The following is a 72,089-nucleotide window of genomic DNA, read 5'->3' on the forward strand; positions in this document are numbered from 1 at the left end:
TACCCTTGAGGTCTCTCGTTACCTCCTCGTTTCTCATGCTGGAACAGTATTTCGTTAAAATATCTCATACACAATCATGGTTTGACTGAATCCCTCCGCAACCGTCTTAATAGATCTCATGAATCAGGGAGCCTCAAAGCCTCAGGGTGCCCATAGAATCCCGTGAAGCGCCAACTGTTCACCTGCCCCTAACCCCTGATCTTTATTTCTTAAATTTAGAAAGTTCATTTTACTCTTACAAAAATTGCTTTATGAAAAAAAAAAAAAAAAGAAGAAGAGAGAGAGAGAGAGAGAGAGAGAGAGAGAGAGAGATTTTTAAAATGCCAAAATCACCATTTCTCAAATTCTAGTTTCACTTGTTCATTGAGCTTTTTTTATTTTGTATCCTAAAGTACTTGTCGCTCATTTTATTTTAGTTTTACTTGTTTGTCAAACCAAGTTAAAAATTTATTTTATGCGTATACAAATTTATTTTTAATTTGGTTTGACAAACAAATAGAACTAAAATAAAATGAGCCATAAGTACTTTAGGATACAAAATAAAAAGAGCTCGATGAATAAATAAAATTAAAATTAAAGAAATGATGATTTTGGCATTTTAAAATCTTTTTTTTTTTCCTTTCACAAAGCAATTTTATACGGATAAAATGAACTTTTCAAATTTAAAGAGTAAAGGTCACGAGGATTTTTAAATCTCTTCTTTAAATTGCGTTTTGTTGTAAAATGTTAGAGCAAAATGCCGATTATAAAGATGCATAGTTACATCAAACTCCACCTTCTCCCCAAAATTCCAAAAATACAGATGAAATGTGATTGTGCTCAAGTATATAAAGATTTTGGATAAAATATTGTTGAGATTCGACGATTATAAGGTTGTTAGAGGTTAGTTCTTCGCTATGTTCTATTCAAACAGACTTTCTTTCAGTATTACTATAGTCCAAGCTATCTGAACTGCGACAAGTTTTGTTGCATCTTCATGTTGAAAATGAGCACATTATCTTTTTATGAAAAAAATATAATAATTTATCCCCTTTATTTTTTAAAATGAATCAATTTACCTCCTTATACAAGGAGCTAAATTGCTTCATTTTAAAAATCATAGGGGAATAAACTGTTGTATTTTAAAAAATATAGGAAGGTAAATCGCTATTTGTTTTTCATAAGGAGATAATTTGCACATTTGTGATATCACAAGGAAGTTACTTTCATTTTTCCAATTTCGAAATATTTAGATCGATTTCCAAAAAACACAAGAATCTTGTGAATTTGAACTACTCGTATAACATATTGTGTTAAACTTTTCGTAACGTTCCAATCTAATCGTCATTAGATGTTTTCCAACGGGAGTTTATTAAAATATTGCTTATGAATTATTACATTATCCTCCCTTAAAATTTGGTATAATAACATATAAATTTATTGTGGTTCGAGAAATTACATTTTGTATTCCTAACGTTTATTTCCATCCAACAGATAGATTTATCCGTTAGTTAAAAACTAACGAAATTTGCTTATTGATGCACAAAAATCGAATGAAAATTTATATTTTTCCCATAATTAACTTATTACCGACATAGTGCAAATCAATTTTTTTCTTCCAACCAAACAACCCTTATATATCTTCCCAAATTAATGCATGTGAAGAGAGCTCATCTTCACCTTCATAGAAATAATTTCGTAAAAGAAAAAAAAATCATCTGACGTACAATAAACTTCTAAATCAATTATAGGTAAATAACAAAATTTCATTAAACATTCTATTGATTTCAACAAATCCACTAAATTTTACCAGCCGATAAATTTATTTGTTGCACGAAAACAAATACTAAAGTTACTAACCGTAATTTTTCGGATCATAAAAAGTTTACGTATATCTTTGCAATTTATGCCCATAAAAAGAAATAAAAAATAAAAAACTATTGCAAACAGATATTAAAGCACAAGAAGCTAATAAATAGTGCAGTTTGGTTAGTCTAAAGTGTATTAATTGCAGTGATGCATTGTGGGGCAATGAATTGATGAATTGTACCTCTGCTCCTGCAGCTACATATAAGAAGGGGTTTTAGAGGGCCAGTTGTAAATGCACAAACCCCCCATCATGCCCTTATGTACTTAAATCACTGCCATTTCATTAGCCCAACAGCTCCACTCTGCACTAATTTTCATTTCAATTATTTGTCATTATTACTTTTGTAGTGCATACCAAAACCTATTTTCACTAATAACACACATTTCATGGATGAAATTTTGGTACTATTTTTGAGATATTTTAGTACTTGCTGCTGTACGGGATTTCTGCAAGCATATAAACGAGAATTGCGATGCGAGATGAGAACGAAAAAAAATTACAAAAAGAAGTCGTTCTGATGGAATGAGAAAGAAACGTGGACTGTAGTGAGATGAGAGATAAAAAATAAATTATAATTGTGAGTTTATTAAAAATATGTAAGTCTGTGAAAAATATGGAGACGTAAGGTGAGGAAGAAATACGTCGTAGTGGGTTGAGAGAAAAAAAATTGTAATTATGAGATTATTAAAAAATATTAAAATTACTATAGTAACTATTTTTTTTTTTTTTGGAAGAAATGAATTAAATGGTACATTTAGGTATTCAAAAATTGGTGCAGTAAAATATTTTCTTTTATAAGAGTATAGATATGACATCCATCAAAAATTTTATTTAAAAAATGCATTCCACCAACTTTTTGTTCGAAATCCCAATTGTCAATATTTAATAAATATTGTTAAGATTTTACATTCTTAGACTTATTTTTAATTTATAAGATTGATAAACTATTGACTTGGATTTTTTTATTAATATTTTTAGATTAGATAAGTTTTTTAAAATTTATTCATAACTTTTGGTTTTAATGTTTTTTTTTTTGTAACTTCTGAAAATGATAAAAAAAAAAAAAGTGATTGTTTATTTTGAATTAAGCAATATGGTATTATTGTGTTCACAATACTTCAATATTTTCATTTTTCACGTACGATAATTACGTTATATTCAGCATACAAAAATAGAAAAAAGTTGTTTACTCACCCAAAAATGAATAATTTGATAAGTTTACAATTTTCAGGGACTAAAGTGAGAAAATTAAATTTAAATTTGACCATTTTATCCTTCAAAAGGTCGAAATCTGCCATATTTTTTCCGAAGAATAGTTAGAGGAACCAAATTGAGACAACAACTAAAGTTTACGGACGTTAAATTCAAATGAACGTAAGATTCTAATGTGATTTTAAATGCAAATTCAATGGACCAATTATACTATTTTACCTAAATTAATTTATTTTACTAATTTTGATCAGTTAATTATTTTATTTTTTTTATTTAATTGAATAAAAATAATAAAAATTTAGAATATGTATAAAGATCGAATGTGCTCAGTTCGCTACTATATTTTACATCCAAGCGTATAATTAGTGGCTGGCCACATTACAAAGTCAAATTATTTGATTTTTTAAAACTAATCTATTCCTTTTTCTTGTATTAATTTCAAGTTATATTATTTTTTTAATCCGTTTGTTGTTAATTAAATATATTTTCTTCGAGGAAAACATATATATAAATAAAATTTTCTAGTGTGTAATCAGGCTAAAGTTGGTCACTGTTAATAGTGGATTTAAGTCACATCAAATGTGAACAAATATTTTATTGTTTGTGAATTTTATTATAGCAATTAATAATTTGTGGCACATCTTATGCGTGTGCAACTTAATATTATTTAAAATAAAATATTTATTATTTAATAAAGATATATAAAATAATAAATTAATACTAAATTTGTAAAAAAATGGTGGCAAAAAAATGACGAAAAATAAAAAAATAACTATCAAAAGATAACGGAGGTGAAAAGTTAGATGAAAATTTAAAAAAAAAAAACCAAATTAAATGTAAAAAAAACATACCAAAAAAAGGAGACACCAAAAAGTGCTCTCCCTTTATATATAGTATAGATTCTATTATTTTTAAATGTAATGATATGTTGATTGAATATCGAGATATTAATATAATTATATGCTTGCCACTTAAAAAAAAAATAAAACTTTAAAAAGCAATAACCAAATAATTCATTATTTTATTAGGTATGTGTTTATTGATGTCGAAATACAACATTTAACCATAGCTAACTAAGTAACTGTTATGGTTCAAAAATAAATAGTTATAACTATGATCAATGTAACATATATTGGCCGTGCTATTTGCAAGTGCGGCTAAAATATTTGTTAAGGGTTGCAATATGGATAGAAACCATAGTTCCAACCCAGCCCACCGAATTTTGCGTTGGGTTGGGTTGGATTTAATATTTATTGATATGAGTCAAATATGATTTTCTTTAAATAGATTATGAGTCTTATATGTGTTCTAATAGGTCCTAAACGGATTCATCATGTTTAGTAATATAATAGAAATGATAAATCATATTAGTTTATCAAAAGTCATATCAGTAATATAATAGAATTGATGAAAATTTTAGTATATATTATAATCATGAGTTCATTATCGGACCTATATGAGTTGATGATGGATTTTAAGTGGGTTGGTGATTGGTTCTGTATGAGTTGGTGATTTGTTTTAAGTAAATTGGATGAGTCGTATATAGGTTGGTGACAGGTTTTAAAAGTGTCCAACCCATTATTTATTTGCTTAAATTCGTGTGGATTTAATTATACTATATATTGTTAACTATTTTTACATTTCTAACTTTTCATATTTTCTTGAGAAACAAATTTTCCAATATATTTAGTAATTTATTATTTTTTAAATTAATGAGAAACAAGTTAAAGGAAAGTGAAGGATTTTATAAAATAGTCAGAACTTGCAATTTGTATGTAACCATTTATTTATTTTTTTAATAAATTGACAGTATACAATTATATTATAAATTTTAATAAGCATATCAGATGCCAATATCTAAATAATTAATGCAGTATTTTTTGTGATGTGTTACGAGCCTTTCATTTTATATTTAACAAATGAATTTTTAACGCAACATGATTACTTTTCGTAAATAATGAATAATACAATTTTAGTCATATAAAATTACAAGTTACATTAAAAATACTGTCATTTTATTATCATCTAAAAATTTTGAATTTTGTAAATATTAAATATACAAAAATTAGTATCATCTACCCAACCCGTTCCATTAATTCAAATTCACGTTAAATCCAACCTATATTGGACCCGACCTAATTGCCCATTTGTCACTCCTAATATTTGTCATGGCTAAAAATCATGATAAATATTTTTATCTTGACTAAAATTCATAATAAATATTTTTGTCATAATAAATAAATTAAATTTTCAAATCAATTTTATATTTTCCTTTTTTCATCTTTCCAACATAGATTTCTTTATTTATTTACTAATAGTTATACCATATGGTCTCTGCGTGTACATAAGAAATAATTTTTCATACTTCAAAATATATTATAATTAAGAGTAAAAATATATAAATCAGTACATTACTTTAAAAAAAGAAAATAAAATCAATTTATCTGCAATATAAAATTTAAAAATTTGAATAAATTAATTATCTTATCAGTTGAAGAGTATATTTTAAAAAAAAATGGTGCTAGGTGTCATTAACTATCGTTTATGAGTGTGGATGTTTTCTATTTTTTACTAGTCATTTTGACATGCCGTTTCTCCGTGCATATAATAAATAACTTTTTGTTATTTAAATATATTCTAAATAAGAAGAAAATATATAAATCAACACATTATATTTTCCATAAAAATAAAAGAAAGAAAGAAAAAGTAAACCAACTTAAGGGTCTTATTCGGATAATAAAAAAATTAGTATAGTGGTGTCACAAACCACCGTTTGTGCGTAAAAATTATTTTTTACTAGTATAGATATTAGAATATATTAAATATAAATCACAAAAAGTTGACCGTTTGTGGGCCCCATAAGAATTGTAAGCCGTTGGATCCTGATGGGCCTACCCGGTTTACTATCTCAAGAAAGATGGCCCATCCCAGCCCTTCAATCTGTTTAGCCTGTATCCTTATGCTGCTCTGACGGCCCAGTAAATTTTCACATTTTCATAAACCAAATTTTCACAGATATATTTAAATTCGGAATTTTATGGTATTTAGGAATTGGTTATAGGAAAATATATGTATATTGTTATTTTTTTTTCTTCTCTCCTATTTATGTGGATGTTTTTTTTTTTTTCTACTTTAAGTGACTGTGACGATATCAAATATTGTGAGTTATAATGCATTAGCAGCGAGACTTATATTATGTTGATATTACATAATTTATATAATATTTATATTTTCACATATAATTCAAGTAAGAACAACTCTGTAGCATGTAATTGCTTTAGTTTCGCCTCTAAAAGCCGCATCCATTTATCATTGGACCAACAAGTTGTTCGTCTAGTGGTAAGCGGATTAAACTTAAGGTAAATTCTTTTTAACGGGTAGGTTTTAAGATGCACAATGGGTCGGGTTGGTTTAACCCAAACCATCGTAGGTTTAAAATTCTAAAGTCACACTTGTTGGAGAAGGTTTAATTCTTTTTCTCCCGTTTCGAGCATGATTAATTTTGTTTTCAATATCGAATGAGGACAATTGTACTAGTTTTTTTTTTTTTTTTTTAATATCAGTAGTTTTTTATGCCCAAAATTCTCAAGTGTTGTAATTAAAATGCAGAAACATTAATTAAGCCAAGTGTTTAAGTGGCTAAGGAAAGAACAAAAAACGAATCCTTTTCTTTCCCCGGACCGATGACTCGCTCGTTCGGTACTGCTAACTATTTATTATAGGAGGATATAAAAATTAACCACAGATTTTACTTTTTGATCCCATTTCTGTTTGGCTACTCCCATTGTTCCAAAACTCCTTCATTTTCGTTCACTTAGAGGATTCAACATAGAATTCTTCTGAAACTAGTCCACACTACACCATGAAAGAGAAAAAACAATCCTATTGCTACATAGGATTCAATTCGTGGAAGAAACAAAACTGAATCACACTATTAAATAGTGTTTTCAGAATTCGCTTGTTCTTAACTTGAACCTAGTTCAAGAAAAACATGAAAAGAGGAGAAACTGGAGAGAATTTCATGGCAGAGAGAGAAATCAATGTTGTATGTAGTTCGAAAAAGAATGACCCAATCATTCAAACTTTCTGGTTATCTCCATGATAACCAACTAGTCCACTTATCCATCGTTATGGCCGAGTGGGACTCTTCCTAGGGCTAGCCCCATCCACCACAATACCAAGTGGTTTCTCTCTTAAAACGGCTAGGGCACAAGTAACATGGACCAAGCTTGTTTAGTTTGTCGTTTGTCCAACAAATCAAATCAAGCCATGATCAAAGTCTTAATAATAATTCATTAGTCCAAAATACCCATTCTAATTAAATAAAATATACCCAACATAATCTCATGTGTCACATTTAATTCAATTAAATAAAAAGCCCAATATGTGTACTTATTCCAATTAAAAACACATATGCCTAAATGGACTTAATTAATAAATTTAATTTATTAATCAAGTCTAAATAATAATTCATTAGTCCAACCAATTAATTAGTTCGCGACCATCTTCACTAATTAAAAAAAATCTAATTTATTAATTAGACAAGCCGAATCACTAATTAATTAGTTCAAGCCTTATTTAAATTAATCTAATTAATTTAAAAGGCTAAACACAAATTTTATTAATTCAATTAATTAACTCTTGGGCCATCATCGAATGGTCCGCAATAAATGATTTCATCATTTATATTCTCCATGAACCAGTTAAATTCAATTAAATTAATTTGTTCCTTTTAGATGCGTCTAACATTATTAATTAATTAAAATTAATTTAATTAATTATTTTTTATTAACCATTAATAAGAAACGCCGATCACCATGGTTGGCCATCTAGTATCCATGACACTAGAGACTTGGTGAATATGGTTTGAATATTTAGCTCCTGAGTTTCATACAGGTACGGTCCTTTTGTTAACTATCTCCCTACCTTATTCTGGAACATTGAATTGCGCATTAGTTCTCATTCTGGATTAGACAATTATGCTCAACACTCAACATGTGTTTACCCTATTGGTCAACGTTCGATCAATTACTACGGCTGTAGATTTAAAAAGTTGAAACCATTTCAGAGTGTATAGGAGACATATATGTCACATACTCTAAGGGAACGTTTTCTCCCTTTTTTTTTTTCTCTTGGAACCTACCATCCTTACTGCATATTCCGATTGAATTAGATAATGATTATAATGACTACATCAAAGACATGGTCATCTTTCACCAAACTCAAGATACAACCATCATATGGATGTGACTGCCATGGTTCCTCAAATTCGAAAACTAATCCAGTACTATTGGACCTAAGAAGGTCCAGTCATCTCGACTAAGACTCCAAGGATTCTATATGACAATTCTCCGCACATCACAGTTGGCTCGACAACCTTGTCAATCAACTCACTATATGATAAACATTATAATCAAGAGATATTTATAATTTTTCATATATACAATGATAAGGTACTTATAATTATGTCACATTTCAAATGATGTGGTTGTAAAATACGCTATATTAATCTGAAAAGGGTTAACCTTTCTTCAGTTGGTTACTTTTATTGTTGTTGGCATAAAATTAGGATAAATTGCATAAAACCTCCCAACGTTTTGAAAATTTAGCTGAAACTCCCCCTTGTTAAAAAATAAGCAAAAAATTTCCTGTATTTTTTAAAATAATGCACACTCTCCCATTTTGTTAGTTATGTTCAATGGCGTTAAATTTTTTATTAAATTGTCCGTCATATTTTTCAAATAATTTAAAATATATTTATTATTTATATATAATTATGTATATAAAATATACATATTATATGCACTATACATAATGATATAATGTAAATGTATATACATACGCGGCGATGGCCACCCACATAGGTGGCGACGGACTGGGCGACTTTGTCTAGAATAGTCTATGCAACGTAGTCCACGCACAAAAGGGGTGACAACGATGTAACCTTGCAAAAGGAGGTCGGCGGCCTTGTGTCGTGCCATCGCCTACTCCTCTAGGCGACCACCATCAACTACTATCGCTCAAAGAAGAAATGGGCAACCGTTGTCGCCCAAATGCATTCGCCAAGCTTGGGCGATGGCATTTGAAATAAAGAAAATATATTATTTTACCGATGGTTTAAAAATGAGCTTTGTGGGAAAAAAATTTAATAAGACAATTTGTAATGCGTAGATTTCAAATAATCTTATTATGCGAAAAGAAAATAGATAACAACACATTTCAATTAACAAACAAATTGAAATAAAATATAATAATTATTTTTTTCCAATAAAGGTAAATTGCATAAATAGATAAAAGGAGAAATACAACAACACGGTTCAAGCAGTCGAGGCCCCGTCAAACCAAGGGATCCTCCACAGTTGGTAAAGAGCACGTGTACTAACTACTGAGGGGAGGGTATGACTAAGTTTGACATGTCTAATCTCCTCAACTACAATCCTAGCAAGTGTGTCATATGTATGGCTAGTATGCTGAAAGATCCGTTAACTCCGTTCTTGCCACAAGTGATACGCTAGCGGTGTCAATAGTGCGCGGTATGAGGTGTTGATGACGTGCTTCCCCCTCCATTTATGCGACATCCACTCTATGGCAATATTCCACGATCGAATACGTCATTAGACCCGTATTGTCCTCCGGATATCTACAATGCTTTGATGAACATAATGGCACTGAAAGAATAAATGTTCATGTGTCTTAGAGATCCCGTCTTGGCAAAGGGCACATCCCCCACCAGTGTGATGCAGCCATGGTTTGTCAAAAGTAGATAACTTCCCCAAAATGGCAAGCCATAAGATAAATTGGTTGTGGGGATTCTTGAAAGGACCCAAGAATAGTGAAGTCCAACCTACCATGGGTCCTTGAGGACAAAAGAGGTGGTACGTTGTCGCTGTTGTAAAAATACCGCCATTCAAGCGCCAGATAATACGATCCTCCCCACCATGGATGACAGGTAGAAGGTGAATGATTGCCACGAATTCATTAGTAATTGGCAGCTAGCTCCATTCCCCATTCGCAATGATCGAGTTTAGGGTGTCACCGGGGGGATGTTCGTAACGATCGGGTCAGTAGGAAAGTGATGAATCAATGGCCCCAATTTGATACCAAGGGTCCCGCCAAAGGAAAAATAAATCCCCGTTATCAACCCTAAAGTAGATATAAGGTAATAGCCATAGTCGTAGAGCAAGAATTTGCCACCACCCCGACGGCACCATTCTATCACTGACTATCCAGATAGTGTTAGCTCCAAGCCGAGTATGGAATAACCAATCAACCCAGATGGAGTCCGGTTGTCGCAATAATCTTCCATAAATTCTTGCATAGGAGAGCTCGATTTAGGGCTAAAATATCCCTAAGGCCGAGGCCGCCTCCTCCACTGGTCTAAACCTTCGGATAACCCATTCCTATGGTACCCTTCCAAAGAAAGGTACGCAAGCATTTCTCACTCTCACGAATTACCTTCTTTGGTAAGATAAATGCCGCTGCCCAATAGGTGTGAAACGACATCAGTACAGATTTGATAAGTTGCAGCCCACCAGCAATGTTAACCGCATTCCTTCCAATCCTCGAATTCGATTATCAATTTAGTCCAAGAGTGGAGTGCAGTCCCTGATCGTGATACGAGAAGAAAGAAGGGGGATACTGAGGTAACAAAGAGGGAGCTCTCCCTCTTGGAATGATAGGAGGGAGAGTAATCTATCACAGAGTCAGTGTGCCGCCTTGGAGATAATAATGTGGCTCTTCTATGGGTTGATACATAACCTGGAAAGCATTGCAGACCTGTCTAGACCCTTTTTAAATAGCCCTATATATGATTTACCGGCTCTACAAAAGAGAATAAAGTCATCAGCAAAGCAAAGTTGAAATATGCCCATTGCCTCACACTTCCAATGAAGCGAGAACCCACCATCCTGATCGATAAGTTGTTGTACAATCATCCGTAACACCTCTATAACAAGGATAAATAAATAAGGGGACATAGGGTCCCCTTGGTGTAACCCTTGCGCCCCTTTGAAGCAGTCGTGTGTTGTGCCATTGAGACAGACTGAATAAATAGATGTGGTGACACACTCCTCTATCCAACTGATAAAGGTCCCCTGTAATCCAAATAGATGCAGCACAACTAGTAAGAAGTCCTATTCTACTGTATCGTATGCCTTTCGTAACTCCACCTTTAGTTCACATCTCGGTGGAAGGTGCTGTTGCTTATAGCCAGAAAAAAGCTCCTGGGCTAGCAGAATATTATCGCTGATCGACCTGCCTGGCACGAACTTGTTCTGCGAGGGACTGATTAAATCATTAGGACGATACGGAGATGTACTTTAATCTTTGTAATCACTTTATATAGCACATTGCAACAAGAGATAGGCCGAAATTCAACAACCGTGCTGGGATTGCGTACTTTAGGAACAAGTGCGAGCAACATTGCATTCACTTGTTTGAGAAGTTTGCCGGTGCGAAAGAACTCCATAACTGCACTGGTGATCTCTTGCCCACTATCGGCGAAGCCGCTTTAAAGAATCCAGAAGTATAGCCATCCGGGCCAAGCGCTTTGTCTTCTGCAATATAAAAAAGAGCCATATTGACCTCATGCGGTGTGACTGGCCGCGTTAAGTCATGACTTTCTGCATCCGACAACAGGCGTCGAATCCACGGACGTAAGTGCCATAAGTGCCGCTGTCCAAAGTGGTAGAAATCAACAAATTCATTCGTAATTGCTATCTGGTCCGTCAATAATGTACCCCCTTGGCTCGTAATTTAGAGGATACGTTTGGCAGATCTATTGCTACCACCTTTTGGAAAAAAATCTGAGAGCATTGATCATCACTTTTCAGCCAAGCCATCTTTCCACGTTCCTATAGCATATGTTGTTCAAGTCGAGTAGCCAACAGTAGAATCAACTTGCAAAAGTGGTTCAATTGAAGTAGCAAAGAATTATGACGGTCTAACTATAGGAGAGATTGGGCTATATGGAGAAAATCTTTCGCCATATGGATATTAGCTGCTAGATCCCCCCTATTCCTTCGTTGCTTCCGGGAGATAGGTTTAAGGGCCTTAAATTTTTGGGTTACCGCATATATAACACTTCCCAATGTTGTGCGGCCACACATTCTGCACAGAAGCGGTGAATTTCAAAGATAGAGCTACATAATTATCAAATTGGAATATACTTACAGTAAATTGAGCAGGAGTACCACGTATAACCAATAAAAAATGGTCAGATGTGCGTGGTGTAAGACATTCATAGTGCGTAGATGGAAATTGCGCCAACCATCGATCATTGACTAGAAACCGATCTAGTCTCTTCTAGAAACTGCTACTGTCATTGCTACAATTGTACCATGTGAATCTCTCCCCCTGCATAGGAAGACTAAGAAGACCCGTATCGTGAAGGCACTTGAGGAAATCTGCCATGGCTAATCGTATGTCACCTGAATTGCCACACACTTCACTCATATTGAAAACAATATTAAAGTCGCTACCAACAACCCAGGGAGACTCATCAATTCCTTAGGCTAGGCGACCGAGAACCTACCACAACTCTCAACGCACGCCCCAGTCATTTGCACCATAAACAATAGTAAATAGCACATGTATATTCAACAAATGGATGAGAATATAAAAGTGTAATGTTCATGCCCAACATCTAGTACCTCACAATCAACCCAATCATCATGTCAAGCAATCTAGATACGAGTACCAAGACCCATATAATCAACAAACCATTTCCGACGAGGAAGCAACTGCCGTTTGAATGCAAGTACTATTCAAAGCAGTCACCCTAGTTTTCAATAAACCCACAAAAGCCGAACGATAATCATTAACAAGGTCACTAACGGATACCTGATGGTCTCGGTGATTCAGGCCCCGCACATTCCACACTGCTGCATTAATCATAATCAAGCGGTGTGGGACTGCATTGATTAGGACCCCTTAGAAGAGCATTAAACGCATTATGAAGGACTACCACAGTACCTCGGCTATCCGGCTCTAGAGGCTTCCGCTCCACCTCCCTCGGTTGCACTGGTGGTTCAGGCGCAGAAACAAGAGGCGGCTCGACCCGCAGCTTTGGAACATAGACATGCATTAGCTTTGTTGGAGGTGACTTAACTGTAGGACAAGAAGTCATAGAATGACCCAAAGTGGCGTCGTGAGTATACTTTGGTGGTAATCATTCATACTCCACATCGATCCTACACAGGGTCTCGCCCTCATATGGTGCCATAATAATGAGATGTTTAGAAAACTTAGAGGAGACGTCAAGCATGACACAAACACAAGCGAAGTCTAGTCTCGTGCATGCCATGGTGATGCTATCCGATAGAGGGGTTTCCCAACACCACTTGCGGCCGTGCTCAAGCCCTCTATAGTCCACAATTCCATCGAATAAGTGTCGAAGTTTAATCCACACTGGAACTTGAGTATGGGCATGTTTACGAAGTGCCATGCCCGATTCCCATGCTGTAGAACTATCGGTTGCCCTTGGAACAACCATGGTCCACCTTCGATAACATCTTGCATAGCCGCCTCCATTTTGAATTGGAAGAAGTAAAATCTCATGGTAGTAGCAGTAACATTCTTAATGCACGGCCAAGCTGTATAAACAAATTTATCAAGATGATGAAAATAAGGTCGTTTACCGAGGAAATAACCTACGGTCGTAGCCTGCCAACGATGCGAACCTATCTGGATAGTTTCAATACTTGGCCGAATAACAACTTCACCATTTTGAATATGAAAACCGACAATGATTTCATCAGGTTTAATCATCACAAATGAAATAGGTAGCAACGGGATTTTACCAATGTACAAACCCATCATAGCTGCGACGGTGGAAGCGTTGGGAATCAGAGTTTGCGATGGCAAGATCAAGGGAGCGGGCGAGGACCAACTATGTGACTCCATGCTCACAGTTTCTAATCGGTGGACAGGCAGCATTTCAGCAGCAGTTACCGACGGTATTTGAGCAGCAATCACCGAAGACGAAGGAGGAGAAGGAACAACCACCAATCGGGAACTAGTTGTAGCGAAAACTCTAGATTGCATGGGCACAAGCGGGCGCAGTGGCAGAAGCCCCAGCTGCGGGCAGGACTAACATCGCCATCTCTTCAAAGAATCGGACCGCTAGCATATCGACTGACATTACTAGTAAAGTTGTCTCATTTATATGAAGTACTTCATGTTTTCATGCTACAATAAAACTGATATGATCTTAGACATGTTGTCCATGAACCAGTGATAGAGATCTCTGAGAAGTTGACATATATGGAAGAGCCAATGAAAATATTGAATAGAAGTGTAAGGAAATTGAGAAATAAAGAGATATCAATAACGAAAGTGACTTAGAGTAATCATTCTCCGACAGAAGCAACTTGGGAGGTTGAGGAGCATATAAGAGAAAAGTGTCCCTATTTATTCCATTGAATGCACAAGTTAGTTGAATTTGGAGAATGAAATTTTATTAGGGGAAAAAATTGTAACGTTCAGACTTTTATACATAATTGAGAGACTAATTGATAATTATTAAAAAAAATTAAATTTAATAATAAATAAATTATAGGTTGGACTTTGAATATCTTTAAATTCGAAGAGAGTAAATTAGAGCTTTACAAAATATTTGGGACGAATTATATAAGTTAAGAAAATAGGACATAAAATTAAAATTTTATAGAAGTTATAACATATAAACATATATATATAAATATAAGGTTTACAAGAGGTAAAATTAGTGTATGATTTAGTGTGCACGTGTGCATGAATTCTTTATAATATATATAAAATAAAAATTTCAAGCTCACCGCCTTAGGCCTTCTCAGCACACTAATTTGAATAAAGCAAACATTCAAGATTATTTCATTTCATAAAAAAGATTCAGCAATTCCATTCCTCCCAGAGACCTGAATTCTATGTAACTAATAGAATTATATTACTTAATTAGTATATTTATTAAATATAATTTATACTATCGATATAATGTTTTTATCTAAAAATTTTATGAGTTTAACTCTTTATAAATTAGTGATTAATTAAATATCCAATTGCTTTAAGTATGTTATACATAATTGGTTAATTAGACTATTTGATTTATTAAATTTAATTATCGTAATAATTGATTTATTCAATTTAATTGAATTTATTAATCAAATATTTAATTATTTGTACAGGTTTCTAATTAAATTTTATAGTGTAAAGGAATTAATAAAAAATTCGTAAAAATATTAGAAATTATATTTGAGAAATATTGTGTTTATTAGAAAGAAAATTTTGAGTTTTATAATTATTTAATTTAGAGATGTTATAAAAAATGGTAGATATAAAAAATAGGATTAAATACATTTTGCACCTTTGAATTATGCATAAAGTGCATTTATACCCCTAAACTATAAAATGTAATAAAATAGCCCCTCATAATATGGAACATTTTTTTATGATGATAATGACTTTATCATTTGCATCCCTAAAATATGTCTATTACAATATTCTTCTAGATATAATTTGAATTATTATAAAAATTTTATTTAAAATAAACACTTTCGAAAGTTTATGATTGTTGTTATAAAATGTAGGGTCTGTTTAAACTGTAGAAATTTTCAATCCTTATATTTTTATATAATTGGTAAAAATTTTACACAACTTTTTCTTGTGTTGTTATATATTGAACTCTTTTTAAAAATAAATTATCAATACAATTTTAAATACTACATTGAACATATATATATATACATTATACTATATATAAATAAAATTAATATATAATATTCTATAATTTTTTTAATAATGATATCATATATTTATTATGTGGACATGTAATTGAATAAAAAATTATAAATTATATCACATATTTTTTTCTATATTATTATATGCATTGTGTAGTTACACATATTTACATGTATTGTTTAACATAAATTATTTACTTTCTAAAATATATTTTCATATATTGAGCTTATAAATATTTTTTTGTATTACATAATTTTATAAAAAGTTATAAATTTTAATATTACTTTTAAAATAAAATTTTAAATCACTATAAGTAGTTTTGGTGGAATATTTTTAATAAAATATATTTTAAAGAGTAAAATAAAAAGTACTGGGGGATGTGTGAGAAGGACATTTTTGCTTTATTAATACTAAACTATTTTGTTAGGGGTGCTCCTGTTACTTTTCATACTTTAAGGGTGTAAATGCGACTAAATGCATAATTTAGGAGTACAAAATACATATAATCCTAACAAATATGAGGGGTTTGACAAAATGAACTCTTATGAATTAACTGTTAGATTAGGTATATGCCTAGGATGATTAGAATATTTAGTTATTTAAATGAAAATAAAATAGAGATTTCAATTTGGATATAAATGATAGATTAAAATATTAGCGGAAATGTATGAACAGCATTTACGATGCTCTTAATATATTGATTCTACGTAATATACTATATTATAGAACGTGATGATAAAGTAGAAGATTGGACAGCTCTTTATATTAACGTAATTGTTTTGAGAATTAAGGTAAGTATATAGTTAATTGGATTTTTTTATATTTGTTGTTTATATATCTGATTGTGAGTTGTTGACTATTTGTCTGGATTATCTTGATATCTGTAAAATTATTATTATGTGCTTATACGCGGTTATGGTGTACGAACGGCATATATATGAAGGAGTGTTTGATGTTTTATTTGATTATTACATGACAAGTTATTGATGGGAATATTGAGAATTGAGATAAAAAAGATGGCTTACCTAATTGTGAGACATATTGCAATGTTTTATGATGTTATGATTAATGACGAGTTGTGTGCTACCATTGATCATTGGTGGTGATGTGATATCATACGAGCTGTGTACTGTGTGATTTTATTGATAATGTTATATATCATATGAGTTATGTGTTGTGTGATATAATTGAGGATTGAATATCATACGAATTGTATGTTGTGTGATATCGATAAAAAAAAAAAAAAGAAATATTGCGAAATGATGATTGCTGACAAAGTCCATTAAACAAGGCCCCATAAAAATAAAAAATAATTTCAAGTGTATTATGTAGTGTATCAATCTTTTATAATTGGTATTGATTATCTCGTGTTTATTGGTATTTTTTATGAAACCAAGAGTTCTAGCTACGTGATTTTTACATTTACTAATTTTTTATCGGGTTTGCGTTTTGAATTTCGTGCAATTGAATATTCGTACATTCTTAGAAAATAAATATAAATTTTTTATATTACCTATTATCTCTTATTATCTTTATATATTATATTGATAAAAATAGAATTTATTTTATTGATTAAGTGAAAATTTTTATAAAATAGAGTGTAACTAAAAAAAATGATACAGTAATCAATGCTAATGAAACGTACTGTTGCAGGAAGTGCTAAAAAAAAGTAGCACTACAAATTTTAAGAAAGACCGAAGCAAAATGAATATTTTGAAACTCTTTCAAAAGAAAGCTAATAAATGCCACAACACTAAAATGCTTTTTCGAATTCATGAAATGCAATAAAATGGGAGGAACCTATTTATAAAAAAAATAAAACATGTATCATTAAATGGACATGTCCAATTAAATAAATTAATTTCTACAAAAAGAAAGTCACTAAAAAGACCAATGAATAAACTTAGTAATATGCGTTATATTCCACTTTGCAAAGAGGAAAAAATAAAATAAAATAAAAACGACACACATCATGACCAAAAGCACTACTACAATCAAGAACTCAAACCCAACCCCCCCCTCCCCCCCCCCCCCCGGGCAACCCCCAACCACCCCCATCAAATCCTCAAACTCTTTTGACTTTTATACATTTCTCACACGCTCTTTACTATATATAGGCATGGAGACATCAAACAAACTATTTGACTAATGCATTCCTTGCACACTTTTTTACTAATTTTTGACGACATATTATTCCTCTCGAAGTCTTATCCTACGCCTACTCAAATCTCCCTGCTAAAAGGAGTAACTCCACAGCTCCACCTCAGCATCGCTTTCCACGTCATCCCAACTGAAACTCCCCTCCAACGACGGCGGCGGCGACATCAGTGCTCCCTCCGCCGCCGCCTCTCCCCCCACATCCACCTCTTCATTCATGTGAAAAACCCCATAATCCAAATTTCTCGAACTCCCCTCATTATCTCCCACATTCCTCGCCTCCCCTGAAACCTCCTCCGCTGCCCCCGGCTGAAACGCCTCCGCCGCCTGCATCGCCGCCTTGCGTATGTCTTTCGGATCATTCGAAGCAGGGACTGGCAGCCGCCACACGGAGTCCGCGAAATTGAGGCACGCCATCTGTCCCCTGAGAGCCAACGCAGCCACGTCGTGCGCCCTCGCTGCCATCTCCGCGGTGGGGTAAGTCCCCAGCCATATCCTCTTCTGCTTGCTGGGCTCCCGCAGCTCGCACACCCACTTATCGGAGTTCCTACGCCTGACGCCTCGGTAGACGGGGTGGCGCGTCTCCTTGAACTTCTTCCTCCCGGCACGTTTCTTGGGGTGGCTGGACGCTAGAATCACCTCTTCGTCAGAATGCGACATCCTGCGAGAATCAAGACCACCAAGAGACTGTGAGTTCGACGTGGGTGAATCCATATACAGCAGAAAATCTCGAAGTTGAAGTATTGTGATATGATGAGCGTAATTGTTGGTGTTAAGTTTTGAGAAGATTGTGGATTGTAAGAATGAATTTATATATTTTGGCGGGGTGGAGAAAGGGAACACGTGGGAATACGAAGTGGACACGGAGTGTCTGAATGGTGCCAGCCTGGAAGCTGGAATCGAACCTTGGTGAAGAAGGATCTTGAGGTGGGGCCCCAGGGGGGGGGGTACGGACAAGTGAAAACGTGTGTTTATATAGTTCTGATGATATGGCGGTTGTTGTTGGTGTACGATTTTGGTATTTCCTTTTGTTGATTTTGACGTTTTCAGAGCTGTTGACCACTTATGTCGTGTTTTGGGGTAGCATCATATACTTACCACTTCGAGTGTTCCGTAGTGGTATACACCGCTGCTTGAATCGTTTTGAACAAAACAAACAAACAGAAAACGGCCGCCTGATCATCTTTTTGTAAATATGCAAAATTAAATGATTAACTCCCTTTACACTAGGGGTGGCAACAAGTCCATTTTTAGTTCGAGCTTGATTCTGTAATTTCGAGTTCGAGTTCAAGCTGATTTTTTTTATTATTATTATTATATTAAATTATAGGAATTATTAATTTTTTACATAAATTTATAAGTAATAAAATAGATTGTATAATGCATACTATATTATTATTATTATTATTAGTTTAAATAATGGGAATTATCAATTTTTTACGTAAATTTATAAGTATAGATTGTATAATGTATACTATATTATAAATATACCAAAAAATAGTATGAATTCTAATTAATTGTATAAATATAAATTACTGATTAATTTTAGTAATAATATAATTAGTAAAATGTACAAAAAAAAATTATATTGAACAGTTTAAAGTTATAGAAAAATATCAATTATCTGAAATAATGCAATTGAAATACATAAAAATATTTTATAGTTGAGATTAATATATGTTCACAATCTGCAGTAAATTTATATATTTATAAATGTTAGTATTACATTGATGTAACTATCATCTTACATTGTTGAACATGGGTTAACCGGACCATTAAAATTCAGATCAACCGTTAGATATGATCAAACTTACATAAAAATACACTTGGTAAAGTTTTAGACTTATTGGATATACGGATGTCAAGATATCGTACTCGGAACATAAGAATAATCATTCAAGTTGGTGTATCGTAGAATCAGATCATGTGATTTTAAATTAAATCGTATGATATGATCTAATAGACACGGTCTTATATATATATATATATTTAAATTTGGTGTGAATCGTGTACCCAAGTTTTAAGATTTCGTAATTGTTGATTAAATTTTTTGATCTCATTATATATATAACAAAATAATAATTAAAATAATTAAAATTGTTCAACCATCACTATTATTATCATTATCATTATTTTTAGATTAATTCATAGGAATCACTAAATTTTGACATAAGTTTATAAATAATAAAATAGATTGCATAATGCATAGTATGTATCCTGATATAAATATAAAACTCAAAAATAGATAAAAAATCATAAGTGTATTACTTATCAATTTAAAAAAAAGTATAACGTAATACAAATATATATTAAAATATAACATAAAATTTATATATGTCATATTAAATAATAATTTTAATTACAAAAAATATTATAATTTACTAAATTATTGATTAAATTTATTTTTGTAAAGATTAAATGTATAAATAAAAATACCATAACTTATTATTGTCCAAAATAAAATGTATGATATTGATTAATAATTATAATATATGGTCAATTTTGATTATAAAATTGATCAAATATTAAATATAAAATTAAATATATAAAAAAATCTTATGAACAGAAACAATTGAGCTCGAGTCGAGCTCAAAATCGAGCCTTTGCGAGCCGGCTCGACTCATCTGCCACCCCTACTTTACACTAAAGGAGTTTTCGCGTGAGTGTATTATTCTGTTAGAAATATACTCAGAATAATTTAATTTTTTTAGATAAATTGCATGCACTTTTTATAAGTTTACATATAATTATAAGTATTCGATTATTGTTTGCGAAATTACGAATACCCCCTAATATTCAATATAAGTAGAATACTTTTCGTTTACTCTTAAAACATTTTTTTTTCTGGATTTTTTAAAAAAATGTTAAAATTTTGATATTGTGCAGTGTTCGTCTGTCCGTAGATCTATATTTATGTGTTGTATATTTTCTTAGTCTGATACCCCTAAAACGAAGGGCTAAGGGACCGAAGACAAGAAGAAACCCACTAGGGGCTGTCCCAAGACCAAGGACCTTGGCTTGACAGAGGATCCATCCAAGGAGCCAGACCAACCTTAGAGGCCCTGACCACCCACATGCGTGGTAGCTTACTTGTGCACTAGGGGCCAAATCGTCAGAGGGCGAGAGCTCCTATAGGCCAACTTAGCCAAGAAGTCCACCCATTGCCAGATAAGCCCTTTGGGGAATCTCCGGTGGAAGAGTCCACCCAACCAACTCGCATGGAATGCAGGACGACCTTATATGTTGGAAGACTGACCCCACCCTTAGGGATAAACCATTAAGAGACCCTTATCACCAAGGAACTGTTCTTCGGGAAAGTAAGGACTCCATTAAGATAGGAGTAATCCGTCCCCTGAGTTCGGCTGAAGACGGAATCCTCCCAACGGCAGGAGGAGGTGGCTATAAATACAATCCTCACCTTACTTTGGAGGGTAACTACATTTTGATCACTCGGACACAAGAAGCCTTATCACACAATTATTCTTGCTCTTATTAATTTTTTTTTTTTTAGGAATTATTGTTTTTAATCTCTTGCAATTTATCTTTTTACTATTTATTTACTGATTTGAGAATGGGAGGACTAACGTAATTTTTACTAGTCTCCTAAGGCTTGCGAAAGCCAAGGCCCGAAAATTCTGTTTGGACTTATTTGGACGAACAACTTTTGTTGCTTGCATCATAGTTCGTAAAATATTTTAAGAAATAAGTAAAATTATATTTTTGAATTTAAAATGGTATTTTGAGTAATTCAATATAAAATTTTAATGTAATCCTACGAAAACTAATAGAATGAGCCGATTGATAGCCGGTATTATAGTTTCAAGAAAATATTAATAATTTCTTAAATAATAAAAAAATATTTATAATTATAAGAAGTTCCGTATAATTTACCCCGTTTTGTGAAAAAAAGAAAAAAAAAAGAAAAGGTGTTTTCGGCACTAACACCAAAAAAATATTAATTCGGAAGTGCGAGTGTATTTGGCCAAATTTTTTTGAAAGAAATTATAAATTCATATATTTTATAATATTTTTAAAGTTTATTAAATATTAATTTTATTTTAAAAATAAAATTTTGAAGTATTTGAATAAAATAAGATGAGAGATCATAAAATGTCAGTACCGGAAGAAACGGAAGAAATATGACATTTTATCATGACTAATAATTATGATTAAAAGTGAAAATTCATAGTTGACGCTATCGATCAAGATTACACCAACAACTATTAACTGTTGTTTCAATAGAAGAAATCAAAATATTAAAACCATCATGATAGTCATTTGGGCCATATATAGCTAAGATTCACGGAAAATTCTTTGTTTATAGCCAATTATGACCATTGAAAATGTAACCATAATCAAATTTTAAAATTTTTCATTAGTTTATTTGACCATGATTAATAGTGTTAATTTATCATAATTTATGTTATGATCATTTTATAATGTAGAGAATAATGTATTTTTCGATAGTGTGTTAATTAATCATTATAATTTTGTAATTAGTTCAATGACTAATTTGTTAAAGTTTTAGAATAAATTAAAAAGTATCTACTTTTTGAAAAAAAAAAAAAAAGCATCGATAAGCCATAACATTTTATTTTTGGAGTTTATAAACTTTTTTTAATTACTAAAAATTTTATCAAAATATTTTTTAATATCTTATAAATTAAAACTGTCAAATATGTTATAAAATAATAATAAAAGAGCACTTATAAACTCACCTACGTATGAAACAAGTCTGATGAGATAGTTCGTCAAATTCAAATGAAATTCGAGTATGTGTAAGATTGTCACAAATATTTACACACACATATATATATATACAGGAAAAAGTATTATTTTAGTTCGCTAAGTATGCCTAATTTTAATTTTAGTTCGATAACTATGTCCATTTTTGTTTAGGTTCAGTAACTTACAAAATTGCTTACTTTTAGTCCTTTGACAGATTTTCGGACAATTTTACCCCTATGCAACTTTTGAAAGGCAGTTTTAGTCCATATGTACTCATAGGGGTAATATTGTCCCAAGATCTGCCAGAGGAGTAAAAGTAAACAATTTCGTAAGTTACTGAACCTAAACTAAAATGGACATAGTTATCGGATTAAAATTAAAATTAGACATACTTAGCAGACTAAAATAATATTTTTTCCTATATATATATATATATATCACAATCTTATGTAGACTAATTTGATTAAATTTCCTCAACTTCGTGAACATAATTTTTTTACAGATAAATAATTCTTATTTGAAAATAATATTCTTAATATCAATAAATGATGTAGGCATGTTAGAAAATTAGGTCTAAATACAGAAACAGTACTCCTACTTTTTATAAAACTATGGGTACATACCGTTAGGATTGGGGTGTTGGTTTAATGCACTTTAGAAAATATTTATGTAAAATTATGCTATTGTATAAAGGGAGTACTTGTAATTACAATTACAACATCAAATGATATAATTACAATTTTATAAAAGACAGTGAGTATTTGTACATTCAGACCCAACCTCATGGACTTCAATATAATTTAGGGTAAATTACAATGGGCTCTCCAAAAATTTATTTTAATTACAAATACCTCCTCATAATTTTAAAAACTACAAAAAGCCATCTGAAATTACAAATATCACATTGCAATAAGCTATCACAAGAGGTATTTTTTAAAATATCTGTAATTCGAAGAGAATATTTATAATTTTTTAATTATAATAAATTTCGTAAGAGCTATTCTAATTTATTTTATAATTTATCGTATTAAGAATTCCCCATGTAGAAAACGTGTAAAATGTGGTCCCTTTGGATGATTTGATTATAAACATGATATTACATATATATAGGTAGGGGCTGACAACCTTTGATGGAAATGAAGTGGTTGTGGTGGTGGGGTACAACACACAACTTTCCACAATGTCTTATCAACTGTTAATTAATTAATTAATAATAATAGTGATGGTGTGATGATGAATTCAGTGTGCATTAAGAGTGAGGTTTGGGGTAAGACATGCGTACGTGTTTTAGTCACTCAAAATTAAGGGCATATGCTAATTATCATCAACATTTATTAATTAATTGTTTAATTAATAGATTTATTAATTTAGCTCTTAATTTTGTATTTAATTAGATTATAATACAAGTTGGAAGTATTTTGCACGATGCATGATCATACGTCATCTAAACGATTTTTGGGGTGGCGTTTAATTAGATGAATTATTTAGATAAAATATTTTACGATTTTTATATATTTTATCATATGTTTTTTAGACTTATAGATAGATCTTATTTTATATATAAACATGTGAAATATTTAAATAAAATAATATTGTAGAGCTACTAATAATTATTTTTTTATGTAATATGATATAATGTGAGAGAATTTGTTAAAATTTCAAAAACTAAGTTGTGAAGTTAATTACTATTTTTCCTAAAATAACTTATATACTATAAGTTTCAAATTAAATACTTTCATTTAATTTTATAAGTTTTCTTGACTAAAAATTTTACTAAACACAAGAGGGAGATACTTCCAAGAATCCATCGACACATTATAAGAAATATAATAATTTTTTATAAGAATATAACATTTAATTTAGATTTAATATCATGGTTGAAATAAATAGTTGTAATAAGTAGTCATTATCGACGAACACCAATATATGTTCGTCGTGATTTTTGCAGTTGTGGCGCACCATAAAACTACCAAATGTGGTGCAATTTTATTATAATATTGGACTACAATATTTACGTACCATATTCCACAAAAATGATTTGATTGGGTATGAAATAAATTCTTGGAAGCAAATTGCAAAAATTTAAAGCCCATTCTGAAAGGGGTAATATATGTGAGACATTCTTATAGCCCAACAAATACCAAAAGGCCAGACCCCAAATGAAGTATATTTTGGGTTGTCCCTTTCAGAATTTTTATTTATTTTGCAAATACATCGTGCTCTCTTAAAGTTTGATATAATTATATGTAAATTCTCTATGATTTATTAAATTATATTTAGTACCTTTAACGTTTGTTTTTTTTTTTTAAAAAAAAAATCCCACGTTAGTTAAATTCACTGAATTTGCTGATATTAACAAAAAAGATAAAAAATAAAAAGAATGAGAATTCATATTTATCCTCAATTGACTGTTGACAGGTCAAACAAATATTTTCTAATTAAACTACTCTTATACATATGCAAATGTTAATGTATGTGAAAAAGGTGCATTTTCGCTCCTATAAAGATAGCAGTTTGATCATAAAAAAATTATTTGACCTGCACTCAGTCATAAGTCAATCGGAATAAATATGAATTTTTATTTTTCTTTTGCTAATATCAACGAATTTCGTGAAATTTGATTAACGAATGAATTTATTTATTGAATGAAAATAAATACAAAAATAATACATATAATTTCTTAAATTATAAGAATTTATATATAATTATACCAAATCGATGGTGTAATTATTCCTGTATCAATTATACTCAATTGTCTGCACAAACCTTAACTCACTTATATCTACATCATATGTGTGTTATTAAATATATGTACATATGATTTTATGTATTTGATGCAGCCTGGGATGCAATTAATATCATACTGTATAAGATATTGTTTGTTTTGGTTTTATATGAGCTTTACAATTTTGTTCTGAAAAAACGTTTATTAGGAAGACGAGGTATCAAACCTTATAAGTCACTTTGTCGTTGGTTGATGTGGAACGCCCACCTACTCATTAGCCCCCCCAAATGAGGTGTTTCGAACGGACAGATGACCTCATTCCCATAGATGATTCCAAATAGTGTGATTTGCAACTCGAACGATGTCATAGTTTTCAAGGGAGTATCTGCTTTGGATTTCTATGAACTTTATGATTTTATTCTGAAAAAAAAAACATTTTACTAGAAAGAAGAGGCTTTGGGACCTGGAAGCCACTCACGCTCCTAAATTACAATCAATTCAACTATAATTTTATTTTATCATCAGGGCCATTTTTTTTCAAATGCTTTAAAAGCAACATAATTGATTCATTAAAAAATAGAGTAAAAATTATAACCACTTTCCTTAATTTTTATATAAATATAATTATATCCTCATTGTTTGAAAAATTATAAATGCTCCCATCACTTTAACATTCGTCTAACAAGCCCATTCTTTTAGCTTTCGTTAGGTTTTTATCTAATTTTTGCGATGAACAGACTAAAATATTCTTTTAGATTATGAATTATAATTTTTAAAAATAATTTTATGAATTAATATTCTCTAGATTATTTATTTACCCACTCTTAATTTTTTTAATCTTTTAAATATATATATTTTTTTGAAAAATATCAGCAAGGTGTCATCTTCACCATCTAAGGACTATATAATTATTTTTTATTTAGGAAGCTATTTATAATTTTTCAAACAACGAGAAGTATTCGTAATTATGTTAATTATAAATAAAAGGAAATATGGTTGTAATGTATCCAAAAATTATAAAATTTGCATGTGATGTCCTAATCTTCAAAATGAAAAAGTTTTATCTTGTATAATGAAACCTATTCCGTCATTTTATGCTGAATTGACTTCACTAAAAATTTTTTTTTTCCTACACTATTAATTTACCACGATTAAAAAATCATGATAAACATTCGCTATAACTTTATTTAGTGATCCGAACATTTGTCATATACAAATTTTACTTTTCAGATGTATAAAGCTAATATTTTGACATATATCAATTACAAAAATAATGACTAATCAATATTTATAATGATTTTTTATTTTTAATCATTATAATTAACCATGACAAAAATTTTAATTTCTTCTGGTGATTCATACACATTACTTTGTGTGAACAATTGCAAGATTTTCAGAAAAAGAAGGGGAGAATCTAATCTTCAAACCAATGATCTTCACTACAGATGCATCACCAACTTTCTGACAAACCACGATGCAATCATGCGGTTTTACGAGGCCAACAGCCTTGCCGTGATACAAATCAAGCTTCAAGACGGACTTGTTCATTGCAGTCATGGGAAAAAGGCCTCTGACTATCAGGGATTGCGGCGCCTCTAAAGCACCACTGAAGTCCATTGCAGCTGATTTGTCTTCAAAAACGTGGAATGACTACTGATAAGACAGGAATGGTAGGTCTGTACTTAGCTATTAGTGTTGCAGCTCGTCCGCATGAAGTGAAACAAATGATGACAGATGCCTTCACCTTCACGGCAGTATTGACTCCAGGTGTGTCATCGGCTCGCCAACGTACTTGACAGTATTTTTGAAATAGAGATTCGGATTGTAACCCTTTTCTGCCTGGGACCAAAATTGATGGGGGTAAAACCCTATCTTCTCGTAAAAAGACAACTTTGCCCTTGATGGGGCCCAAAATCGCAAGTTTGCCAGTATGACCCGCGCCACTTTTACCGGGTCGGGTCGCGACCCGACCCGACGACCTAGAACACGTGGCACGCGCGTAGCGGGTCGGTAGACCCCCTGGCTCTCTATATATACCTCCCAGTCAGTGTATTAAAGGTACGTCGTCTTGACCACATTTCACCTTCAGCTCGCTCTTTTCTTATAGCGACCCCATATTTCGACCTCAACCAAACACTGACTTCAGCATCGGAGGGCCTTAGCTGGGGGCCACCCCAGCAAGCCTAACGATCTGCTTCTTTTCTCAGGGCCCAATCACTAGTCTGGGAGAGGAGCGACCTCGAACCGCTTGGGAGATCGAACCAAGGAGGTCGCGTAGATTTCGACCCGGATCAGTTGGCGCCGTCTGTGGGAATCTGAGGAAAGCTCCTTTAGATTTGGTTTGAGGAAGAATTCGCCATGTCAGAATCATCAATGCGTGAACAAGAGGGAAGGTGGCATCTAACCGATGAAGAGAAGCGGCGGATGATCGGGATAGCGAGTAAGAAGGCCATGGAGGAGCACTGCCCATCTGTCAGGGAACCCTCAGGGAAAGGACGGACGGAAGAACGGAGAAAAATGATCTTGGCTGGTCAAGTAGAAGGAACGGTTCGCATGAGGAAGAGTAAGGAGATGCTGCCAAGAACCAGTCGGGTGAGAGAGAGATCAGCTACCACATCTAGCAACAGTAAGGTAGGACAACCAGCGACCTCCAGAGTTGAAGTGGGAGGCGTAAGAAGGCAGATAGAGAAACTGAAGCAACAGTTAGAAGACCTGAAGAAGCGAAGCGACCTGAAGAAGCAAGGCGACCTGGCTAGGCAAAATACGAACTCGCCCTTCACCAACGAAATGCTATCCGAAGTTGGTCCAAATTTTCGACTACCCGATCTACCTAGATACGATGGGACGAAGGACCCGCGCGAGCACATCACAACATTCGAAATGGTAATGAATTTATATGGGCAAACAGATTCTATTAACGCAAGGCTGTTTGTGACTACTTTGACAGGGAAGGCACAAGAATGGTTCACCGGCTTGCCTAACGGGACCATTGGATCATACGATCAATTGATGCACGGGTTCGCATACCACTTCGCTAGCAAACAAAAGTCGAAGAGATCAGCGGTCCACTTATTTGCAATCCGGCAGGGAAGAGAGGAATCTCTTAAAGATTTTATGGGGAGATTCAATAATGAGACATTGGAAGTGCAGGAGCTGCGGATTGATATGATGACGAGTATATTAATACACGGTTTAAAGAAGGGACCGTTCGCATCAGCATTAGCTAGAGATCCCCCCGGAGATGTAGAACAATTGATGCTTTTGGCCCACAAATACATCAACGAGGAGGAGATGAATACAATCAAGGATAGAGAATGGGAAGGAGATCGAGAACGAAGTCGAAATAGATGAAGGTAGCAATCCACTACAGTGGGTATGTTTGTATCTTTATTTGCATGACGGATGATTATTATCTTTTTGAAATGTTCGTATTTACATCACAAATCATGTACGCAATTACAATATTTGGTTGAATTAGCACGTATGAATGTTCCCATGAATTAAATAGCTCCAGTAGTATCCTACTCTACGACGCAATGTCACGCAACCATCAACTACGCGACCTGCAAAAGGCGCGATCTCATTGTGTCTGTGAAAGACCATCAACTACGCGACCTGCAAAAGGCGCGATCTCATTGTGTCTGTGAAAGACCATCAACTACGCGACCTGCAAAAGGCGCGATCTCATTGCGTCTGCGAAAGACCACCAACTACGCGACCTGCAAAAGGCGCGATCTCATTGCGTCTGTGAAAGACCATCAACTACGCGACCTGCACAAGGCGCGATCTCATTGTGTCTGTGAAAGACCATCAACTACGCGACCTGCAAAAGGCGCGATCTCATTGCGTCTGCGAAAGACCACCAACTACGCGACCTGCAAAAGGCGCGATCTCATTGCGTCTGTGAAAGACCATCAACTACGCGACCTGCACAAGGCGCGATCTCATTGTCTGTGAAAGACCACCAACTACGCGACCTGCAAAAGGCGCGATCACATTGTGTCTGTGAAAGACCGTCTATAAAGGGCCAACTACGAGGCCTGGAAAGGGTACAACCTGGCAGGACAACATAAGGTGCAAAATCGTCTGATGACCATTGATTAGGCGATCTAAAAGAATGCATCCTCGTCAGCCAAAGCCGATCAATGCGATCAGGAGAAGTGTGATTTTCACTCCAGCTCTCCCTATATTTGAGGTCAGATTGATGATTATCTTAATGGAATTATGGGAATTCGAAGATGAAAGGGGAATCTCTCATAAAGAAGGAAGTTCATTGAAGAGGAAAATTTACAGATTCTACCTCAACTCTGAGGTAAGTACAAGGATCGGCGTAAACGATTACAAATTGAAGTACAAGAGCCTACTTATCTACTGCATCTTCACCACTACCCTCAAGGTCCTCCACCAAGACCGCAAATTCATCATTATGTTGCAAAGGGGGTTCTTCAGGGAACGCCGCGAGATTACCATCCAAGGACGGGTCGGTCCAGTTCGTGTCGAACCCATCAGCGAACCCCTTCAGCTTCTTTATTTGAGAAATGCAGCGATTAAAACCTTCTATGAGGTAGTCAGCAGACTTAGCCTCCACAGCGGTTGTGAATGCGGTAGACTTCATGAAATCTCGAGCTCCCTGTAGCCGAGTGTCCGCCAAGGTCTTCTTATAGTCATCAGAACTCAGGTACTGGTCGCGACCTTGACTCCGGGCAACTTCGAGCTGGTGTTGATGCTCTTCTGAGAATAGATATTCCTCTCGACCAGCTACCCGACCCGCAGAAAAGCCTTCAGCCTTAGCCGATTCCACTGAAGACGCGACCTTCTGCCTGAGCTCTCTTAATTGAGCCTCTAGTTCGGACTTCTGAGCCTCGAGCTCGACCTTCTCTTTCTCACAGGTCGCTAACTTCGAGCTCTTTTCCTCGAGCAGCTTGTCAGCGACCATCTTCTCATGTCGCCAGTAATTGCACTTCAAAGACAAATGATGCCCGAAAGCTGAGACCTACATATAGCAGCAGAGAATTAGCTAAGGCAAAAACGAAAGAAGCTGATGAAGTTGGTAGAACACTACCTGCGCGAGGGAGTGAGCAAAGTTCTGCTCGACCCGAATGTGCGACATGGGAGCCAGGAGAGCTTGATCGCGGGGCAGGATAGTGGACTTATACAACTCCCAGGAGTCTTGGCCAACATGGGTCTTCAACACAGAACTTTGGCCTGAAATTGCCCAATTCGGTATCAGCCTCTCACCCTCCATGGCAACCGGACTGTATGAAGGCGATTGGAGGTCCATCTGGGTCTCTCTCCACCAGGCAGTCAGCTCGTCAACTACCTTCAGATTTTCGTTCTCCGCTGAAGAATCTGCCTTGGATTTCTTTTGGGAGGAGGGATTAGGTCGCGGGGAACTCCGCTTCCTCTTAGACGGCTCTGAAGCGACCTGCTTCCCCTTGGACTTCTTCCGTATGAGTGGTTCAGGATCACTTGGCTCTTCGGAGTCCTTCGGCAAATGCTCAGGAGTGGGATCGTTATCCCCACTGGCGACCTCAATAGGAGTCGGGCACGGACTCAGAGATCGAACCCTGTGCGACCTCGACGCATCTTCTGAAGGAGCAGATGGAGTACGCTGGGAGTCTGGGCCCGAAGGAGGAACTGCTCGCTTAGCCCTTTTGGCACGAACCATTCTTGCAATGCGGGCATCCATCACGGCGGAATCTGCAGAGACAAACCAGTCACCACTAAGTACCAGAAATTACGAACAGAGGAAGGTAAGAGATTGATAATAATGATCACCTAAAGAGCCCCGGGTTTGAATAGGTGCCGGACTGAGACCTGCGAGCTTCAGGGTATGCTCCGTCAAAAGCAATTGGGCTTGATATTGATACTGGGTGATAGTAACAATGAGGTCGTCATCTAACCCTACGCCGTGAACTTTGGGTTCGGGTTTAGTAGTTCGCCAGTCACAAGGGAATGGCCAGGCTTGGTTAGGAGGAGGTCGAAGGAAGAAAAATTTGTCTTTCCAAGAGCCCACATTGGACTTTAGCTTGGTAACAAAGGAGCAGTTTGGTTTGGCAGTGAGATAGAAGAAACCCTGGTCGCCTGACCTCTTCGAGGTCGTAAACTTGTAGAGCGACCAGAACCTATCGAAGTCGGGTTCAAGCTCGAAGTATTCCATTATGATAATAAAGGATAAAATATGGCAGATGGAATTGGGAGCTAGTTGCATGGGACCTATCTCTAACCTAGATAAAATTCTAGCAATGGTACGAGGAAGGGGAAAACGCAAGCCCGCAGCTAAATGTACAATCGAAATCGGACAACTACCGGGTGGAGGTCGATTCATGCGATCCGAGGGAGAAGGAAGAATAATTTCGTAATCTAGAGGAATATAGTACCTCTCTCTAATCGCATCAGCTGTGAAGTATAAAGTGCTCTCAATGGTTAGCCAAGGTTTATCAGTTGGTTCACCCTCGCTATGTTCGGGGGTCATTAGCGAGATCGCTATCTCCGGGTCACTTCTACCTACGCTAGGGGATCCTATCTGTTTTCTACGAGCCATGGGTATTTGTGAGGTCGCAGAGGAGCTGCCGGGACTACCCGAAGAACTCGCAGATGAACTACCAGAACTAGACGAACTACCAGAGCTACTCGAACTACCAGATGAGCTACTAGAACTACTAGGCTTGGAAGACATAATATTAAAAGGAGGTCGCTCGGAAGTACCTGGCTAGAAGGCAGGTCGCAGCTAGAGGAGGCAGATCGCGCGAGGAACGATTGAGATTGAGAATGAAGCAGAACCGCAGTCGAACCTCCCTGTATTTATAGGGGTAAATTTATGGAGATCCGTGTCGAAAGGCAACGGTCGGATATCGAGATGACGATGATGATCTAAGGGACGAGATCGATGGACCATTCGACTTCCCTTAGCGTGCTACTCACACTAAGAAAAGTAGGGGAGTAATGATGGGGGTAAAACCCTATCTTCTCGTAAAAAGACAACTTTGCCCTTGATGGGGCCCAAAATCGCAAGTTTGCCAGTATGACCCGCGCCACTTTTACCGGGTCGGGTCGCGACCCGACCCGACGACCTAGAACACGTGGCACGCGCGTAGCGGGTCGGTAGACCCCCTGGCTCTCTATATATACCTCCCAGTCAGTGTATTAAAGGTACGTCGTCTTGACCACATTTCACCTTCAGCTCGCTCTTTTCTTATAGCGACCCCATATTTCGACCTCAACCAAACACTGACTTCAGCATCGGAGGGCCTTAGCTGGGGGCCACCCCAGCAAGCCTAACGATCTGCTTCTTTTCTCAGGGCCCAATCACTAGTCTGGGAGAGGAGCGACCTCGAACCGCTTGGGAGATCGAACCAAGGAGGTCGCGTAGATTTCGACCCGGATAAAAAATGGCAAAATTTTCCGACAGTTGATATTGTCTCAATGGGGTATAATCCCCGCAGGGTTTCCGCACCTAAAAGAATAGCATCACTACCCTCGAGTACAGCATTTGCAACACGAGTTGGTCTTAAGTTGTCAGTCATACTGTCCACAACACGAGTGATGATTGCTGGCTTCCCTGCTATGTTGCATTTGTAAAGAGCTTCCTTTCGATATCAAAATACCTTCTCTGACGGGAGGTCTATTCTCTATTCCAAGATTTCCACGAGCGAGGATTATGCCATCGGCTTCTTTGAGAATCTCGTCAAAATGGATCAAACCCTCCACATTCTCAATCTTGGCAAAAACCTGTGTCTGGTTCAGGTCGCCCAATTTGGAAAGAAAAACTCACGTGCATGTCCAACATCTTCTGCACGTCGAGCATATATAAGAAAGTGAAAGGAAATCTATTTTATTTCGGAGTCCCCAAGTGCTTATAACCTCCTTGTCCTTAGCAGTGAGGGTTGGAAGGCCAATACGGATCTGAGAGATGTGTAGAGTATACAATGGCCCAGCCAAGATGGCAGAATTCTTGATCAGACAAACCACATATCCTCGTCTTTCACCTCAGATACCTCCAGCCAAACTGAAGTTATTTCTCTTCCAGTAAACAAGTACTGGCCAATGAAATTATCATCAGGCTCTTTCACTGCCTTGGATAGCCCACTAAAATTAATGGGAAGTAAATCTGAAGTAGCTTCTTTATCTTGATCAGGTGTCAGGATGACGAAGGAATCTTCCTCGAGGATAATAGGGTGCTCGGATTTGTTGACAATTAGCAGCTCTGGACCCACTGTATCAAGCATAACTGCACAGAGTTTTTTCGTCGTCTGGATGGCCACTTTCAAATTCTCCAGTGTTTCTTGGTGCAATTCAGCATCGCCCCATGAGAAATCAAATCGCGCAACAGACATTCCAGCCTTAAGACACCCAGAGATAACCTCGACAGACGGCGAATTGGGGCCTAGTGTACCAATTATCATTGTCAATGCTGGAAAGAAATTAGGCTTAGATGGCTCAAGAATTGGAGCCATCCTGATCGGCTCTTCAAGAAGACACTTAATTGGACACCATTTTCACGCACAAGCACACAGTGGAGAGTGAATTTCTGTGTGGATAAAATGTGGGAATGGTGATGAGGGTAGCTGGGAAACAGCGATGACAGAGTGAGGAAATCAACAATTTTTGCTTCCCATTTACTGCTACTGTTTCCTTCTTCCAACCAAATCAATGTGCTGTCCCCTCTCTCTTTAATTAACTTCAAATTTATCCCTCCAACCATTTTTAGGCATTAATTTGCAGCTAAATTTTATGATTTTTCTGAACTACCCATCATAAAATTCGACCTTGCTGATATAAATCACTTTGGTCCCTCACATTTAAATTTCTTGTGCAATTTACTCCTTTTGCCATAGATTTTTGTATAGGAAAAACTTAACCTTTTTGTCAAAACAGTTTTTGCATAAAAAGAATTTAATACTTTGCATAGAAAAAAAAAAATACTTTTATCAAAAATCAATACTTTTTGTCAAAATACTTTTACATTTAAGAAATTATTTTCGTCAATGTATACTTTATTATGGAGAAAAAACTAATAATTTTGTCAAAATGTATATTTAATTTTATGACATATTTGTTTATGAAATAATTTAGTTTGTAATATATTTATATATTTTTTTTGTATGTCATATTTCTAAAGTCAACCTTTAACTCGAAAAATTAATTAGTTTTAATCATATTTCAAAAAAAAAAAAATGTTGTAATGTGTTAATTAACTTTTAAAAAGATATGTTTGATGCACAAAATTATATTGCTGTACTTGAGAAAATCCTACATTAAGTTATACAAACATAGTTAATAATTTAAACATAGGGAAGGAGAAGGAAGGAAAATTCTAATTCACACTCGAGTGAACTGAACTAATTATACAATAATGCTCCGGTCTACTTTCAGAATCGTATTAAATAAATGATAGAATTATTCTTTATTAAATAAATGATAAAAAATCCTTGTCTAATTAGTTAGGTTCTTATTTATATGTATTATCAAAAAAGGATAAATTCAATCAAGTGTTTACTTGGATATATCCACATTCTTTTAATAGCATTACAAAAAAATATTTTATAGTAACGATTTTTGTAACGGCCAAATTATTAATTTGAAAACGTTTTTGAAAATTGTAATGGCACAACCTACTGCGTCTTTTTCGAGCGTTACAAAATATTTGTAACAGTTTGCTTCAAAGCCGTTACAACTTGTAACAGTGTTATTAATGGCGTTGTGCCACCGTCACACTAGTAGTTCAATTGCAAAAATATGAATTTCGACCTGTTTTTGGAACGACCAAATTAAATTTGATTTTATTATTATTGGAACAGCCTTTGTAACACGTTTAGGTATGATTGCACTTGAATATAGAAGTGGCATTTCGAATACTTTTTAACGGCAATACATTATATTGTAATGATTATTGTATTGAGTTTTGTATTTCTGTTTTAAACTGTTGTTGTAACAGTTTTTTAACTCCTTATGTATATGTTGGTTTGAGTTTTGCAAATGCCTTTGTTACTTCCTTTTACATTGGCGTTTTTCGAAATTGATAACTATCTTTTTCATGGTCATTGTAACGGTTGCATGACTCTATGATATTGTACTTATTCCAAGCGCTGTTACAAATATAATGACAAAAAATATTTTTATTAATATTTAATTTTATTTAATATATTTTAATATTTTATTTTGTAAAAATAAATTATTAAATTTTTATTATATCAAGGTAGTTTTAATTTTTTAATGTGCAATATTATATAAAAATAATAATATAACAAGAAAATAAAAATAATTTAATTACAAAAGGAAATGTATGTATACAAATAAAAAAAAACTAATCTAAATTAGCACCCCCTTCGACCATTGGTTCTCTGTTGTCACCGTCGGGTACTAAGGGATCAATTGGAGGATCAAGTCAGGTGGGATCCATTCTCCACATCCACTCCTCGAGCCTCGTTACCCGATCATCAAGGTCAGGGAGCAGCGGTTTTGGTGGAGAGGGTGATGAAGCAGTGGACCCGCTAGGTTGTCATGGTCCAGCAACAGTGTGGTGGGCTTCGAAGCCAAGATGGAATACTCAGCCGCTATTCCAACCGCCCGCTGCTGACTACCACACCTATTGCTCATTCGGGCCGAGCCTTGAGAGGACAACGGAGGCTCTTGATTATTCTCTGGCGTTCCTCCATCATCTTCAGGAACAACTCCTACGAATAGATTAAATGTTATATTTAAAAAAATAATTTTAAATTCTAAAATTAAATTATTTTTTATACTTACCTCGACCTCCGCTGCCCTTGGGTCACTCCATTGGACGTCCGAGTTGTGCCTCCTATTTAAACATCATTTAAAAAAATGATTAGAAATTTAAAAATATATTAAATTAATACTATAGGTTAAAATACTTACCATCTTATGCGTGGGCTCCAACAGAGATGAACCCCAGTAGTAGACAGTAGCAGCTGCGTCGGGGTTGTCTGACCGATTGACCTTATTCTTCACCGACTGTGCCTAGAATTCTGGGCTCTCCTAGTACACTAGAAGCTGGCGTCAGATCTCCTCGGCCAGCCACAACAGTCAGGCCAACTGATTTTGGATGTCGGCGAACCGCTTTCGCAAAAACTTACCAGCCTGCAATTTGACGACCTGGAACATTGACTCATCATCACAGTCCTACTAGTAAGACAATGTAAATTTCACATATTAAAAAAATATAAATATTAGATAAAAACATATATATATATATATATTACTTAAAATTAAATATTATTCTTTCCTTTAAATTGTTAAACCAGAATAACTGGTGCTCCTGTGAGATCTGCGATATGCTCTTAGACGATACTATCGATTTCAGTGTAAAAGTTTCGTTCGGACCTGAAAAAATAATTAAATATTAAAAATAATATAAAGTTCCTAAAATTTTATAAAATAATTTAATAGATTTACCTACGTACCTCGCATCCTAAAGGCTGACATAGTATCTCTAGGACACTGGTGGCAATGGTTGTGGTGCATCCCATGGCCTGGCCTGTGTGCTGCTGGGTCCTACCGCATCTGACCCCATTGTGGGGGACTCTGCAGGAATCGACGACGGCGGGGACACAGGCTCCAGTGCTGGGGGTGCATCTGCACCAATAGTCCGAGGAGGACTATGAGGGCCACGGCCGTGTGCACGACTACGGCCCCGACAACGACCTTGTTTCAGAGGAGGCAGAGCACCGATAGTCATGAATTTGAAATGTATAAAAAGTATTAAAATAGTCATCGATTGTCCAAAATTACTTAAATTTTGCATTAAATTTTAAAGTCCCAAAAATATCCGTAAAATATAAAATTAAAAGTCCAAAAATTTTAAATTTTAACGAAAGTTCCTAAATATTTCATTAATTAAATTCCATAATTATCCTAAACTCCATTATTTTCCTAAAATTGTTTTAAGCTCCATTTTTTTTCTAATTCTCCTAAACTGCATAATTTTTGTAAAAATTGCATTAAGGTCAAAATTTTGCCTAAATTTACATTAAGGTCCAATTTTTTTCCTAAAAATGGCATAAAGTCCAAATATTTTCTAAAATTACATCAACGTCCAATTTTTTTTTCCTAAAATGCATAGTTTTTCTAAAAATTATATTAAGGTCCAAATATTTCCTACAAATTGCATAAAGGTCTAAATATTTTATAAAATTACATTAAGGTCCACGTTTTTCCAAAAATGCATAATTTTTCTAGAAACTGCATTAAGATTCCAAAATTTTTGCTAATTGCATTAAGGTCTTTCTTTTAGTGTCATTGCAGAAATTACTAAAACTTATAATTGCAGAAATTATAAAATTTATAATTGCTGAAATTACATAACATTATTTTTTTATGGAATTTTTTTTAAAATCACCAAAAATTTACTGAAAATTTAAAACCAATAGAAAATTACAGAAAATAATAGTTTTTTTAAAAAATTTAAATTTAAATTTAAAATTACAGAAATTTATGAAAAATTATAGAAAATATAAATTGTTTAAGAATTTCAGAAAAATAAGAAAAATTTTACAACTATCGAAAACATTTTAAAATTTTAAAATTATAGAAATGTATAAAAAGTTTATAAAATTATAGAAATTTAGAATAAACACCCCCACAATATTACAATTTTTTTTTTCAAGTAGATACATTTAACAAATAAAAATTACATAAAATTTTAAAAAAAATAAGGGGATGGGGTACTTACCTGGCTAGTGGTGGATGGTGGAGGTTGGTGGGGCGGTGGTGGGGAAGGGGGCAAGTGAGAAAAAGAGAGGTGAGAGAAAAAGAGAACGAGAAACAGAAAGAGAGAGAGTGGTGGCGGTGGTGGGGGCAGGTGGGGACAGTGGCTAGTCACGGGACGGGGGAGAGAGAGAGAGTTGCTCGGAGAGGAAGAAGAGAGGAAGAAAATTGGGGAAAAATATGCTAATATATATATATATATATATATATATATATATATATTATTTTTGGAACAACCATGGCCATTACAAACACCGCTACAAACTGTATAACAATTTTTTAAAGGCCGTGACTAAATGAGTTACAAACACAGAGTCGTGTATAAAATCGTTACAAATAGAGTTACAACATATTATATTTGTATTACCATAAATAACATCGTATTGAAGGCCGTGTAAAAAGCCCTTACAAGATGCATTCCAAAATAATAAAACGATGTCATTTTTGCTCCTCCGCTTTAGAAAAGTCGTTGCAAATGGTATTTTAATTAATTAATTATTTTTTATTAAAATGTAAAAAAAAATTGTATTGAACAATTTAATGTTGTAAAAATATAGCCATTATGTGGAATAATACAATTGAAATACATAGAAAAAAAATCATAGTTGACATTGATACCATTTCGTAGTATGCAATAAATTTGTACATTCATAAATGTTAGTATTACATTGATATAACTATCATCTTAAATTGTTGAATTGTATGGGTTAATCAGACCATCAAAATTCAGATCAAACTGTTAGATATGGTCATACTTATAAAAGAATACGATAAAATTTTAGCCTTATTGGATATACAGATGTCGAGATATCATACTTGAAAGATAAAAGTAATTATTCAAGAAGGTATATCATTGAATCAGACCAAGTGATTTTAAATCGTGCTGTCTGATATGATTTAATGGACATATTCTTATATATATTCAAATTTGATAAGAATCGGGTGCCCAAATTTTAAGATACTGTAATTCCTAACATGAATTTTTTAGATAGTTCAAGAGTTGTAACGGCTTTTTAAACAGTTAAGATATTTTAGTATTGTACAGACAGTTGGGATGGCTTTTGTAATGGCTAATGAAATAAACACCCCCCCCCCCAAACTTTTTTATTTTTTCGCCATTAATTTCAAGTGGATCGGCTTTTGTAATAGCCTATTAAAATGTGGCCGCTACAAAATTTCATTTCCCTCTATTTTCCCTGTTGGCGCCCAAAGTTTTCTGCCATACATTGTAAAGGCTCTTGTAACTGTCTTTTTAATTTTTGGTCGTTTCAAATTAATAATTTTTTTTACAAAAAGTAATTTTTTAATACAATATTGAAAAATTGAAATAATATTATTACAAAACTCAAAATTATGTAGCCTCATATTCATCAGTCTCGTAGTCCTCGTAGCTATCTTCATCATCCTCGTCTTCTTCACTATCTGTTTGAACATGTTGCCGCCGTGACGTACCTGCAACCTGCTGGAATGTAATCGATAGACAAAAACAATGACCTGTATACCATCCGGATCATGAAAATTATAAGTCTAATTTCTGTAGCAACTTTAGGGACTGGTAGACTTCCTTTAGTTCATATGCGATATCAGTCCACCAAGACTCATCAACAACTATCAGAGTCTTGGTTTTGCAAACAACCATCCAATCTGTTTTGTAGCTCATCATACTTGGGTACTCAGTGTAGTACACTTGTACTGCTTGTTGTGTTAGTATGAATGGTTCATCCTTTTGATACATAATTTTGAAGTTTACATCAATGAGGTGATAACATGGGTGTACCTTCATGCCTCTTACTAGATCGACCCAACGACACTTAAATAAAACAATGTGCAGGTTCAAAATAAGTGGGTATGTCAATTGAATGATTTCTTTGATTATCCCATAGAAGACGTTGTCCTCGTCTGTATATGATGAATTTTTCACACACACCCCACAATTCATTGTTGACTTGCCGACATTATGGCATTTCTTGTGGAAATTATAACCATTCCCAAAGTAGCAAGGGAACATCGTCACCTCTGCACTGGGTCCCCAATAATGACACTTCAGGAGCTCGTTGTCCGTGTAGTTCAACTCGGAATAGACCTGCATGTTCATATATTATACAATTTTCTATGTAGCAGAACATATAGTTTCAATTATTAAAAAAATGCATAAACTTACACGTCGTTTAATAAATCCTTAAAATCAGTCGATACAAGTTGATCAATAATTTGATCGCGAATGGTGGTGCTGGTACAGTTCATCCAAGAATGATATGTGTGAAAATTCAGTTAAATTATATATATATACACTGACAGCTTACTCATAATATGGCGTGACTACTTCACAGTTGGTCAGTATGTACTTCTCGATTATGTGGCGTTTTGATCCACTGAGTCATATCTTCTTTGAGGCACCATTAGCTCGGCCAGGATTGTTGAATATAGACTATTGGATTCAGTCTTCGTTGTTCGTGATATCATTGTTTCTACGAGGCATGCTTCGTTTAGATAGAACGTCCGACTCAAAGTAGTGTGACGAAAATAAATTGATTTTTTTGACAATGTGTGCCTCGACATGTGTTTTGTTCTTCACCTTTTTCTTCAAGTAACGTAGGAACCTTTCAAAGGCGTATGTCCACACATGTTGCACTGGCCCCCTCTACGCGAGCCTCATATGGCAGGCGATCAATGAGGTGTTCCATTGAGTCGAACAAAGCTGGATGAAATATCTTCTCAAGATTGCATACAATGACGGCAACATTGTGTTCCAACTCATATAGTTTGGTGACATCAAGCGTGGTCGAGCATATACCTTGGAATAAAATACTCATATCCGTTGATGCACTCTATACATGCTCGGGAAGCATATCATGAAAGGCAACCATGCCGGGCATCCTTAACTCCACCATATCGACGCAGCGGGCAATGTTAGACCATAGCCATCAGGAAAATTAATACTACGAGTCCATTCACATATTTTCATCTTCTACTCCTTCGTCAGCGTATAGACTGCTTTAAGCATAGCGTTCGGTCTACGTTCATCCAATTTAAGCTCCGAGCAATTACAAATGATTTTCAAGTCCTTCCTTACATTAAAATATCCTTCGTTTTTCCCCTTATGTTCACCACAGTGTTGAATATATTGTCAAATACATTTTTGTCAGTGTGCATCACATTAAGGTTGTGTCGGATCAGATGTGTTGCCCAGTATGGAAGATCCTAGAAGATGTTTTTCTTCGTCCACTAGTGGTCACTACCATAGCTGGAAGACATTCTTGTTCCTTTGGTAGGGATTGTCCTAAGGGTGTAACTGTCTATGACAGTCAAAGTAGAACGCCTTCCTACCGTATTATAGATGGAATGCCCGTATGTCATCCATACAAACTGGACAGAGCATAACGCCGACGTAACTCTACACAGACTCCATCCCATAGGCGGATAAGTTGTTCACAGTCCATACGAACACAGCCTGCATAATGAATACATTGTCTGTGGCATTGTCGTATGTTCGAACACCCACATATCAAAACTGCAGCTCTTCGATCAACAATTTCAAGTACACATCGATCAGACGCTTTGAATTAGAAGGCCTGAGGATCACCATCGTAAGAAATATGTACTCAAAACTCATGCACATACCCGGGGGAAAATTGTATGGTGTAATGATAACGGGTCAACATGAATAAGTACGATCATACTGCCCTTGTAGCGCAAAATCGTATGTGATTCTTTTACCAAATCGGGATACGTTTGGTCAAAATGGTTCCAAGCCTCTGCATAAGAAAGATGACATATTGAGCCTCCTCCATCTGATGTGCGGCATGTCACGTCATGTGGTTTGCAGTTGCCCTCGTAGGATACAACCTCTACAGAAAGGGAGTAAGCGGTAGGTACCTAAGGACGACATACGGGGACTTGCAGCGGGAGTCTCACTGTTGGGTCGGCTTGTACCTAGCGTCTACACAAAATTTGCAGTATTCCAAATCAACGTCCTCCTTCCAATATAGCATGCAGCCATTCTTACATGCATTAATCTTCTCAACTGGTAAATTCAAATTCTTTATCAACTTCTTTGTAATGTAGTAATCTCTTGGCAGGGTGTGACCGGTGGGAAATATTTTGCTAGCCCATTGGGATATTCGATCATATGATCGCTCAAAAATATGAACGCTCGCCTTGAGATCGAGTGCAACCGTTCCACAATAGCTAGTCAAAAACATGCAATACATCGTAAAAACAGTCAGCCAATCCCCACACAACCATAGGGGTCATCGCCGTAATAATACGAACTAGAACGGGCATCAATAAGGTAGGACCTCGTACCATCATCAAGCACACCATCATGAGAAGAAGAAAAATAACTCGGCCTAATTGTTGTTCAAAAACCATCCTTTGCACCAAATCCATTTGTTGTTCATCATCTTAGTGTAAATAATTATCCTCCTCACGAGCAGTTGGGGTTTGCTCCTTTGGCACTAGAGGGGCAGTCACAGCATCAAAGTATTCCCGCACCTTCTCCTCGCCATTAGAAGTCCAATTATAATATTTTGGCATAAACCCTCACATACATAAGTGATAACTGACATCATCAGGTGTTCTGAACTTTGTGTTTTTGCACTTCCGACAAAGCACCTAGTTTTGTCTCCATTCATATGTCCAAGCTGACACTTAGCTCATTCTATAAAAGTCTTAACCCCATTCTCAACCTTTAGTGTAAGACTTGCCCTCCCCAGGAGGTTCTCATGATACATCAATTTGTTCAGTTGTTGCAACATAATTATATATATATTACTGCATATTCACATGTATATATATAATTATATAATTCGACCTATAAATTTAGAAATATTACATTAAACTAATTAAGAATACGTAACATATAAGATCAAAACATCATAAAACTAAAATAAGTAAACTACAATTAATTTAATTAACACAAAAGGCTTAAATTAGTCATTACCTGATCAACCAACTCAAGAGATCAGCAGTTGACGGTCCAAAAATTAAGCAATCTATCTACCTTATCAAGTGTATAAAATCTGAGAGATATTGAAAGTATGTGTGGTTAATAAGCAATTTTACAAATAAATGAAATGAAATGAAAACAACTTGCACTACAAATATGTATATACATAAGCTATTTTGTATCGGCTATTGTAACGGCTTGTGGAGCGATAAGTATAGCCATTGAAATGTCGTCGTCACAATGCATGTATTTGGAGCGGCTTCTGTAGTACACATATGCTAAAAAAACTATCCATATACACATTGGTAAAAACAGACCAACATGGACTTTCTTACGATTTTATTTCCAGTCTTATAACGACCATTCGTTTTTTAAATTGGCCATTCCAAAGATACACATCCGTGCCAAAAACCATATGAAAATGGTAACAACCAAAAATAATTATCGGATTTTGTAAAGTTCTTCTTATTTCAAAGTTTTGTATCGGCCCTTCATGCATGTTTTTAAACGGCCAACATTATAAGAAATATTGGGGGTCCTTAATTTCAAAGATAATTACAAACACCATTACAAGTTGTAACGACCTCTATGTTGTAACCGTCGTTGTAATATGTGAGAATTGTCATGGCCTTTTAAACGGCTTGGGCAATTAGAACTTCATGAAATTAATATTATCTCCAACATTACGTCAGCAAAGATCATGTGTATTAGAACGGCCATGTGGTTGTTACAAATCGTTACAAAATGGTCATTACAAATCCGCATTTTTTTGTAGTGTAGAAAAATTACATTTGAGCCCTTGTTCATGAAATTTAATAGACAACAAAATAATAATAATAATGATACTAATAATAATAATAATTATTATTAATTGTAATTATTATTATTATTGCTATTATTTATTATTATTATTATTTTATTCTCATTATTATTATTTGTTTTTATCATCATTATCATCATCATTATTATTATTATTATTATTATTGTTTTTCTTATTTATTATTATTATTGTTAGTATATTATTATTGTTAGTATATTATTACAATGGTCATTTTCATTTGGAGCAACCTTGGAACTAATTTTATATCACCTTCCAAGGTGGTATTAGTTATTCATGTGTAACAGTATTTACAGAGCTTTGGTTTCATACCGAGCCCCCATACAATAAAGTAAATACTGTATTAACCTATACTAACTTCCTATATTGGCTTATACATAAAAGTAAATGGAGCATAATTGTAATATATATACTTGTATGATTATTTTATGATATAGAAAAAATAATCAATCACATGATAAGTCTTGTAATTGATTTGACTCGATTAAATTTGATTTAAGTAAGAATCTTTCGACAAAGAATTAACATAACAATTTTGCACATATATATTGATCCGGGTCGAATTTAGCAATCTCGTGAAACGATCCCAACTCAGACAGCTAACTCTTCCAAGGTCAGATTTTGAGTTCCCTACCGATGTTACGTATTAGTTCACTACTTTAAGTAGTGTAATATTTACGTATTTTCCATTAGATTTTGGGTTCCCTACCGATGTTACGTATTAGTTTTATGATGTTTTGATCTTATATGTTATGTATTCTTAATTAGTTTAATGTAATATTTCTAAATTTATAGGTCGAATTATATAATTATATATATACATGTGAATATGCAGTAATATATATATATATATATATAATTATGCTGCAACAACTGAACAAATTGATGTATCATGAGAACCTCCTGGGAGGGCAGGTCTTACACTAGAGGTTGAGAATGGGGTTAAGACTTTTATAGAATGAGCTAAGTGTCAGCTTGGACATATGAATGGAGACAAAACTAGGTGCTTTGTTGGAAGTGCAAAAACACAAAGTTCAGAACACCTGATGATGTCAGTTATCACTTATGTATGTGAGGGTTTATGCCAAAATATTATAATTGGACTTCTAATGGCGAGGAGAAGGTGTGGGAATACTTTGATGTTGTGACTGCCCCTCTAGTGCCAAAGGAGCAAAACCCAACTGCTCGTGAGGATGATAATTATTTACACTAAGATGATGAACAACAAATGGATTTGGTGCAAAGGATGGTTTTTGAACAACAATTAGGCCGAGTTATTTTTCTTCTTCTCATGATGGTGTGCTTGATGATGGTACGAGGTCCTACCTTATTGATGCCCGTTCTAGTTCGTATTATTATGGCGATGACCCCTATGGTTATGTGTCAGGATTGGCTGACTGTTTTTACGATGTATTGCATGTTTTTGACTAGCTATTGTGGAACGGTTGCACTCAAATCTCAAGGCGAGCGTTCATATTTCTGGCGATCATATGATTGAATATCCCAATGGGCTAGCAAAATATTTCCCACCGGTCACACCCTGCCGAGAGATTACTAAATTATAAAGAAGTTGATAAAGAATTTGAATTTACCAGTTGAGAAGATTGATGCATGTAAGAATGGCTGCATGCTATATTGGAAGGAGGACGTTGATTTGGAATACTGCAAATTTTGTGTAGACGCTAGGTACAAGCCGACCCAACAGTGAGACTCCCGCTGTAAGTCCCCGTATGTCGTCCTTAGGTAACTACCGCTTACTCCCCATCTGTAGAGGTTGTATCCTACGAGAGCAACTGCAAACCACATGACGTGACATGCCGCACATCAGATGGAGGAGGCTCAATATGTCATCTTTCTTATGCAGAGGCTTGGAACCATTTTAACCAAATGTATTCCGATTTCGTAAAAGAGTCGCATACGGTTTTGCGCTACAAGGGCAATATGATCGTACTTATTCATGTTGACCCGTTATCACTACACCATACAATTTTCCCCCGGGTATGTGCATGAGTTTTGAGTACATATTTCTTACGATGGTGATCCTCGAGCTTTTTAATTTAAAGCGTCTGATCGATGTGTACTTGGAATTGTTGATCGAAGAGCTGCAGTTTTGATATGTGGGTGTTCGAAGATACGACAATGCCACAGACAATATATTCATTATGCAGGCTTTGTTCGTATAGACTGTGAACAACTTATCCGCTATGGGATGGAGTCTGTGTAGAGTTACGTCGGTGTTATGCTCTATCCAGTTTGTATGGATGACACACGGGCATTCCATCTACAACACGGTAGGAAGGCATTCCACTTTGATTGTCATAGACAGTTTCTCCTTGAGGACAATCCCTACCGAAAGAACAAGAATGTCTTCCAGCTATGGTAGTGACCACTAGTGGAAGAAGAAAAACATCTTCTAGGATCTTCCATACTGGGCAACACATCTGATCCGACACAACCTTAATGTGATGCACATTGACAAAAATGTATTTGACAATGTATTCAACACCATGGTGGACATAAAGGGAAAAATGAAGGATATTTTAATGTAAGGAATGACTTGAAAATCATTTGTAATTGCTCGGAGCTTAAATTGGATGAACGTAGATCGAACGCTATGCTTAAAGCAGTCTATACGTTGACGAAGGAGTAGAAGATGAAAATATGTTAATGGATTCGTAGTATTAAGTTTCCTGATGGCTATGGTCTAACATTGCCCACTGCGTCGATATGGTGGAGTTGAGGATGCCCGGCATGGTTGCCTTTCATGATATGCTTCCCGAGCATGTATGGAGTGCATCAACGGATGTGAGTATTTTATTCCAAAGTTTATGCTCGACCACGCTTGACGTCGCCAAACTATATGAGTTGGAACACAATGTTGCCGTCATCGTATGCAATCTTGAGAAGATATTTCATCCAGCTTTGTTTGACTCAATGGAACACCTCATTGATTGCCTGCCATATGAGGCTCGCGTAGAGGGGGCCAGTGCAACATGTGTGGACATACCTCTTTGAAAGGTTCCTATGTTACTTGAAGAAAAAGCTGAAGAACAAAACACATGTCGAGGCATGCATTGTCAAAAAAATCGATTTATTTTCGTCACACTACTTTGAGTCGGACGTTCTATCTAAACGAAGCATGCCTCGTAGAAACGATGATATCACGAACAACGAAGATGGAATTCAACAGTCTATATTCAACAATCCTGGCCGAGCTGATGGTGCCTCAAAGAAGATATGACTCAGTGGATCAAAACGCCACATAATCGAGAAGTACATACTGACCAAATGTGAAGTAGTCATGCCATATTATGAGTAAGTTGTCAGTGTATATATATAATTTAACTGAATTTTCACACATATCATTCTTGAATGAACTGTACCAGCACCACCATTCGGACGATCAAATTATTGATCAACTTGTATCGACTGATTTCAAGGATTTATTAAACGACGTGTAAGTTTATGCATTTTTTTAATAATTGAAACTATATGTTCTGCTACATACAAAATTGTATAATATATGAACATGCAGGTCTATTCCGAGTTGAATTACACGGACAACGAGCTCTTGAAGTGTTATTATTGGGGACCCAGTGCAGAGGTGACGATGTTCCCTTGCTACTTTGGGAATGGTTATAATTTCCATAAGAAACGTCATAATGTCGGCAAGTCAACAATGGATTGTGGGGTGTGAGTGAAAAGTTCATCGTATACAGACGAGGATAACGACTTCTATGGGATAATCAAAGAAATCATTCAATCGACATACCCACTTATTCTGAATCTGCACATTGTTTTATTTAAGTGTCGTTGGGTCGATCTAGTAAGAGGCATGAAGGTACACCCACGTTATCACCTCATTGATGTAAACTTCAAAATTATGTATCAAAAGGATGAACCATTCATACTAACACAACAAGCAGTACAAGTGTACTACACTGAGTACCCAAGTATGATGAGAGACAAAACAAATTGGATGGTTGTTTGCAAAACCAAGACTCTGATAGTTGTTGATGAGTCTTGGTGGACTGATACCGCATATCAACTAAAGGAAGTCTACCAGTCCCTAAAGTTCCTACATAAATTAGACTTATAATTTTCATGATCCGGATGGTATACAGATCATTGTTTATCTATCGATTACATACCAGCAGGTTGCAGGTACATCACGGCGGCAACATGTTCAAATAGATAGTGAAGAAGACGAGGACGATGAAGATAGCTTCGAGGACTACGAGACTGATGAATATGAGGCTACATAATTTTGAATTTTGTAATAATATTATTTCAACTTTTCAATATTGTATTAAAAAAATTACTTTTTCTAAAAAAATTTATTAATTTGAAACGACCAAAAATTAAAAAGATAGTTATAAGGGCCTTTACAATGTATGGCAGAAAACTTTGGGCGTCAACAGGAAAAATAGAGGGAAATGAAATTTTGTAACGGCCACATTTTAATAGGCTATTACAAAAGCCGATCCACTTGAAATTAATGGCGGAAAAATGAAAAAGCTTGGGGGGGGGGGTTTATTTCATTAGCCATTACAAAAGCCATCCCAACTGTCTGTACAATACTAAAATATCTTAACTGTTTAAAAAGCCGTTACAACTCTTGAACTATCTAAAAAATTCATGTTAGGAATTACGGTATCTTAAAATTTGGGCACCCGATTCATACCAAATTTGAATATATACAAGAATATGTCCATTAAATCATATCAGACAGCACGATTTAAAATCACTTGGTCTGATTCAATGATATACCTTCTTGAATAATTACTTTTATCTTTCAAAGATGATATCTCGATATCTGTATATCCAATAAGGCTAAAATTTTATCATATGTATTCTTTTATAAGTATGACCATATCTAACAGTTTGATCTGAATTTTGATGGTCTGATTAACCCATACAATTCAACAACGTAAGATGATAGTTATATCAATGTAATACTAACATTTATGAATGTACAAATTTATTGCATACTACGAAATGGTATCAATGTCAACTATGATTTTTTTTTCTATGTATTTCAATTGTATTATTCCACATAATGGCTATATTTTTACAACATTAAATTGTTCAATACAAATTTTTTTTTACATTTTAATAAAAAATAATTAATTAATTAAAATACCATTTGCAACTACTTTTCTAAAGCGGAGGAGCAAAAATGACATCGTTTTATTATTTTGGAATGCATTTTGTAACGGCTTTTTACACGGCCTTCAATACGATGTCATTTATGGTAATACAAATATAATATGTTGTAACTCTATTTGTAACGATTTTATACACGACTCTGTGTTTGTAACTCATTTAGTCACGACCTTTAAAAAATTGTTATATAGTTTGTAGCGGTGTTTGTAATGGCCATGGTTGTTCCAAAAATAATATATATATATATATATATTAGCATATTTTTCCCCAATTTTCTTCCTCTCTTCTTCCTCCCCGAGCAACTCTCTCTCTCCCCCCTAATACGTAACATTACACTAATTAAGAATACGTAACATATAACAATTTGTATTCGTTCCCTACTTCCAAGCGATCCGGCGAGAGGGGTTTCTTCTACCTCTCCGCTAAACTTGACTGTAGATATTTAGACACTTTAAAGTCGAACGTAGGGGCCTGGGTAGATCGTTATATTTTTGTTCGACCTGCTAGGGCCTGGCCTTTTAAAACGGAATGGAGTAAATATAAACCCGTTCCCAGGACAAGTGGAGGGGGGCTGGAGGGCGATCAGATAAAGATCCTAACGGCTTTTAAATACGACCCCAAGAAGCTTCTCACTGAGAAGGTTTTGCAACTGTCTGGGCTCTCTCCAGCGTCCCTCCACATCGCAGAGTCCTTAGGTGATTCTCCTTTTCTTGCCTCATTTATTCCACTGCAGTTGTGCTCGCATGTACTGACCCCTTTTATTTTGCAGATAGTTTAATCATGAGTTCCCGTAATGCGATGCGGATGAAGGCGGCCCAAAATAAATTGAGAAAGGGAAAGCAGGTCGCTGATCCCGCAACCTCCCTTCAAGCTCTCCTATTCCTGTTCCCTCGCGAGCCCCTGCACCTGCGAGCCCTGCCGATCAACAGCCCGTCCCGGTCGACAGCGAAGGGACTCCTTTTGCCCCCGCTGAACATCATGGTTACAACTCCTCAGAGTTAAAACTGAATTTGGACGATACAAGCGGCGACGAGGGGGTCGAGCAGGAGAGACGCGATCCCGACAGCGGGGAGCGATCTAAAAAGATGAAGCGATCTTCCCACAAACAAGGGCAGGGGGATGAGGCTAAGGAGAAGGAGCTAACGGAACCCTCGGGCCCATCAAAATCAAAGTCGCATCATATATATATATATAGAAAAAAAAATATAATTTATCCTCCTGTGATATGAAAATTGAGCAAAAAATCTTTGTAAAAAATAAAATAGTAAACCTTGTGTTTTGAAAAATAAAGCAAATTACCCCCTATTTAAAATATTGATAGGAAGGTAATTTGTTTTATTTTTCGAAACATAAAAGATTGCAAAATTTCTTTTTACAAAAATTTATTTGCTCATTTCACACATTATAGGAATTAAACTACATTTAACCCCTATATATATAAATATTTGCGTTAATTCAACCTCGTTTTGAATATGGTGAAGCTAATAAGAAGAAATGAATGAACTGGATGGCATATATATATATATACATATATAGTCCACCAACACCACCTCGCAATTATATACGATGTCGGCCAATACAAATATACGCTTTCAACAGTCAATAAAATTGAGAAAACACGTCTTAGTCATCACTTACAAAATTCGCCCTCTCCTTTCCTCTACTGTTATTAAGATTCTGTACCAGACAAAAACACCCCACCAAATCAATTTATCACAACATCTGATGATCATATACATCACTCACTCACTACAACAACCTCAAATGATAGTCATTCACACAACTGAGTACTGATGAAAAGACTTTTTAAGATTGGATATTGTCTGATGGCCGACCTCTATATATATTACACTTATGCGTTTCTTCAATTATGTGTTCTACTTTTCATCCCACCATGCCCCATAATATATATATCTATAAAATATTTTGTTTACTATTATAAAAAAAAAACAAAAATTATCCGATCAAATTTTTAGATATTCAAATTTATTCGTAAATTAATTTTTTTTCTTTTAGAACATATTTGGCCAGAATAGTAATTTTAATTTTTTTTTATTTTTTCTCTTACCCGCTACTCCATATATATTTCTTTGTCTACAAACTTCTCCATGTTTGTTTTGCTAACAAACTTCTATATTTTAATATTTATAATTATGATATGTTTTTTGTTTGTCGTCTCATCTCACATTTCTTTATTTGACTTTTTTCTTTCTTATCACGATGTTTTTTTCTTTTCATCTCACATCACAAATCTTTTTATATGCTCGAGGGAACCACGTACAATGACAACTAGTATATATATATAAAGAAAAAGTAAATTACATTAACGGCAGTATCACAAGTTTAGTCCCAAAAGATAGAACACTCAATATTCTTTTAGTTTTCTACTTTAAAGAATTTAAAAAATGATCCTAAAATTAAAAAAAAAATCGACTTATTCAGTCTTAAGCTTTTATGAAAATTTTAAAATGGTCCCAAAATTAATAAAACTTGATCCATTTAGTTCTATGTCCAAATTTTTATAAAAAAAATAGACGACAAGGACAGACTGATGGACAGACATATTGCATATGTCTTTGACATCTATTTTTTTTTCAAGTAACTTGGAAATGAGACTAAATATATGAAATTTTCAATTTTGGGACTATTTTTAAAAATTCATAAAGTATAGGACTAAAAGTATTGAACCTCTTGCATATGCGACTAAAAGTGTAAATTTGTCTAACATTGACACTGCAAAGGTTACGTTTATATAAATACCCCATGCCCTTTATAAAATTATAAGTACATACCTTAATGTTGTGGTTGAAATTACAACTATACTCCCTACTCAGTGTGAAATTTTACACATGCAACACTAACGCTTTTTTAAAAAATGTATTTATAATTTTATAAAAAATAAGGAGTATTCGTATAATTAAATGTAACCTCACGACTGGTTGTCGATGTAAGTTACTTTTTAAAATTTTTTAAGCAATATATATATATATTTATATATATATATATCTTAATTTTCCCTTTCTATCCTTCATTAAAAGGGAAGAGCTTCAATCCCCCTCATGGGGCGGATATTTTTGACTTTTTGGGTTCAACTGAAAAGCGACTGCAGAGATGAGAGAACTATTTGGTTTGACCAAATATTTTCTAAGATTTCGGAAAGGACATTTTGCTGCAGATACGATGAATTATGAATCACCTTTTTGTCCCTCCTCTTGTTAGGAAAAAATTATTATTTACTGCAATTTTATTGATAATAAACTGAAATTATGATAAATATTTATTATTAATTATAATTAAATAAAAATTGACACAAAATATTTAAATCATCTGTCATGAAAATTATTTTTTGCCGTGTCAATAAGCTATTAGCAAATATTTTTTTTATTATTTTTAGTTATAATAAATGTTTTAGCCATACAAACAAAAATCAAGATCAGCAAACCATTGTATGACTGTAGCCAATAACTATTTATTTTTTTAATTATGGCAATTAACCATCGTTGATTATTAGATTTTTTCTAGTATCATTTATTTGTTTCATTGCACATTATAAAAGAACTCGAATGAAAAAAAGGTAATTAGTGGGGATGTAAATAATTAAAGAAAAAGATAAATCTTAATTCAAATAAATAATTAGTTGTGATGTAATCAATTAATTAATATGTACTTAGGTAATATTATTATTATTTGTTAGTGATACATCGATTCAATAATTACATCAATATGATTAAAAATATTAACAAATTACATCAATTCAACAATATGGCTAAAGACAGTAACAAAGTACAATAATTCAATAATTCATATAAAGCGATATACATACTCACATAAAGTGAAATAAATATCTAAACGTCCAGTGAGACTTGATTTTTTTTTTAAAAATAAAAACCACCTAGAGGTGGGGGGAGCTTTTTGGAGTCCCCAATCCTTCTATATTAAAATACACAAAATAGTTACAGCGGGGAGAGCTACCTCCCTAGAATTTCTAGTAAAGCCATAAACAAGGAGTACTACTCCCTTACAAATAGAGCAACAATAAACAAGGAGTACTACTCCTTACAATAAAAGACCCGAACAGGTGTCATTGAAAAATTATGGCGAGTCAAAAAAATTTTTGTTATCCCACCACGTCGTGGATCGCACAACATCTGCAAATAAATTTGTACAAAAATGCCAAGCCAGAGTGTGTGTAATGTTTCAAAAGGATAAATAATGAACATAAGTATTAACGTGGATATCATGTTTGTATGCTGGCAGCCTTTGAACCTGTGAAAGGGGTTCATAAGATCTGCAAAAAATATAACAAAAGAGAGCAGTAAAAGTGACAAAAACCAAAAAGTAACTAGAGAAATATAAGTCCCAACGTCAACCATATGGATGAATAGCCTCCAAGAAATCCATATAGGTACCATCACAAAAACAACACAGAAAAAGCTTAGATATGATAACAAGTATCAACAAAGAGCTAATCACTAATGAATTACCCCTAATCAAGTCCGGTGAGACTTGATTGATATATATGAATCGAACAGTTTATGTTATTTGTCTGATTGATGGATTAATTAGTACATTTCAAGTGTACTAGTTACATTTTTAGCATTTTTGTGGTTACAGCATGATTAAAATTAATAAAATGAATTATCATAATTTGAAATTTAATCAATAATAAAAATAATTATATTTACATCCCTGATATATGGTTTATTTATATAAATAATTCATATCTTTTGCAAAATTATATAGGGAAAAATGTAATTTTGGTTTAGCTTCTTAGGGGCGGTGGTAATTTTAGTTCAGGTCCAATTCAAATTAGCGAATTCAGACATTAATTTTTAAAAATTAGCAATTTAAGGACAAAATGCCCTAATTTTGCCGGAATCGTACACATGATGCGCATGTGACCACATAAATTTAGGTATTTCTCCAAAAGCCGACGAATTAGCTTACGTGGAAGTATTTTTTTCAGCCAGAGCTTTCGTGGCAAGGGGTAAGCATCGGCTGAAAAAATACTTCCACATACGCCAATTCGCTGTTACTTGGAGAAATCCCCAAATTTATGTGCGATTCTAGCAAAATTAGGGCATTTTGTCTTTAAATTGCTATTTTTTGAAAATTGTTATCCTGATTCGTTATTTTGAATTAGACCTGGACTAAAATTGCCATCGTCTTTAAGAAACTGGACCAAAATTGTATTTTTCCCAATTATATATGCACCCACAAAAAACATCGACATCGTTAACGCAAATTACTCCTATTTTTTTAAAAAAAATTACACATATATCCTCCAAAAACGTCAACAACATTACACAAACTCCCCCTAATTTTCGGCTGTTGTGAGTAGTTTATGTAATTACGTAAAAAAAATATAAACAATTTATATAAATAGACTATAATCAAAATTGTAAATGCAATTATCCGTTAAAAAATATTAAAAAATTTAGTAAGAAATTGAAAATCATTAGAAAAAATAAAGTCTCACCATGAGAACAACTCATGAAAAGTATGGAAACATATGATATTGATCTTGACAGCACATCCACTAAAAATCTACCAAAGTAGCCCCAAAACCAAAAAGGCAAAACGAAATGTGATTTCTTGAAATATTTGTACGTCTAAACCAATCATTAAAAAGCAATCGCGCTCATCTCCCTGCAGTTTTCATGAATTCATGTTACGTATTGATGTAACAGTTTCCTTTAATTTCTTGTTATATTTCTCATTATAATTATTATTTTTAACAAGTTTGTCAGAAGTAGCTCCACAGCCGTTCACCGTCAAAGTTCGCCGGCGACTCATCCCACGGCGGCGGTGACCCCATTCTCGGCGGGCTGAGGAGCATTCCCTCCGCCATGTCCATCAGCAAATTAGGCATATGAAACAATGCCTCCTCATCTATGAACTCATCATCCCCGCTGATCATACTTTCCGCATTACCCACCGTTTCGTCCTTCCTATAATCGCGGCCATCCTCGTCCCTCATCAGCTCCGCCGCTCCCGCGGCTGCTCTGCGGATATCCAGCGGCGAAGGTGAAGACGGGACCGGGTACGAACCTACATGATCCGGGAAGTTCAAAACAGCATCACTACCTTTGAGGGCCAGCGCCGCCACATCGTAGGCAGCAGCAGCCATCTCCGGCGAGGGGTAGGTGCCTAGCCATATACGTGTAGTCTTTCTCGGCTCACGAATCTCCGACACCCATTTGCCGCTGCGGCTCCTTATTCCCCTGTATATAGGGTGCTTTCCGGTGGTGGGCCGGCTGGTTGAACCTCCCGTCGAGATGGCGGGGCTGATTTTGCTGCTTCTATTAACCTTCTTGGCCCTCTTAACACTAGTTTGAACATGAGGACATTGATCCTCCGGCGACGCCGCGTGCGGTGGAGGAGGTGGTGGAAAAGTGGTAAAGGGTTTATGCATAGAGTGTGGAGAGTCAGCCATATATAGATACATGTGTCTGTACGTAATGATATCTATATATTAATAATAATTCAAAAGCGTTGTGGTTTTGTGAGGTATATAAAAGGGGATAGAACAGTAGTGTCCATAAAAAGTGAAACCGTGGCGAATTCGTGGGTTTTGGGTTTTAGGGTTTTGTAGTGGGTTGTTTTATTACCTGATGTGTGACAATCACACATCCACACACACGTATTACAACCTAGTTATTAGCTGTTTTTTATTATGTCTGGAAAAATATAATTTTGGTCTTATAATTATAAAATGCGAAATATTTCAAAATTAGGAAAATTTTATATATTTAGTTATATATTTTATGGGATTTTCAAAATAATTTTTAAATTGAAAAAGTTTCAACCCATTTAGTCCCATGTCTAAGTTTCCATAAAAAATAGACAGCAAGGACACGTGCAATTTGCTTGTCCTTCAATTGTGTGAGAGACTAAGCTAACAAACATGCGCATTGTAAGTGTCTCTACTATTTATTTGTTTACAGAAATTTTGACATGAGATCGAATGCGGTTCGTTTTCTCAATTTTTGGACCATTGTGAAAATTTCATAAAGTATAAAATTAAATGTATTGAGTTTTTTCAATTTTGAACCACCTATATATTTTATAGGACTAAAAGTGTAATTTTGTCATTATAGAGGGGTGATATATTTTTTTTCTCTTGAATTTTGAATTCTATGAGGACTATAAATAAAAAAAAAAAAGGTCATTGAAAATTGACATATACTTGACATGTGATCGGTCTAATTTGAAAATTTTTATTTTCAACCACTTTTAGTAATATGACATTTTTATTCTAGTGACGTTTTGACCAAATGTGCCATCCCTATAAGTATAAGATCGAAATTATATTTTTTCTTTATATTTCTCATGTCATATCAGCAAAATTGACCGAAAAAATTAAAAAACCCCAAGTTAGGTGGCATGCTAATTCAGCCAATTTAGCTTTTTCAACAATATTTGGATCAAATGTATCATTTTATTTGATAATAATTTTAAAAAATTCAACATAATTAAAAAAATATTGTAAAAACAGATAAAAATTGCATTTTGCTCTGGTACGTCTATACACTACTCCTTATCCACGAACCCCGAATTCCTCATTGGACATTCAGATCCCCCTCACCAGAACTCCTGTTACAGAGGAACTCATCCTCTATATATAGGGGAGGTACCCCTCGGCAGGCGCTCTCCTCTCCTTCCACCCTCGAGAACCTCTCTTGCTGATACTCTACTACTCTAATTTCGTGCTCTTACATATTTTCACATTTATCATAATTTCTCATCATAATTCATTTTTATATTTATCTATTCTTAAATTCGATACTAACTAACCCTTTCTTTTGCAGGTCCTCTTTCTCAAGAGCTTTCATTCAATTATCCCAAATCCAACATCAAGATCCATGAAATTTGGACCCACGCTAAAATAGCACGCATCAAACATATACATACAGTAGAATTATGATTATGATTATTATATCATATATTAAATTAAAACTAGACTTGAAAACATATAGATTTATTATCATTATTACTTTTCAATGATTATTAATAAAATTATAATATAATTATATAACAATATGGTCTCCTGAAGTTACCTTATTCATTTATTCAATCTTAATCTATTGTCTATTGACTTTATGGTTTTTAAAATTCAAATTTCAACCTAAAAATGTATAAAAAAATTATAAATTTGAGCTGCAAATTGCATAAATCCCGTGTGTTTTTTTTAGCACTAGTCGTTGTGGCACACTATTCCTGCATTCATATAATGAATAATGAATAAATTTTTGACATTTTAAATATATTATAAATACTATTATAAATAAAATACATTATATTAAAAATAAAAAAAAAGAAAGAAAAACTAATTTATCTAAAACATAGAAAGTTAAATAAGTTAATTATTTTATCGATTGAAGGGCATTTTTGGCTTCACAAAAAATTTATAAAGCAGTGTCATTAAGCGCCATTTGTGAATGTGGAAGTCCTTTTCTTTTTATATAGTATTAGTTGTTATGGCATGTCGTCTCTGCATGCATATAATAAATAAATATTTAAAGCTTTAAAATATATTATAAATAAAAATAAAATATATAAACCAATAAATTATATTTAAAAAAATAAATAAAATATAAGTAATTTATGGATATTATCGAGAAAAACATAGTGTGAGTGAGATTTTCATATTAATTAGTATAGATAGTATAGATCATATAGATGAAAAGAAAAATTTGAGTATGGGTGATTGAAAAACATAAGAACATTTTTGGTAACTTAAAAAATTAGTGTCATGGTATAAGTAATCGCTACTTGTAAGTGAAAATGGCTTTTTTCTTTCATATGGTATAGATATGGATTGCATCGATCCAACCAATACATACAAACAAGAAATTACAACAACTCTTCATTCAACTATTAACATTAATATGACTGTAAACAAATTACAATAACTGGCATAAGTTGAGACAAATTAATAATCACATAAAGTGAAAAATATTCACACGTTCAGAGCGATTCGAACCCATGATTTCGAATTTGTTCATATGATTTCAACCTTAATCTCAATCATTAGGCTAAAATATCATTGGTACATTACATGTATTTGTTGGTCCTATGTATAAATTAGAATATCGCACGAATATCGCACATGTATTAAATAATAACCTATACTAATTATTATATGCACGTAAGAATAATATGTGAGGACGATTAATAGTTAAAAAAAAAAAAACTAACCTGAGGATGGCGGCACAATGATTTGATGGCGCTCCAATACCAGTTGGTGGTTAAAGTGTGTCTTACAATTATTCTAACACATGTGCCCAAATATACAAAGAATTTTGTGCAATTTTGTTATGCTCAAAGGCATGTAACTTCTTTGGACGCGACATTTATTTTTCGATCCATCAATTAGTTTTCAAACTTCATTATAGATAATTTATCATAAAAGAATATATAATATAAAACCCTTTTGGTTGCTTTAGATTTAATTATGTAAATATTTTTTACTATTTATAAAATTATAAATACATCTGTGAGAAGATATCGGTGTAATATATTTCAAGGGTGTGATGTGCATTATAATTGTAATTTTAGAAGGTATATTTTTAATTTTCAAAAATAAAAAATTATATAAAAAATAAAATTTAATTCAAAAATATGGATGTAATTCATCCAATTATGTTTTAGTGGACGTGGTGGGGAATATCACCGTTGTTCCTTCCAAGAAACAACGTCCTCACTGCAGCATAATATAGTCCGCAATCCAATTTGAGGTACTTAGGTTGTGAATCAAGTGGATGTACATAGACTGGAGATGTCCAATCATAGATTTGGTACTAAGTTATGATGTCTGATCCTGTCAGTGCGACAATATTATTTTCTTTGATTTCATTCCTCTTTCAATTATGGTTTATTTATGTATAACTAATTGATAACTTTACTCTAAATTACATAAGGTTCGTAGTTACAAATATTTCTTAAAATTACTAATTATTTAAGAAATTTTCTAAAATTAATCTATTTAACAAAGGGCAAAATGCATCCATCCTTGTGTTATTCGAAAATAGCAATTTTTCTTTTGTGTTAAAAACAAAAAAAAAATATTAATTTATCCCGTTGTGTTCTTAAAAAAGAAGCAAAATACCCCCTCATGTGAGAAGTGTAATACACGCACCCATTTCTCTTTTTTTTATTTTTATTTTACAACTATTGAATCTTATCTAACACAAATCGATGACTCATATTACATTTACAATAATGCACTGTTCATATAAATCTTAATTAACAATTGAAATTTTATCTTCAAGCTCAATTCAAATATATAATTAATGTACAAAAAACCAAAATATATTTTTGAAATATAAATTATATGTAATATACAGACAATATATATTATATATAATATATACAGATATAGATAATATATATTATACATAATATATCATATGTTAGCCCACCCCATCCTTCCGACAGACCGCCTCCTACCCAGCTGCCTTCGCCCCCCTTTCCCTCTGCTTCTCCTTGCCCCTTCCCTTGCATCCCCCTCCCCCTCTCCACTGCGCCTTTTGTTGAAACATTATGGTCTATGATTTTAATTGGAAAGGCCCAACCCACACCACCTAAACCCACACACCTGGATGGCTAAACTCATTCTGCTGCCTTAGCCCATTCGTATGTTCCTACTCTCTCCACCTGGCCCATTTAACCCGACCCAACTCTCTCGTTTCTTTATCCCCACCTCTTCTATAGACACCCTAATCTTATTTCTCTCTTTTTCGTCTCTTCGTCTCTCCCTCGTTCTCTTCTGGGTTTCTCCACCGCCGTCTTTCTGTGACGCCCCAAAGATTATATTACTTAATTGGGGGATTAATGGATAAATTTTTATGAAACTTAATTAATTGATAAATAAATTATATAATTAAACTTGAATGGATTAAATTGAAGTTCGTTATAATATTTGGGGACAACTTATATTAATTAAGAAAAATTTAGGAGGGACGTGATGGGTATTTTGATAAAAGTCTAATTAAATAAATAAAATAATAATAATATTATATACGTATATGTAAATAATATATATATATATATTAGTAAGTAATAATATATATATAGATATATAAAAGAGAGAGAGAATTGAGAGTAGGCTTGGTGGGCCACCACCCCCACCGCCTCACTCTCTTGTCCTTTTCTTTGTTATACACACACACACATTCACAATACACATAACACACACACACTTGCAATTGTGAGAATTGCAATTCTTAGTCGAAAAAAGAAAACTAACAGAGGTACGAAAATTGTAATTTTAATTTTTATTAATTTATATAATTATTATTTAATTAGTCCATTTATTAAATTTTGTTTATATTGAGCGATGTACTATTTAATCGGAATATTTTACGAGTTTGGGTATTTAAAATAGTGTTGAATTAAATATCAAATCGGATATAAAAATGATATCGTTGGTTAATTAGATTATTAAATTTGTTAGATTTAAATATTACTATAGCCAATTTATACAATTTTATCGGAATTATTAGCCAAATACGCAATTCTATGTATTATTGTTTAATTAAATTATATAATAGCGAGAAATTGATAGAAAATTCATAGAAATATTCTAAAAATTATATTTAATAAATGGTATGTTAATAAAGAGGAAAAATGAAGATTTGTATTTCGATAGCAATGGAATATTAAATAATTATTAGAAATTATACGAATAATATTTAATATTATATTTAAAAGAAATTACAATGTTCTCCATATATTAACTGTATGTGGTATAACTCATTATAGGATACGGAGGAAAAGTGAAAGACCGAACCACTACCTATTGGATAGATAAAAGCGTTGTAAGGTCGAGGTAAGTATATAATTAGTATTATCTATATATGTCCCATTTCTTTGTGGTATTACTGTCATATAAGTATGTGGTTCATGTTGACATTGATTTATCTGAAAATATATGAGTGGTGAATGATTTAATTTGATTGACGATATTGTGTACGTGAAACGAGAAAATACGTTGAAGTATTATGTTTGTTGTTTGATGAGTTGTGAATGTCTGAAAATGACAATATGTTGATATATTATTTTACATTACTAGTTGCTTACAAGAATGGTGATACGTGGAAATGAGGGAGTGGTGGAAATTGAATATACTTGTGGTGTGAATACCCCTTGATGTGTTGAAAAGCCTGTAAGGTGAAATGATATAAAAAGAACGATGTTGCGATATGAAAAAAAATATGATATGAAAAGAGCGATGCTGCGATATGAAAGAAAAATATGATATGAAAAGAGCGATGCTGCGATTTTAAAAAAATAATGTGATATGAAAAGAGCGATGCTACGATATAAAAGAGCGATGCTGCAATATAAAAGAGCTGTGATGCGAAATGAGATTGATGAGCCGGCTGTAAAGGGGATTCACTTGAACTTATATAACGGTGAGATTGAGTTGACGAGAAAATCCGATATCACCTTCTGGTAAGTAAACTAGGAAAATGAAAAAATTAATTGATTGTCTTATTGCAAGATATCTATGTAGTGTAATAAAGTCGATTATGTGGGGATTAAATTGACTGTATTCCATGCATGTTGCCTACTTATCTTGTTTGGGGTTATATTTGATATACATATATAGATAGGGCTGGTTATTTATTTAATGAGTTGCAGGCTCATTCATCTACTGATATTTTTTTTCAGGAGTAGACTTTGAGGTGTCTGACTGTTAAAGATTAGGTCTACGCGTTATACTCAAGAAAGCTAGTATGCATTTTGCTCCTCTTTGTCAGTTAGAGTACAAATCACATTTTGTTTGTATAGAGAGAACATAAGCGTGGGGATAACCAGTGATGAATTACTTGTGGTGTTTGATATGTATATATAATATTGTGGGTTGATTGTGCCTGTTATGACGTTGAGATTACGTATACATATTGATTAAATGATTATGTGCATTTATATATAAACACAGGGATTGCTTTAAATATGACGTTTAGAGAAGATATAGTCCTAGTAGCGTTAGAGGGTGCTACACTTCCTCTCTCTCTCTCTCTCCCCTATATCAGTGCCCCCTTCTCCAATATCAATGTCCTCCCTATATGTAATCCACTTTTGGTGGTTTTTTGAATATAATAATAAGAACATAAGAAAAACAAGAAATCTTCTTCTTCTCTTGCTACCGATTAAAAAAAAAAAGTTCTTTGTGAACTTTGTTCCTTAGTGAAAATCTAAGAGGGTTTGCTTGACTGAGCCTTTTGTGGCAAGATTTGGATATTTTCAATCGGTGTAGTGGTTGCCGGTCTTAGTGGCCATGGGCTACCCTCTGCTAGATCTGGCCCCTGAGCCAACTACTTTGTTGATCTCGTTATGTTTATCACTGCTTTTGTAGATTTATAAATATTCTGATAGTTATATTCTGATCTGTATATGTTGTGTTATTTTGTAATATTGGTTTGTAATATTAAGGATTTTCATAACCTACTATTCGTTGTAATAGTTATTTAAGGCATTTGTTATTTGGGCTAACTACTGAAGGGTTTTCACTAACAGTGGTAGAGCCTTCGGGTTCTCTTCCTTCGGGTGAGTCGGTAAGATCGTCTTCATTTGAATTTTATTTTTTTTGTGAAATAACCTCTTGATTTTTCCGTTTGTGTGATCTCTATGATTACTGCTTAGTGCATTCTGTTTTCTACTTAGTGCTTATTTATGAAAATCTGCAATATCTTTTGAAAATTATTTTCTGAATTTCTGATATTAACCGCTTTGTGCAAAAAATTGTTTAGTGCGTAAAATAATTTAGTGTTGGTAATTGTTCTCAAAATCTGATATTTTTGGCTCTGTGAGCGATCTCTTTTAATATGTTGTGTGCACAAAGTATTCTTTGAACTGTGTTTAGTGCCTAATCTTATTGCTCAGTGAATCCATTCTTCTTTTAAAGTGCTAACTGTTGTTGCTTTTCTATTAATCTGCTTACTGCTTATTGATCTATTGCTTATCTGTTGATTTGCTTATTTTTTCCAATCAAGACCGAACCCTTTCCTTATCCCTCACATGGCCGAGCCTTTTGAGGCTATCAGGTATTTGGTGGAGGATAAGATAAGGCCCCCTAATAATATGCAGTTTTTTCCTCTTTGTCAGTTAGAATACAAATTACATTTTGTTTGTATCGAGAGAACGTAAGCGTGGGGATTACCTGTGATGAATTAGTTGTTGTGTTTGATATGTATATATAATGTTGTGGGTTGATTATGCCTGGTCTGACGTTTAGATTACGTATATTTATTGATTAAATGATTACGTGCATTTATATATATAAACACAGAGATTACTTTAAGTATGACGTTTAGAGAAGATATAGCCTTAGTAGCGTTAGAGGGTGCTACATTAGGTGGTATTAGAGCAGGGATTAGATTTCCTAGGGATAGTACATGAGATGTAATATTATACATGAGGTAAATATTAGAAATCTACTTACATGTGTGTATTTTATATAGGATGGAAGTGTCAAGGGAAAACGCTACAAGCCCAACTGAGTCATTAGAGTCTGTGCAGGGTCTTAATCATGCATCAGAACATTAGGGGTTAGAATCCCAAAATAGAAACGCCCCACAACCAGAAATGAGTCCCTTTATGCAATAATTTCTAGAAATGATGCAGAGTATGGCTCCACCGCCATAACCCCAACCACAGGATGCAGTTATTGATAAAAATTATGAAATAGTGAGGAGATAGGGGGCAAAGGTATTTACCGGTACAACTAATCCTGCTGAATAATGGCTGAGAAACACGTAAAGGGTGTTGTACATAATTGAGTGTACTTCTGAGCAAAAGTTGAGGTACGCAGTGTCCTTACTGGAGAAAGATGCTTTAGACTGGTGGGAAACAGTTCCGGGGAGCAAGAACCGACCTGTCACTTTGACGTGGAATGACTTTTTGAAAGAATTTGCTGAAAAATATACTCCATCGGTCTACATAAACCGTAAGAAAGTTGAATTTCCTGAATTAAAGCAGAATAATTTATTTGTTGTTGAGTATGAATTGCAATTTGTGAGATTGTCAAAATATACTCCAAAAGAGGTGAGTGTCGATGAATTGAGGAGAGATAAATTTGAAAGAGGGTTGGTTTAGAGGCCGAGGAATGGGTCAGACTAGTAGGACCCCTTCAGTGTTTTCGAGTAGAGGCGACCCTACATCGGTTGGATTTGGAGGGAGACAAGATCCAGCCAGATCGTTCAGTGGAGGATCTACTCCTTCTTGTGCTAATTGTGGTAGGAGACACACTGGTGAATGTTGGGGAGCCCAACCAATTGTATGTTATCGTTGCCGTCAATCGGGACATATTGTCAGGGACTGTCCTACATGGAGGGATAATTCTAGAGGACCTCAGATTTCAGAGTTTAGCAGTGTGGGGGAAAACTACAACGAACAGGTGCGAGCAGAGGACGAGGTAGGGTTGGTCGAGGTAACTGGAATATTTTCATGACATCTATAGGTCATTACAATCATTCCTCGATCAATTTGTGATTGTGTTTATTGATGATATTTTGATATATTTGAGTAGCCACGAGGAACATGAGCAACATTTACGAACAATTTTACTGATCTTGAGAGTGAAACAGTTGTACGGTAAATTCAGCAAATGTGAGTTTTAGATAGAGAAAATTACTTTTGGGGGGCATGTTGTTTCAAAAGAAGGGGTACAACCTGATCCGGCAAAAGTTAAGGCATTTAGAATGGGAGCCACCTAAAAATGTATCCGAGATTCGGTGTTTTCTGGGATTTACTGGTTACTACAGAAGGTTTGTAAAGGATTTCTCTATAATTGCGAAACCTCTGGCGAACTTGTTGAAGAAGAACGCACCATTTAACTGGAATGACAAATGTGCTCAGAGTTTTGAGGAGTTGAAGAAGAGACTCACCTCAGCACCTATCCTTGCTTTGTCGTCTGGGGATGGAGGATATGTGGTATTTACGGACGCTTCACGACAAGGACTTGGTTGTGTTTTGATGCAACATGGGAGAGTTATAGCTTATGCTTCGAGGTAGTTGAGGCCACATGAGATGAACTATCCGACCCATGATTTGGAGTTAGCAGCCATAGTACATGCATTGAAGATCTGGAGGCATTACTTATACGGGGAGACATTTCAAATATTTACAAATCACAAAACTTTGAAATATATCCCAACACAGAAAGAGTTGAATTTCAGGCAAAGAAGGTGGATGGAGCTTTTGAAGGATTATGACTGCACCATTGACTATCATCCTGGAAAGGCAAACATTGTAGCAGATGTTTTGAGTAGAAAGACGGTGGACCAACTTGCCAATATGATCTTCTATAACATAGAGTATTTAACTGCCCTTAGAGCTATGGATGTACACTTTAGCGTTGGTGGTGATATTCTACTGGCTACAATACAAGTGAAGCCCTCCCTCAAGGATAAAATTAAATATGCACAGGCTAGAGATCCATATCTGCAGAGGATGAAAGCTAAGGTGCAAAAAGGAAAGAGCGATCAATTTATAATCTAAGAAGATGGTACATTGTTCAATGGAAAACATACATGCGTGCCGAACGTAGAGGAGTTGAGAGTGGAAATTATGCACGAGGCGCACTACGCACCGCATGCTGTGCATCTTGGCAGTACCAAGATGTATCGGGATTTGAGACCCTATTACTGGTGGCCAACAATGAAGAAAAATGTGGCAGAGTTTGTAGCGAAATGTTTAACTTGTCAGCAAGTAAAAGCAGAACACCAAGCACCAGCTGGTAAGCTTCATCCTTTGACTATACCTGAATGGAAGTGGGAAAAGATTACTATGGATTTTGTCATTGGGTTACCACGTACGTTCAGAAGACATGATGCTATTTGGATGATTGTTGACATATTGACTAAATCTACACATTTCTTGCCAATTCGTCAAAATGATTCTTTGGATAAGTTCGCCAAATTGTATGTTTCAGAAATTGCGAGATTACATGGCATTCCTACCTCTATAGTTTCTGATAGAGATCCTCGATTTACTTTTAATTTCTGGGGAAGCTTGCAAACGGCTCTAGGTACAAAATTTCATTTCAGTATTGCGTTTCACCCTCAGACTGATGGACAATCAGAAAGAACGATTCAGACATTAGAGGATATGATGAGAGTCTGCGTAATTGAATTCAGAGGAAATTGGGATGATCATCTACCATTGTTTTCATTCTAGTATTGGTACGGCTCCATATGAAGCTATGTATGGAAGAAAATGCGGAAGTCCAATCTGTTGGGATATTGAGGGATTGAGACAGCTTGAAGGGCCGGAATTAGTTCAAGAAACAATCGACAAGATAAAAACAGTTAAAAAGTGTTTGAAGGCAGCATAGGATCGGCAGAAGAGTTACGTCGGTAAGCATCACAGAGAGATGGAATACGAAGTGGGGGAAAAAGTTTTTCTAAAAGTATCAGCATGGAAAGGAATCTTGAGATTCGGGAAGCAGGAAAAGTTGAATCCACGGTATATTGGGCCATATGAAATTCTGGAGCGAGTTGGACCACTAGCCTATCAGTTAGCATTACCGACAGAATTATCACAGATACATGACGTGTTTCACGTATCTATGCTACGACGATACCGATCCGATCCTAGTCATATTTTGCATGAGCCAAAGATGGAGATATCAGAGGGATTGACATATGTGGAAGAGTCAATGGAAATTTTGGATCGGAGTATAAAGAAATACCAACGGTGAAGGCCAAATGGAGTCATCACTCTCCAAGAGAAGCCACCTGGGAAGTTGAGGAGAACATGAGAGAAAAATACCTATATTTATTCCCTAAGCGGGTAAGTTAGTTAAATTTCAAGGACGAATTCTTTATTAGAAGGGGAGAATTGTGACGCCCCAAAGATTATATTACTTAATTGGGGGATTAATTGATAAATTCTTATAAAACTTAATTAATTGATAAATAAATTATAGGTCATAATAGGAATATAATAAAACTTGAACGGATAAAATTGAAATTCGTTATAATATTTGAGGACAACTTATATTAATTAAGGAAAATTTAGGAGGAACGTGATGGGTATTTTGATAAAAATCTAATTAAATAAATAAAATAATAATAATATTATATGCTTATATGTAAATAATATATATATACATATATTAGTAAGTAATAATATATATATATATATATATATATATATATATGAAAGAGAGCGAGAGAATTGAGAGTAGGCTTGGTGGGCCATCACCCCCACCGCCTCACTCTCTTGTCCTTTTCTTTGTTACACACACACACACATTCACAATACACATAACACACACACACTTGCAATTGTGAGAATTGCAATTCTCGGTCGAAAAAAGAAAACTAACAGAGGTACGAAAATCGTAATTTTAATTTTTATTAATTTATATAATTATATTATTTAATTAGTCCATTTATTAAATGTTGTTTATATTGAGCGATGTACTATTTAACCGGAATATTTTACGAGTTTGGGTATTTAAAATAGTGTTGAATTAAATATCAAATCAGATATAAAAATGATATCGTTGGTTAATTAGATTATTAAATTTGTTAGATTTAAATACTACTATAGCCGATTTATACAATTTTATCGGAATTATTAGCCAAATACGCAATTCTATGTATTATTGTTTAATTAAATTATATAATAGCGAGAAATTGATAGAAAATTCATAGAAATAATTCAAAAATTATATTTAATAAATGGTATGTTAATAAAGAGGAAAAACGAAGATTTATATTTCGATAGCAATGGAATATTAAATAATTATTAGAAATTATACGAATAATATTTAATATTATATTTAAAAGAAATTACGATGTTCTCCATATATTAACTGCATGTGGTATAACTTATTATAGGATACGGAGGTAAAGTGAAAGACCGAACCACTACCTATTAGATAGATAAAAGCGTTGTAAGGTCGAGGTAAGTACATAATTAGTATTATCTATATATGTCCCATTTCTTCGTGGTATTACTGTCATATAAATATGTGGTTCATGTTGACATTGATTTATCTGAAAATATATGAGTGGTGAATGATTTAATTTGATTGACGATATTGTGTACGTGAAACGAGAAAATACGTTGAAGTATTATGTTTGTTGTTTGATGTGTTGTGGATGTCTGAAAATGAGAATATGTTGATATATTATTTTACATTACTAGTTGCTTACAAGAATGGTGATATGTGGAAATGAGGGAGTTGTGGAAATTGAATATACTTGTGGTGTGAATACCCCTTGATGTGTTGAAAAGCCAGTAAGGTGAAATGATATGAAAAGAACGATGTTGCGATATGAAAAAAAATATGATATGAAAAGAGAGATGCTGCGATATGAAAGAAAAATATGATATGAAAAGAGCGATGTTGCGATATAAAAAAAATAATGTGATATGAAAAGAGCGATGCTACGATATAAAAGTGCGATGCTGCAATATAAAAGAGCTATGATGCGAAATGAGATTGATGAGCCGGCTGTAAAGGGGACTCACTTGAACTTATATAACGGTGAGATTGAGTTGACGAGAAAAATCCGATATCACCTTCTGGTAAGCAAACTAGGAAAAAGGAAAGTTTAATTGATTGTCTTATTGCGATATCTATGTAGTGTAATAAAGTCGATTATGTGGGGATTAAATTGACTGTATTCCATGTATGTTGCCTACTTATCTTGTTTGGGGTTATATTTGATATACATATATAGATAGGGCTGGTTATTTATTTAATGAGTTGCAGACTAATTCATCTGCTGACATTTTCTTTCAGAAGTAGACTTTGAGGTGTCTGACTATTGAAGACTAGGTCTACGCGTTATACTCAGGCAAGTCGGGCCAGTATGCAGTTTTCTCCTCTTTGTCAGTTAGAGTACAAATCACATTTTATTTGTATAGAGAGAACATAAGCGTGGGGATTACCTGTGATGGATTACTTGTGGTGTTTGATATATATATATAATGTTGTGGGTTGATTATGCCTGTTATGACGTTGAGATTACGTATAAATATTGATTAAATGATTATGTGCATTTATATATAAACAGAGGGATTACTTTAAATATGACGTTTAGAGAAGATATAGTCCTAGTAGCGTTAGAGGGTGCTACACTTCCTCTCTCTCTATCTATCTATCTCTCTCTCTCTCTCTCTCTCCCCTATATCAGTGCCCCCTTCTCCAATATCAATGTCCTCCCTATATGTAATCTACTTTTGGTGGTTTTTTGAATATAATAATAAGAACATAAGAAAAACAAGAAATCTTCTTCTTCTCTTGCTCCCGATTAAAAAAAAAAAAGTTCTTTGTGAACTTTGTTCCTTAGTGGAAGTCTAAGAGGGTTTGCTTGACTGAGCCTTTTGTGGTAAGATTTGGATATTTTCAATCGGTGTAGTGGTTGCCGGTCTTAGTGGCCATAGGCTACCCTCTGCTACATCTGGCCCCTGAGCCAACTACTTTGTTGATCTCGTTATGTTTATCACTGCTTCTGTAGATTTATTAATATTCTGATAGTTATATTCTGATCTGTATATGTTGTGTTATTTTGTAATATTGGTTTGTAATATTAAGGGTTTTCATAACCTACTATTCGTTGTAATAGTTGTTTAAGGCATTTGTTATTTGGGCTAACTACTGAAGGGCTTTCACTAACAGTGGTAGAGCCTTCGGGTTCTCTTCCTTCGGGTGACCGGTTAGATCGTCTTCATTTGAATTTTATTTTCTTTACGAAATAACCTCTTGATTTTTCCGTTTGTGTGATATCTATGATTACTACTTAGTGCGTTCTGTTTTCTGCTTACTGCTTATTTATGAAAATCTGCAATATTTTTTGAAAATTATTTTCTAAATTTATGATATTAATCGCTTTGTGCAAAAAATTGTCTAGTGCGTAAAATAACTTAGTGTTGGTATTTTCAAAGCTATTGATGGGAGATACTCTGAAAATATTTCTGAAGGAAAGAAAATAGAAAATGATGAATATGCCTACTGTTCTATAATTTTGAATCTGTCTGATACTGTTTTGAAAAAAGTTAGTAAACAAGGTTCAACTAAAGATTTGTGGAATAAGTTAGAGGAATTCTATACTGAAACATCCTTACCTAGTAAATTATTTTTACTTGAAAAAATTTTCAGATACAAAACTAGATTTGTTTTAAAACATTGAGGAAGATTTGGATGATTTTACAAAAATAATTCAGGATATCAAGTTAACTAGAGATAAAAATATTGATGATTACTCTCCTATTGTTATTTTGAATGCTATTCCTGATGCCTATAGTGATGTTAAAGCTGCTATAAAATATGATATGGATAATGTAAACTTAAACACTGTAGTTAATGGATTAAAAAGTAAAGAAATGGATCTTAAAACTAATATATCTAATCAGGTCCAAAATGAAGTAAACCATGTTAGAGGAAGAACCAAATATAGAAATTCTAAAAATAAACATAGTAAAGGTAGGAGTACAAGTCATAGCAGGTCAAAATATAGAACTAGGGATGAAAAATCTTGGGATAGAGATGTTATAATTATGGATTAAAAGGATATTTTATTAAAAACTTTAGAAAGCTCGAAAGAGATGATAAAAATAATGAAGATGCAAATGTGACCACCGAAGAGATTATGAAGAAGTATATATGGTTTGTTAATTTCTTCTTTAACAATAAATGACTGAAAATTGAAACCAATAGAAATAGCTTCAAATTCTTGAACTTAGGATAGTTGAATATCTTTAGTATTCTTTGCACTTTCTAATCCATATATGTACAGATCTTTTTTCTTTTTTTGCAGGCACTATCTCGACGAATGACAATAATGATGTCAAATCCAATTTTCTGGACCTGGTCCCATTTTTTGGAGGTCCTGGTCCAAGGTGGAAAATGTTGAAAAATTATGGCTCATGACCTAAATTGGAAAGGCCCAACCCCGCACCACCCAATGCCACACACCTAGATGGCTAAACCCATTCCACTACCCTGGCTTGCTTGTGTGTTGGCTCAACCCACTCTCTCCACTTGGCCCACTTGATTTGACCCAACTCTCTTGTTCTTTTATCTCCACCCTTTCTGCAGAAATCCTAATCCTATTCTCTATTTCTCGTTTCTTTGTCTCTCCCTCCTTCTCATTTGGGTTTCTCCACCGTCGTCTTCCGCTCTCTCTTCGAAATCAATGACCCCTTCACCGATATCAATGTACTCCTTATATATAATCCATTTCTGGTGGCTTTTTGAATATAATAATAAGAACAGAAGAAAAATAAGAAATCTTCTTCTTCTCTTGCTCTCGATTAACTTTTTTCATTAGTGGAAACTTAAATGGGTCTCTGTGACTGAGCCTTTTGTGGCAAGATTTGGGTATTTGCAATCGATGTAGTGGTTGTCGGTCTTAGTGGCCGTGGGCTATCTTATGTCGGATCTGGCCCTTGAGCCAATTACTTCCTTGATCTCATTACGTTTATCACTGCTTTTGTAGATCTATAAATATTCTGATATTTATATTCTGATCTGTATATAAAATTATTTCAGTAATATCGGTTTGTAATATTAAGGTTTTTCGTAATCCACTATTCGTTGTAATAGTTATTTAGGGCATTCGTTATTTGAGCTCACTACTGGAGAGTTTTCACCCAACACCTTCCTTTCCCTTGAAGTTCTACCCATTCATTGTCGCCGTCACCATCACCCATCCAATTTTCCCTCGTTGCTGTCGACAGCTCCTTCCCCCTCATCGTAGTCGCGTTGCGCCTCCCTATTTTTCTAATTTTTTGTATATTTGTATTACTATTATTTGTACATTGCCTTTTCTTTAACACAAAGGGGTAAATTGGTATTTTTAGATAACAAGGGGGGGGGGGGGGATGCATTATTCCCATTTAACAAATACTCCACTACAATAGTCACGAAGTAGTATTTGTTAAGAAAACTATTAATTTCAGAAGGACTTTTTGTAATTTTTCAAACAGCGAGATAGTATTTATAATTAGATCGAATCTCATGAAAATTCATTGTAATTTATCCATAATTTAATAAGTA

The 72,089-nt window shown here is 34.2% G+C and overlaps 2 protein-coding genes, 2 long non-coding RNA genes and 1 pseudogene across 4 annotated transcripts; 1 reads left to right on the top strand and 4 right to left on the bottom strand.

Moving 5' to 3' along the window:
* Window positions 1–17,673: 17,673 nt before the first annotated feature.
* LOC105158699 (dehydration-responsive element-binding protein 1E) lies at window positions 17,674–18,725 on the bottom strand. Its single transcript, XM_020695607.2, has one exon. The coding sequence runs from the start codon at window positions 18,644–18,646 to the stop codon at window positions 18,011–18,013; it is 636 nt and encodes a 211-aa protein (XP_020551266.2). The 5' UTR covers window positions 18,647–18,725; the 3' UTR covers window positions 17,674–18,010.
* Window positions 18,726–26,738: 8,013 nt separating this feature from the next.
* LOC105158706 (pyruvate kinase 1, cytosolic-like) lies at window positions 26,739–34,037 on the bottom strand (annotated as a pseudogene).
* Window positions 34,038–35,629: 1,592 nt separating this feature from the next.
* Window positions 35,630–38,265, bottom strand: LOC148789448 (uncharacterized). Its single transcript, XR_016065178.1, has 5 exons — window positions 38,077–38,265; window positions 36,809–37,049; window positions 36,264–36,728; window positions 36,135–36,186; window positions 35,630–36,061 (listed from the first exon to the last, which is right to left on the bottom strand). It is a non-coding gene; the product is annotated as an uncharacterized LOC148789448 (long non-coding RNA).
* A 16,226-nt stretch (window positions 38,266–54,491) lies between these two features.
* On the bottom strand, window positions 54,492–55,549 carry LOC105157416 (ethylene-responsive transcription factor ERF027). The gene has a single exon (XM_011073829.3). The coding sequence runs from the start codon at window positions 55,509–55,511 to the stop codon at window positions 54,810–54,812; it is 702 nt and encodes a 233-aa protein (XP_011072131.1). The 5' UTR covers window positions 55,512–55,549; the 3' UTR covers window positions 54,492–54,809.
* An 11,704-nt stretch (window positions 55,550–67,253) lies between these two features.
* LOC148789449 (uncharacterized) lies at window positions 67,254–69,122 on the top strand. Its single transcript, XR_016067335.1, has 3 exons — window positions 67,254–67,407; window positions 67,921–67,987; window positions 68,832–69,122. It is a non-coding gene; the product is annotated as an uncharacterized LOC148789449 (long non-coding RNA).
* Window positions 69,123–72,089: the final 2,967 nt, after the last annotated feature.

The sequence above is a fragment of the Sesamum indicum genome, linkage group LG1 (genome assembly GCF_026168435.1).
Source record: "Sesamum indicum cultivar Baizhima isolate 11 linkage group LG1, ASM2616843v1, whole genome shotgun sequence".
Classification (NCBI taxonomy): domain Eukaryota; kingdom Viridiplantae; phylum Streptophyta; class Magnoliopsida; order Lamiales; family Pedaliaceae; genus Sesamum; species Sesamum indicum.

Excerpts from the sequence above, each read along its gene's own strand:
- LOC105158699 (XM_020695607.2), bottom strand. The coding sequence starts at position 18,646 with ATGGATTCACCCACGTCGAACTCACAGTCTCTTGGTGGTCTTGATTCT.
- LOC105157416 (XM_011073829.3), bottom strand. The coding sequence starts at position 55,511 with ATGTATCTATATATGGCTGACTCTCCACACTCTATGCATAAACCCTTT.